The 72,089-nt window shown below is 45.4% G+C and overlaps 2 protein-coding genes across 5 annotated transcripts; both read right to left on the reverse strand.

Annotated features, from left to right (window-relative positions):
- Positions 1-4,225: 4,225 nt before the first annotated feature.
- LOC142905154 (uncharacterized) lies at positions 4,226-10,130 on the reverse strand. 3 transcript variants are annotated; one of them, XM_076051670.1, is made up of 2 exons: positions 9,305-10,130; positions 4,226-9,259 (listed from the first exon to the last, which is right to left on the reverse strand). In XM_076051670.1, exons 1-2 carry the CDS (start codon positions 10,100-10,102, stop codon positions 5,873-5,875), a joined length of 4,185 nt encoding a protein of 1,394 aa, XP_075907785.1. In that variant the 5' UTR covers positions 10,103-10,130; the 3' UTR covers positions 4,226-5,872. The 3 variants fall into 3 exon arrangements, with proteins under 3 accessions (XP_075907785.1, XP_075907784.1, XP_075907786.1); XM_076051671.1 differs by having other exon boundaries at positions 6,372-6,842; positions 7,027-10,130; XM_076051669.1 differs by having other exon boundaries at positions 4,226-10,130.
- Positions 10,131-22,788: 12,658 nt separating this feature from the next.
- On the reverse strand, positions 22,789-46,500 carry shisa7b (shisa family member 7). 2 transcript variants are annotated; one of them, XM_076011707.1, is made up of 7 exons: positions 45,549-46,500; positions 43,027-43,269; positions 41,816-41,932; positions 41,528-41,670; positions 33,974-34,204; positions 26,329-26,707; positions 22,789-25,084 (listed from the first exon to the last, which is right to left on the reverse strand). In XM_076011707.1, the coding sequence occupies exons 1-7, from the start codon at positions 45,962-45,964 to the stop codon at positions 24,541-24,543; spliced, it is 2,073 nt and encodes a 690-aa protein (XP_075867822.1). In that variant the 5' UTR covers positions 45,965-46,500; the 3' UTR covers positions 22,789-24,540. The 2 variants fall into 2 exon arrangements, with proteins under 2 accessions (XP_075867822.1, XP_075867823.1); XM_076011708.1 differs by lacking the exon at positions 33,974-34,204.
- Positions 46,501-72,089: the final 25,589 nt, after the last annotated feature.

Genomic DNA, 72,089 nt, shown 5'->3' on the forward strand with positions numbered 1-72,089 from the left:
AAAGAACAACAAATATCTCAAAGGTTATTTTATCTAAGACATATATTTTAAGTTTTTTTATGCTGATTGTAAGAATATACAAAATTAACTTGATTCAGTAAACAACAACAAATGTTGGAATTTTTTTTAGAAGTGACTGCATGTCAAAAGTGGCTGTCCCACAGTCATAAGGAAGAAATGCCATTAGGTATTGTACTGAGCTGTAAGGTAAAGAGAATATATCCATAGTGCTTCCACCATACATCCGGCTACCTATTGCACCTCACTCTCCCAGACTCACGCAAACAGGTAGGAATCCAAACCACAACCTTCCTGCTTTCTGCCAGTGCTCAGTAACTACTGAACTACAAGTCTCGTGCATCTTTAATTAAACCATAAAATTAAATGCCCAAGGTCAAATGTTATAGACAACATTGCATTGCAAGTACTTAAACTTCAATACAACATAATATGCAGCCGGTTATGCCCACGTAGCCAATGAGTGCTCCGTTTTATTTTTTTCCACTCGAACCTGAACGCAACTCGCGTTTTGCATATCTGGCCGCGCCTCTCGACTTCCCAAATCCAATAGTACAGTGAATCTCGTGCTTGTTACGCGCTTGACCATGCCCACAAGTTTTCTTATCTCCTTGCTGGGTTGGACAGTGAAGGTAACACGCCCCGCTCGTCTTCTCTCACGCTGTCAATTTAAACAAGCGGCCGCTGACAGGGAGGAAAAGCTCGCTCGGTGACATGTGAGGGGCCTCCAGGTTGACGAGGTGTTCGGACCCAGTTTGTTTGCTTCGACTGTGTGCGGGCAAAAACGAGAGGGGGGGAAGGAAGAAAAAAAAAAAATCATCATCGACGACAGAAACGTCGAGAAACACTCAAACCAGCCACTGAAACAACATGACTTGTAATGTTCTGATATTTCGAACGAGCACACGGGGGGCTTATTTTGGAGGCCGAGCTGCAACCCTGAAGCAAAAACAATCTAAAACGTCTCATTGAGAAGAAGTGAAATCCCATAAACCGAGCCGTGATTTCTTGTCTTGTTTTTCCCCCCTTCTTGCAGCACGGTGTCCCTATCTGCCTCTCGCGCGCGCTCCCCAAACATCAAGGAAGCACATGGCCTCGGCACGCGCCGACTGTTGCCAATCGGCGAGTCGGCCGCCTCGCCATTGGCTGAATCTAGGTCACTCGCTTTCCCTCTGCCGCGCTCCGATTGGCCAAAACTAGGTCACAGTCTCCGCCCAGAGGTTTCCCCATGCTACTGCCGCGTGACAGACCGGCTGAAGGGGGAGGAGGTAGGGGAGGGGGAGACGGGGTGATTATTGCGTGGATTAGCGAGGAAGAGTGAAAAGCATTTATTTCACTGGGAATCAATGCTAAAGGGCGGTTAAGTTCAAAAATGTAAGGTAAAGAAAAAGGTGTTTGCCTTCCATAAAACCGATTAAAAGTGCAAGTAAACCAAGCACGAGATTGAATCTGTAACAATAAAATTAAAGAATAAAGTGGACACAAAGTCCTTGTTTTGATAAGAACGCCTCTGTCAGGTGCAAGCTGCTGTTGCTGTATGTCAACTTGTTCCATGTATTTTTTTTCCTTTTTATGTAGACATGATTTCTTGTTTTTTTTTTTTTTTGTTTTTTGTTTTTTTTTGTTTTTTTACCTTTTACTAGTTTTACCCAGTTTTTTTTTATTATTGCAGCTATTCACCAAACAACAGGTCCTCGAATGTAAGTTTTCCAAAACGCAAATAAACAGAAACACTTTTTCATTATACACCTGGAGTTGTCAGATTGGTCCAACTCTGGAGTGGGCAAATTCTTTGACTGGTGAGACCACAGTGGGTTCTAATAAAATGTGACAGAGGGGCCAGCGCAGGAGCAGATGGATTGAGTGTTTTGGTGACCCACCTTATCGGAGGAAAAAATACATATCATGGGCTATATAACAAACATGTGCTTTAATGTCAATTGAAAATGAACAAAAGCAAAGTTACAACAAAATATGTGTCGTTGAAGCCCCACGGTATTTAGCTCTTTATTGATGTGACTTTGAAAACACTGAAAAGAAAATGGATGAAACGCAGCAATTTTATGACTGACTTATTACTTCTTCGAGTTTGGCGGGCCGAATTAAAAAGCTTAACTGGCCGCATATGGCCCCCCAGGTTGGAGTTTGCCCTTGCCTGGTCTGACTGAAGACAAGAAAATCTCTTGGGGAACATGTTTATTCACATTCAGCCATCCGACTTCATGGAAAACTTGTGAAGTCGGCCTACCTAAGGTACAGAATCAGATGCTGTACGATGACGCTCCTCTGTGCTGTTACTGGTGCATTTGCTGATTTACTATTATCCTCAGTCAATGTACTTGTCTGTTGTGCCTTAAGTAGATTTATTTAGTATCTTCAGTTTGATTTACAGGGCCTGTGCCAAAGCTTCCCATTTTGGAATTGCCAGTGATTTATGATTCCTGACGGGAGTCTGCCAGGACAGAAAAGTTTTCCAGTGGCGAGACACAAAAAGTAAGGTACTGCTTAACACTACTGACTGTTACAGTGGGTTTCCTGAGCTACTCCCGATGCAAATTGTTTTCCTTTCCCCCCGCCCCCCACCCCCCATGACCCAGAGTCGGTTAGCCATGAACGATGGAACAGTGTTTATATGGCTCCATCTAGTGGCGAACTGCATTACTAGCAGCAAAGAGTTGTAGTCACATTGAGTCGAGATCATAACCACCCTTGTGGGTTGCAAATGCATGTAAATGTGCTCATCCATTTTAAACCATTGAGTATTTTTAATCATTTAAAGTACTTTGCAAAAGACTATTGGGTGGTGGCATAAATAATTAATCTCTACAATCTATGTTTGTCGGCTAGCTGTTCCTGAAAACCACTTTTTTTTTTTTTTTTTTACTTCTAACTCCAAAAATTACATGTCTTACTTTCTTCGTGTTTTTCATAACTGTTGTTGGCTGTCACTTAAAAAAAAAACAAAAAACATAAATGTCTTTTGTTTGTGTGTTTGTTTTAGGTGGGGATCCAAAAACGACTTAATATTGAGTAGCATTTAGTCGCATAACAATGTAAACCAATGAATGGACTGTTCAATAAATATGTCATTTTCATCCTTTCAGTGTTAATCAAATTAATCATCATACTCTTGCGCCCTCGATGTTCTCGCGGTCTTTCCCATGGCTTTGCCTTTTAACTCATTATTGCTCATCTCCAACACAACTTTGGGTCGTTCTCTCAAACGTCGACAACCATAATTCTAAAGCTGCGTGTCAAATAAAGAACAAGTGCGTGAGTGCACGCTGGCGCAGAGCAGCGTTCCCTGTCAAAATGCTGTGGTAGCAGCTGCACGCTACACCGAGGTACCGCCATAAGTCACCTGGCCCTCGTGTGCACAGGTGCACAACACCTGACCTCCACTCACAAAGGCACGCGGAGCTCCGACTCGACTTTGAATGTGTGTTGTGTATATGTTATATATGATCATTATTATTATTATTATTATTATTATGATGATCATCATTATTATTATTATTATTATTGAATGTAAGACTTTGGCATTCATGTGTATGAAAAGGTTACAAAGACTGGCAGATCAATATGCAACATGGCATTTCTATTTTTTTTTTTTTAACATGTAAACAAAATATGTCAAGTGTTTTATGGCTGTCAAGCAAGGTCAATAGTTTAACAGCGGTTGGCACGGGGTAGTATGACTGAGGTCAAGCCCCACAACGCCGTCGTTCAACTGATTTGCTTAACTGTATTCACTCATCCTTCAGTATTCTAAGGTACATTTGGAATACAAGTGACTATATCATCTATCTGCACTAAACTACTATTAGAACTATGAGTGTTCCTTTTTACATGCCATCTTCATAATTTCCTTAATTTGCCATCAACATTACAGCATACAATTTCATTGACTGACATTCATGTGGATTTCTATGATGCTTTTGATATGAATTGTAATGATTTCCTAAATTTAAAGAGTGAATATTTGACACTTTTGCAGGCAACTCTATTTAACTGGACAAAAAAAAAAAAGTTCTGCATTTGAGGGTGAGAAGTTAAGTAGACTTTTTGTTTTGGAGGTAGAAACTATGGATTAACACGATTTGCAATGTGCTTTCTCACCATTAGACATTTCTAAATCAGATTCAGCAACATGTTTGTTTGGATTTGTATCAATTAGCACTGTTGTCATGTGCTAATTAATATGGCCTCACCATTAACACCCAAAACGTCATTCTTTTAATGAATTATACTTTTATCTAATCAAATAAATAGTAAACATTTACATTTGGTTATAGTTGCACACTTGTTTGAAATAAAACAATTACTGGCCTTTGATATGATCCCACAGCAAACAAAGCAATTCAGACTTTTTTTTCCATTTTATTTGATTTGAGGGTTTTCAACAACTCACTGTAGGCAAAGAAAGGATAGTAATTTTAGTAATAATATTACATGTTTTAGTTTTACAGAAAAAAAAGGAAAAAAAACACATCTGGACAGAAACTAAATAATGATCTATGTGTACACGCTTCTGTTACAAACATATGGGGTCATAACCGTGGCTTCGCAGGTATAAAGGGGTTACAGGTAGGTGGGGGGGGGGGGAGAAAAAAATAATATCACATCGATACATATACTCATCCCGTTCTTTTACAAAGACAGTCCCCTACTGGTTCCCTCCCACCCATACAATACAACAGTGATAAAATAAATGATACTTGGAGTAAAAAAAAAAAAAAAAAAGAAAAAAAAAACCCAAACGAAAAGAAAAGAGCAAAAATAATCAATATATAATAAAAAATATAATACGAATTGTACAGTACACTCGGGTTATTTCTTTTGTCCTTTTTTGGATCCTGGTCACGTTAACAGTTTCGAGTCATGTTTTTTTTTCTCGCCGACGTCGGCGCCTCCTGACTCAAGTAGTGTACATTAAAAACATAACTCATCAGCGCATTCCTACGTCCTCGCTTATTTATACTCTGTCACCTCCGCACGTCAGCTAATATTGCCCTTTTTGGAGACGGTTCAAGACCCCTTCTTAAACCCCGTTTAAGAAAACGCATTCTAATGAGGTTCTGTGACAGTCGGGTCAGGATGAGCCTTTTCTTTTTCGTTAAAAGACTGAACTCCTCACCTTGTGGGCCGACATCCTCTTGCTTTAAAAACAAGCGAGAGACTGTACACAGGGTGGGGGCTGTGGGGGTGACAAATAAACACACACAGAGCAAGAGACACAGACTAATACGGGTTAACTGTGAATAATGTGAAAAAAACGTTTTAAAAAAAAATAGGGCGGCACTACAAAAAAGTGCCGCACTTCTACGATAGGCATCCAATCTGTGATTATGCAACAAATAAAAAGAAGGGGGAAAAGAACTGCTAAAAAATAAAAAAAATAAAAATAAAAATAAAAATAATAATAATAATAATATAATAATAATAATAATAATAATAATAATATAATAATAATAATAATAATAATGACAAGGGGAGGAAAAAAGACACTGGATTAATGTTTTTCAAACAGGTGCTACTGAAACGGATCCTTTGCCTTTGGGAAAGGAGTGGGCCGATACCGATGGCAGCTCTGATTCTGGGCCTTTTTTTAAAAAAGTCCACACCGAGTGTCCGACCACCGTCGCTCGAGTCCATTACGGGTTCAGGGGGCAGGTACGGGAAGGGGAGGGGGTCGCACCGGACCCCCTCCCCCCCACTTTTTCTTTAGTCGCATTTTTTTGTTAAAAATCTCCTCGCTAGAGCTTTCCGCTCGCTCGCGTGAATTCTTTTAAAAAAAATAAACGTAAAAACAATCTAGTCTAAAAAATGTTTTTTTCTCTTTTCATTTCTTTTTTCACTGACCATACTCGGTCAGGACCGTGGACCTGGCGGAAGGCGCCACAGCCAGCGGCGAGTGGCCGCCCTCCGGTGGCGGTGGCGGCGGCGGCGGCGGCAACAGCGGCGGCGGCCTCAGCAGTTCCCAGGTGCCGCCCACGGCCCGGCAGGACAGCCCGTGGCGGGCCAGCAGCACCGGGTTCCAGAAGCGGCGGCGGCACCTGCCGCAGCGGAACGCCGCCTGCCGCAGGTGGCGGCCGCGGTGCTTGAGCGCCCGGCGCAGGGACCCCGAGCGCCGCCTGCACACGGTGCAGCGCAGGCGGGCGCGGCGACCCGAGTTCCTGGGCGGGTGGCGCGTGGCGTAGTGCACCAACAGGGGGCCCCGGCGGGCGTAGGTGGCGCTGGGGCAGATGGGGCAGGGGAAGCGCTTGACGGGCACGTCCATGGAGGAGAGGCCGCTGACCTGGACGGCGCCGCCGCACCAGGACCTGGCCTTCATGGCGCCGCCGCCGCTCTGGGCCCTCAGCTGGGCCAGCATCTTCTTCTTGTTGATCTTGGCCTGCAGCTTGCCGCGCCTCTTGCGCAGCTGGAGCAGTTTGCGGCGGGTGTCCTTACTCAGCGGCACGCCCACCAGCTTGCCGTCCCGCATGATGCTGTGGATCACCACTCGCTTCTTTTTCTTGCGGTGCTTTCGTGTCTGGCCGTGGCGCTTTTGGAAGTTTTTGGGGCGGTAGTGAAAAGGGTGCTGCTGCTGCTGTTCTTGTGGTGGTTGCTGCTGCTGCTGCTGCTGTTGTTGCTGCTGCTGCTGCTGCTGCTGCTGGGGTCCGCCCGCCATCCCTTGGTGCACGTGGGACGAGCCGGCGTAGGTGGCGCCCGGTCCGGTGGCGGCGGCGTCGTAGAAGAGCGGCGAGAACCCGGCGGGCTGGGGCTGCGGGACGCGCTGGCCGTTGCGGTCGACGCCGTGCTGGGACAGCTTGTGGCGGACGAGGCTGTTGGAGTAGGCAAACGATTTACCACAAATCTCGCAGCGAAAGGACTTCTCCAGACCCACCCCGCCGCCGTGCACCGTCTGCTGGTGCGCCGTCAGGTGGAAGTAGTGGCGGAAGGACTTCCAGCACACGGTGCAGGTGTAGAGCCGCTGCGAGGGCGTGCCGTGTGTGGGCGACTTCTCACCTTGGGAGCACGAGGAGAAGAAGTCGGTGGCAGAGTTGCCCGCGTGACTGATGGCGACGGCGGCTGCTGCTGCGGCTGCGGCGGCGCCCTTGACCCTCCTCCCGGTGCTGTCTATCTCGCCGCGGCGGTGCAGCTTGCCGTGGCGCACCAGGCTCTGGGCGTAGGCGAACATCTTCCCGCACAGGTTACACTTGTAGTTCTTCTGGCCCGAGTGCACCGTCAGGTGCTTGGTGAGGTGGAAGGGCTCGCGGAACATCTTGCCGCACACCTCGCAGGCGTGCGGCTTCTCGCCCGTGTGCACGCGGTTGTGCCGCCGCAGCGTCTCCGCCCGGCGGAAGCGCTTGCCGCACGCCTGGCAGCAGTACGGCCGCTCCGAGCCGTCGCCGGGCGGCGCCGGGCTCCGCCTCCGCCGGACCGCGTTGGGGTCCCGCTTGTCCCGGGGCTTGCGGGGCCGCCGGGGCTTGGCGCCGTGCGGCTGGCCCGGATGGCTCAGCGGCAGCGTGGAGCCGTTGAGGCCCGCCGCGGACGAGGGGCCGCCGCCCATGTTGAAGCCGAGGCCGCCCAGCAGCCCGCCGATGATGTCCCGCCGCTCGCCGTCGCGGCCCTCTGCGCTGATGTCGCAGGAGGCGGCGGCGGCGGCGGCGATGGCCGACATGGCGCTGCTGGTGACCTCGTCCTCCGAGTCGTCCAACAGGGACGACAGCGGCAGGTGGGGCTGCTGCTGGGGCGGCGGCGGCGGCGGCGGGTGGTGGTGGTGGTGGGAGTGGGAGTGGTGCGGGTGGTGGTGGTGGTGGTGGGAGTGCGGCTGCTGGCTCTGCGGGTGGGGGTGGAGCGTCGGGGCCAGCGGGGCCTTGCGGAGAGTCTGGCTGCTCATTTCGTCCGACGGGTAGAGCGACGACGACGACGACGACGACTGAGAGCGCCGGTAGACGTCGACGCCGCTGATGCCGCCGTAAGAGCTGTGGTAGCGGCTGCGGGAGAAGTCAGTGGCGTACTTGTCGTTGGTCAATGCGGGCGTACCATCGCCAGAGACCCCCACCCTACCCCCACTGCCGCCGCCGCCCTCCATCTTGCTCCTGCCGCTTCCGCTGCTGCTGCTGCCGCCGCCGGCGCTGCTGCTGCGGTTCTTGGAGCTGCGCGGCGGCTTGCCGCAGGCTCCCGAGGCGGCGTGGTTGAGCAGCGAGGTGCTCTCGCGGAAGCAGCGGCCGCACGCCGGGCAGCGGAAGGGCTTCTCGTCGTGGATCTTCTCGTGGCGCGTGAGCGACTCGCGGCGGTTGAAGGACTTCTGGCAGATGTTGCAGGCGAACGGGCGGTTCTCCGAGTGCGTGACGCTGTGCTGGATGAGGTGGCCGCGCTTCTTGAAGCGTTTGCCGCACTCGCCGCAGCAGAAGATCCGCTCGGGGCTCGGCGAGTCCGGCTTGCCGGCGCGCGCCGCCTGGCTCTCGGGCGCCAGGCCGTGGCTGCGCAGGTGGCGCCGCAGGCTGGACAGGTGGGTGAAGGTCTTGCCGCACTCGCCGCAGTGGTACAGCGGCTCGGGCTCGGGGGCGCCGGCGGAGGCGGACGCTGCCGCCGACGGGCCGTTGCGGTGGCCGTCGTGGGACTTGGGGAGCTGCTGGCTGCCGTTGGCCACCAGCACGGACGTGGGATTGGAGGGGGGCGGGGCCGAGGAGGTGGACGAGGAAGAGGAGGAGGAGGAGACGGCGGAGGAAGAGGACGAGGACGACTGCTGCTGCTGCGGTGACGAGAGGAGGGCGCCGTGCTGAGAGTCGCCCCCGATCCCGCTCATCACCGAGGCTCCGCCCACAAGACCGGCTGAGGAGTTTTGGCCGGTGCCGCCGCCGCCGGCGGTGTCCGCCTTCCTCTGCGGCAGGTAGCCCGCCATCGCCTTCTTCCTCCTGCTGCCGCCGCCGCTGGAAGACGAGGAGGAGGCGCTGTCGCCGGCCTTGCCGCCGTCGTCCTTGGACAGCGACAGGTGCAGCGGCAGCGGCAGCGGCAGGCCCGCCTCTTGCTGCATCAGCGAGGCGATCTGGTTGGACGAGAGCACCGGGATGCTCTGGAAGTCGAAGCCGCCGAGCGGCGCCGGCTGCGGCGCCGGGTGCAGCGGGTGCGGGTGGTGGGCGTGGCCGTGCGGGTGCGACAAGGCGTGCGGCGTCAGCTGCTGCTGCTGCTGCTGGGGCGGCGGCGCGGCGTGGCTGTGGGAGGAGTGGAGGGCCGGGGGCGGGGCCAAGGCAGTGTTGGAGTCAGCGCCGGCGGCGCCCTGGCCCAGGCCCAGGCCCAGGTGGTTGTGGGTGCCCTGCTGCACCAAGAACTGCTCCAGGCTGCTGTTGGTGGGCACCCCGGACAGGAAGTACTGGTTGGCGGCGAGCATGCAGCTGAACTGCTGGTGGAGGCTGCGGGGGTCCGACTGGCCCACCAGGGGGACGGCGGCGGCGCTGCCCGACGGGTTGCTGGACGCCGAGGAGGAGGCGGAGGGCGACGGGGACGAGGAGGACACCACCGAGGAAGGCTGGGGCACGGCGAGGCCCGGGTGCAGGGGCGGCGGCGGGGGTGCGGGCACCCCCCCGATGACCCCCGCGGCGGCGCCGCTGCCACCGCCCCCGCCAAAGTCAAAGCGGCCCATGCCGGAGTGGAGCTGCTCCTGGGCCAGCGCCGCCTCGGCCGGGTGGAAGGGCCGCAGGAACTGGGGGTACCCGGACGACGAGGAGCCCCCGCCGCCGCCACCGCTGCTGCCGCTGCTCATCTTGCTGGACTTGCGCGAGCCGTGCGACGACGACGGGCTCTGGTGGGAGATGGGTGGTGGCGGTGGCGGGGCGCTGATCTTGGCGAAGAGCGAGGAGGAGTCGGCGAAGGCATTGGCGCGGGAGCTCTGCAGGGAGCCCAGGCCGAGGCCCGACAGCAGGCTGCCCGAGGCGTCGCCCGGCGGCTGGTGCTGCTGCTGGAGCTGCTGCTGGTGCTGCAGCTGCACCTGCTGCTGGTGGCTCAGTTGCCGCTCCAGCCCCAGGCCCTTGAACTGGTGGGCTTGGTGTCCACTTAGCATTTCCAGAATGTCCATGGGGTATTTGCTGAATTGAAACATTTCCCCGAGTGGCAGCTGAGGCTAACGCTCTCAGACGGTGAGGTTGGGGGGGGGAGCGAACCCTGGAGTGGTTTGGAGGTAGTCCTGGAGCGGCTACCCCGATGGATAACAGGCCGCTGTAATCCACCAACAGGGCTTTTTTTTTTTTTGCACTTATACCCAGAAGCCCGCAAGTGCTTCTGTCAGGAGTTTTTTTTTTCAAAAAAAGGTTATAAATAGGCGATAAACTATAAACTATGCTAAAAAATAAGTCTGTAGTGTTCCTTTAAAGTGTTCCATAACCACATGCCGATTTTCAAAGCGAGGTCCGCGAGCCCCATGAGGCGGAGTGTGTCTGCTACTTCAGCGCAGCGTGAACCATGGCTTTGTTGCCTTTCCGTCCACTCTGGGAGTTCTTTGGGCTGCCTGCGAGCGAGACAAGAGAAAAAGAAGAGAGATTTAGTGGATGGGATCCGATTCCTCAAGTCGAAACAGGAGGAGATTTCCAATGACTGCGTTGTGGTGATGTGCAGCTGGCTATGAGTGACGGTAGTGATGGCCAGGAGTGTCAAGGCTCCAGTAGAACGTGCAACCGTCAGTCACGGTACGACAATAATCACCTTCAAGCACGTGCAACAGCTCACGGTGAGCGAAGTTTATTTACATTTGAGTGATGCCAGAAAGGCTTCAAATTCTGTACACAAGAGCAGACACAAAAACATGCTTTAATCCTCAGAAAATCAGAGCCTGTGTAGGAAATATGTAAATGAGAGTGACGCCCAATGGACACACCTGCTATCCTATTTTTTTAATTAAAAGAAAAATATATCTATGTTGTGTCAGCTATAACTCAGGCAGGATGTCAGATGAGACTGATTCTCCTTTGAGACAGAAGCCAGAGAAGGCAAACAGTCATTTGTGCCATCACGTGTCTTCAACCTGAGGCAGAGCAGAACAACAAGTGGGCTGAAAGTGGCAGCACAAACACAAAGACACAGCTTGAGTTTGAGTTTCTTCCGACAATGTCTCACCTCAGGGAGATTCATTTGCAGAGCTCTCCTTTATGTACCCCTCTAAGTTGGATCTTTTGACTGATACAACAGTGTGTGTCAGTGAAACCTCAATCTCAGGTGAACTGAAAGAAAACTTTATAAAATTTGGGCGAAAAATTGAAAGAAAATATTAAAAAGCCAATGCCACATTCCCTCTGTTGTTCACATGCGAGTGTGTCTACGACGTCACAGAGTTAATTTGCCAAGCCGCTCAGACTGAAGGCAGACATTTCATGACATGGTCAGGACGGTTTGACTTTGTCATTAGTTGTCTGCAATCTTCTTCACTTCACGCGAGCGCACAAACATTGAACCGTGAGCCTCGAAATCAGCCGTAAGTTTGAACTCTCGAGGAAGCCTAGTGGCCGTGGCAGCGAGTTACAAGTGGTTGCCATGCACGGTTGGTGCAATAAGCCTTCTGAAACGCTTTATGAAGGCTCTGAGATATAGGCCAAAAACAATTGTGGAAAGCGACCTCCAGCTCGCAATCACGTCAGTAAAATAGCACTGCTCAAAGAGATCAACTGCTTTCTCAGTGCTAATATTTCACTATTACACACACGACATTCCGTTAATTGCAAGGTTTCCCTTTAAAAACGTGGATTAGCATAAACCGTGAAATTCGGGCATGTGGTAATAACAATGGAGAACGTCTATGATGCTAATACCAGCCCCGGACCATATTTCACCATTAGCTAATGAGCTGCTGATCCTGGCAGTTCAATCAGTAAATACTACATTTCCTCCCCAAATTAACATAATATTCCTGAGATAATGTTGTTAATTAGGTTTGCCATTTGTCTATCAGGGGGTAAACATTGGCTCACAACCAACAGGGCTTCAGGCTGGATTGTAAAATAGACCATCAATAAAAACAAACAAACAAAAAAAAAACCATTCTGATAAAAATATCAGACTAACAATCACAGTAAAAAGATTACAACAAAATAGTATCACGGGCGCATGAAAGTGAGCAAGTCAACATCTTTACTATTCACGGAGGAGCCGACGTGCACAACGACCTTAGTCGCATCCTCCAAATGTTGAACAGTGTCAAAAACAAGGTGGCCTCGAGGCTTCAGGGGGCGAACCAAGCACCTGGCTCTCTGTGTTACCGGGCACCGACCAGCATCAGCGGCGTTTTTGACACCATACATGGCCAGTTTCTGGAACTGCATGTTTTGACACACACTTTCTGGATAGACTTTCCTCATTTTAAGGAACCTCACTAAAAGAAGAGAGATACATGCTGCTAGAAATAACAAGAATTTTAAACAAAGAAAATTTTGAACAATATGGCATTTTTAACTAATCTGTTTCCAAACATTAACAATAAAGAGAACTGACTATGGGTCAAGAACCGCAAACAGAAAGCGACTCACACTTATTTGTCATCTATCTTTAAATCACACTTTGCAAACTAACCATCAACCAATGCAAAAAAAAAAAAAAAAAATCACAGAGGGGGAATTCATCTCAGTTCCTAGTTAACAATGCTGAGACATTATACGAATGAATGAAATGTGGTACGAATGGTGGTTTTAATTTTATGGTTAATATTAATAATTTGATCATATTAAAGAGCAGAATATATTGGAATTTAGTGGTGACAATCGGTGTGAAATATTTTTTTAAACTTTGATTTCCTCCACTCCTTTTCTTTGGAAAACTATCACCTATTTTCTGTGCCAATTTGTATTTTTTTTTTCTTTCAAAAAGAAACATACTTTAAACAAAAATACAGCCATTCAGTGTCACCAGTTGTGAAAAGTGCAGTTATGACGACAGTGTCGTAGAAGCCCAAAGTATTTATTAACAAGTTCCGACACATATCTAATGATGTTATGGTTACAATAAATGGGAACCTTGCAGACAGGTTGTGTGAATTGAATTAATGCAGTAAGAACGTGCCCATACAACGCCACTAAATAAATCACCTGTGTTGTATCAACAACTCTGATGAGTGGTTTAATTTCTAAAAGCAGCCGTCAGTGGGAACAGTCAGTCTCCAACTGCTCATTTTGAATAGGTTGCAGCAGGTGTTGCGGTACTCGAGATTGGCCTTGGTCTCGAGACCACTTTTTAATGGTCTTGAGACCATTAAAAAAAGACTGGACGGACGGGACTCACTACACGGCGTGTAAAAAGTGAATCGCCAATGCCAAGTAAACCTGAACTTAGTGGGGAGTTTGTTAAATAAGATGGGAAAGGGTGAGCGACAAAGCGAAGGTGTGTTATTCAGCTGACAGTAACTTTTAACAATTCAGGGTGCAGTGATGTGTTTCCATCAAACCCAGCAGACACAGAACAGTTTGTAGTTCGTTGCATGAAACGTGTTGTGCTCACACCACTAGCATGCAAAAAGTAAAACGCCAGCGCCAAGTAAACATGAACTTAGTAGTAATAACAATAATGATGATGATGATGATGATGATGATGATGATGATGACGGAGGAGGATTTGATTCATGTAGCGCTTTTCGAGCGCCCAAAGCGCTTTCCAGAGGAAGTTTATCGTGAAAACGTTAAATAAGTTGGGAAAGTGTGAGGAGCAACAAGGCGAAGCTGTGTTATTCGGTTGACAGTAACTTCAACAATTCGGGCTACAGTGATGTGTTTCCATCTTACCCGGCGGACACGCAGGTCTGGAGCTCCCAGCTAGACGCACCTGGCCAGGGGGTACAGCTCCCTTTTTCCGCCGGCAACTGCGCTCCAGAGGTCGTCAGCCTAAGAGAAACGTAGCGACGACGACAACAACAACAAAACAACAAGCAGGTTCAATAAATATAAATCGCAGCTACAAGCGCAGAGCCGTGGTTTTCTTCTGGTAGCATCCATTATGACGCCGCTAGTAGCTCACGTTGACTGATGAAGAACTTATTAACTCACTGCCTTTGCACCGAAACCTCACGTTCGGGATTTCCTTGGATTCGATTAAATGGTTTATGGCAATATGACCGACTTGGCGTGAGGTAAAAGTGCTATCCCAATAGCAATGCAATGCAATGCAATGCCGTGGGGCTGCTGCTAGCAGCTTAGCTGCGCCGTTAGCTAGGCTAGGCGGCTAACAAATTAGCCTACATACTTGAGTTCAGGGAGGAGGAGGAGGAGGAGGGGGGCGGCTTTTGTTGATGTTTATTACCTTGTAAGCAAACGATGGCGGGAGGCAGAACAGGCCTAGAAACATTGGAGGAGCAAGGCGAAGACGCCGCGCGAAGGGTGCGAGGTGGGAGCGGGTTCCCTACTGCCTGTCAGCGGGGCCCTTTTCTTCATCCATGGAAAAACACTGCGCAAGGCCTGGCTCTCCATCGGCGCAAGGAGGGCTTGCTTTTTCTCACTCGCTCACACACACACACACACACACACACACACACACGCACACAAAAAAAAACTATTTCCGCTGGCCCCGCTCCGATATGTCCATTGTCTGCCGCCGCCGCCGCCGTCTCCCGCTCCTCGGAACCCCCCGCTTTGGACCGGGACTTTTCTTTCCTTTGTTCCGTCCCCCCCCGTCCGTAGCGCTTTCAAAGCCCCTTCAGTTTCGCCACGCTCTGCTGTTTTCCGCCCTTGTCAATTTTCGGTGCCCCCCTAGGTAGACGACCGCCGCTCCTGCGATGCTGCTGCTGCCGCTAGCGTTAAAATGGTAGTTTCCTGTCTGCATAATGGTTCCGGGGTAAGAAGGAGAGCCCAGGCAGGCACAGGTCCGGTCAGTTGGTGGCCGAACCGCTCCGTCAACCAACCCCACCCCCACCTCCACCACCACCACGTCGCTTCGTCCAAAAAAACTCAAAATACGCTTTTCTAAATCCGCCATGAATAAACAGCGTGCGCGCGTGCACGTGCGCGCGCGTACGCACACCGTTAAAAAAAAAACAGAGAGAGATATCAGCGTGAGACCCCCCCCCCACAACCCCTCCACTACTGCGTGCCTGCGTGGACGCTCGCTTGTGTCTGCGACTGTGCTGATGTGTCAGCGTTCACACGTCGCGTGTGAGACGTTAAAGAGTCCATTAAGGATATCATTAAGGCGCGTGCGCGCGCTCTCTCCCCCCTATGTTTGCGTGCGCCTTTGCAAAAAAAAAAAGGAAAAATAGGAGCAAAAAAATTGGCGGGATTTCCGTTGGCACGCTTTTTTTTGCGTGTCTTGTTCCAGCTTCCATGTGTTTTTTAATGGGGAAGAAAGAATAGGGGTGGAAAAATGGAGGTGAAGAGAGTGAGAATTGATTCGCTTGGAAGCCCCCCCAGTGTGGGAGCCTCAGTGTGCTTGGAACAGGTCTAAGTAGTATGGTAGTAATCGAGATTGGTCTTGGTCCTTCTATCCTATCCTTCACTGAACGTGCACTCATTCAGGCCCACGCCTTGGAATAGCAAGAAAAAGTGCAGAAAGAAAACATAAATTCTGGTCTGGTAATGTAAATATTCTAACAGAATACCAGCAGAGCATTCTGGGATTTGTAGTAGTAGCAGTACTTGGGCTGTACAATACCGGCGGGCCAGCTCATGGAGTTCTTTATTATTGCCTCACATGACACCTCTCGAGAGCCACTTTTCAAGGGTCTCGGTCTCGTCTCAGACTCAGAGGCATTTTTGCTCGGGCTCGGACTGGGCAGACTGAGGGTTTTCGCTCAAGAGCAGTCAAGACTCAGTCAACAGTGCAATAACGGGTAATAAGAGAGAATGAAACTCTTGTTTCACTACCTCATCCCTTCAGAGCTGTGCAGAACTCTGAGGTCTTTCACAACCACAATTGGTAAGACAAGTGCATTTAGTGTTGAGCTCAGACATTAAAGGTTTTTAAAGCATTTTGTTCATGATTGGCATGCCATAATTTTCACTTACATTTCACCTGATTCATTTATTTTCCTAATTTTATCAAGCAGAATTGACTCTTTTTTTTTATGTTTCAAAATATCTAGAAAAACAGCAAAAGTTTTAAAGAAAATTATTAAAGGATACCTTGCTGAAAATAATTGTTGCTGTCTCATTTATGTAGAGGCCAACTTGAATTTAAGAAAAAAAAGATGCTGGTTATTTGTTCTGTTTTGTTGTGATTTTTCTTTGATACATACAGTGTTTGTCCTGGTTCTCGCACCCCGAGTGTCTTGGTCTTGCCTCGATACTCTCTGGTCTTGATAAGGTCTCGGTTGGTGAGGTCTTGACCACAACGCTAGATTGGAGAGTCTTTTTCAGAACTGCCTTGTTCATGAAAGGTTCTTGAAAATGGTTCTTCTGCCTCAGTCACGTGATCATTTACCCAAAAAGAATACGGTATAAACCGATGCTTCGAGACATTCATTCCAATCTACAGAGCATGAGCCCAGTTATTTTCCAGCTGGGCTTGTTTTCACAGAGTTGCACGCACGGTGCATTAATAACAGGGTGAAGCGTCGTTGATTGACAAGGGAGCCTTGCTGGTGGATTGCACTGAAGCATATTAAAACACAAGAACGCACCTATTCATTCCAGCACGTGCAATAAAACGTGCCCTTTGAAATAAGCACAAATAATCAAAAGCGAATGGAGATATGAGTCAAAAATCAGGCTTTTTTTGCATATCAAGCTGAGCTGTGCTGTCAGTTTATCGAGCTTGTTTTTTTAAAAGTGATTTTTCCTTTGAATTTTTTTTTTTGACCGCAAAAAATATTTTTGCAGCATCGCAGCGAGACCAGTGGCCATCCACACCTACAGACAAATTCACAGTTGCCAGTTAGCGTGATGCACGTGTCTCGGCATGTGGCAGGAAGCCCGAGTACCTGGAGAGAACCCACGCAGACACAAAGGACGAGGCAAACTCCAGCCATGGGGGGAACTTGAGCTGCCATCTCCATGCTGTGAGGTGATCGTGCCGATCACTGCACCACTGTGTTGCCTCACAAGGTTTTTTTTTTGTTTTGTTTTGTGTTGTTGCAATTTCTGTAAATCTCTTTGGTAATATGAGTATATAGGATTGATATCAAACTAACGAAAGCTGTGTTTCCATAACCCTTAGAATTGCGCCAAATCTAAATATTGCACTAAGAAACTGGTGATGGAAACGGCGAAACTTTGGGAAAAAAACCTCTCAAATATGGCTGAAAGGTTCTGAGCCTCTCATGAGGTGGTTTTTCAGACATATCCGTGTAGAGGAATATCGCAAAAGTGTCATGAAAACACTTTTTTGCAATTACACATCAGTGGACGTGACGTACGGGGTCACGTGACCAGTTCACTTCAAGCGGAAATGGCGCGCTATGATTGGACGGAGGAGGAGACGGAATATAACAACCATTCTTGACAGCAAAACAAACGTAAACAAACAAAAGCAAATGATGACGAAAGACGAGATTTGTTGAAAATGACGTCTTATGCGCTTCACACCATTCAATGGAAACGCCTGCAAATCGCAATTGTACTTTGTCGAAATTTTTGAAATATCGCTTTTATTTTGCAAAGAACTGTAATGGAAACACAGCAATAGAAATGATGCTGATGATATTTTGCTGTGCGTTCACACAGTGTCGAGATGCAGATGGATTTTTTTAAGACGGGTAAAATCGCTCGAGAAACAAATCATTCTGCTGCATCACAGACCATCATCAAGACCTCAAGCGGCTGCTGTTCCCCCGCAGCCCTTCAGCTATTGATTGGCCCACTGTGTTGTGCTGCGGCCTCCGCCATTCCGCAGCCTCAGCCCTTATTTTTAATTGATGTGCTTCACCCCCGCCTCCCCACCGCCCCATGGATCGCAAGCACGTAATCACATTAAGTAACCCGCGATCTATAAAACCGCTTGAGGAATATGAAACCCGCTCTTCGAGGAGGTCAGAAAGGTCGGCGGAGCTCCAGACAGACACAGGCAAAATCTTTGCGGGGCGTCACCGCGCCTCTGATTACCTCACACTTTTATGAACGACTGTAATAAATACAAGGATCAGCGACAGAGACGGTGACGAGACAGGGCCGCCACTCTGGTGTAGAGCTTTAAATTGCACCCTGGTGGTGAAAAAGGGCATAGAGGGGGAGAGAGTAGCGCGTTAGTGCACTCACAAACACTCTGCTCTCTCACATTAGTAGTAATATATGTTTCTATTTTGAAAGAGGTCGAGTTAGATAGTTTTTTTTAATGCCCAGTTTGATTTCATGTTTCATCATCAGACGTCACTTTCAAACACTTCTCATAGACAAAAAGGACGCTTGAGTGTCAATGAGCTCAGAGTTTAAATATGTCCTGCATTTTTTTAAAAGTGAAAAATAAACAAGATACACACATAGCAGAACTGTCTGTGTTTTGATTATTTAGAAAAATATATCAACACAAAACCTGAACCTCAAAGACAGAAATGTGTGTAGAAGTGGTGACACTAAACAGTTCTAATGGCCTGCTGTGATGCACAACAGTGCTTCAGAGGTCCATGTCATAACAAAAGAAAAAAAAGGTTTCTTGTGTTGTTACTTGGTCTTTTGATGTGAAAATGCCTTGCAGTTATAATGAAACTTCCTATGAGGCAGAATTCATGCCAGCTGTTGTTGTAATGTACTGTCGTGTTTTGTGTGTGTGTGTGTTTTGTGTGTGTGTGTGTGTGTGTGTGTGTGTGTGTGTGTGTGTGTGTGTGTGTGTGTGTGTGTGTGTGTGTGTGTGTGTGTGTGTCGTCTGAGATATGCTCTGTACTGGGAGTGAAAACAAATCTCCCCACAGGACAATAAACCAAATCAAATCAAATCTTGTGAGACACTTTGTGATACACAAAGTCATTTTTTTGTGTTTCTTTATCACTGTTTCTATGTCACAACTACAGTGGTGGAAAAAAGTTTTTGGACACGTCGTGCATTTGCAATGTACTGCACAGCACTAAGAATCAGTCTCGAGTCTCCAAGTGCAGGTGTTGTTCGTGTAGCCACCAACATTTACCCACATGCTGCACGTGCTCTGTTCAGTCCAGCTCAGAATTGGATGTCTCAGCGTGGTGATGCGACGTCCCTTGCAGCACATCCAGAGTACAAGAACTTATAATTACTAATATTATTATTTTTAATTTGTCTTATTAACAATAAACAAACAAATTTTCATTTGTTTGTGTCCCTCTGATGCAGCCCAACCCTTTAATAACAGACACAAAAAAAATCATTAATGACAATAAAATTGAGTAAAATGTTAAGGGTGTCCGAAAACTTTTGTCCACTACTTCCAAGGGCAACACAGCGCAATCAACAATTGGAGCGTAGCCTAGAAAGATGGATGTGTGGGCGCCACGGTGGCACAGCACTGTCATCCCACAGCATTGAGGTTCTGGGTTCCACTTCCACGCCGGGCCTTTCTATATGGAGTTTGCATTTTCTCCCTGTGTTCTCTCCAGGAACCGGCTTCCACCCGTGCTCGAAATCAGGATAAGTGGTGACAGAAAATGAGTGTGCAAGATTTTAGATGTAGGAATGCAGCTCCCTGAGAAGGTGAAACCAGAGGCCGAACACTTTACATTTAGTCTGAGGGAGGTTTCCTGAAAATGCAGGTTTATTTTTTTTTTAGAAGGGACAACCTAACAAGCTTTATTAAGCATTTGGAGGAGCTAATAGAGGATGAATAAGGACTCTGTAGAGACGGTGACTCTGCAAACAGCTGATTGATTAAAAATCTGCATACAAACTAGGTCAAAACATGAGTCTGATTATTTATGTATGGGTGCGTGTGTAGACCATTTGTGATGGTGTACAAATTTCACAAATAGCAGCCATAAAAATCACCTGCCATTACTGGTGTCATTATGCATCTCAAACCATTCATAAAGTCAGTCTTTTAAATCAACATGTTAAAAGCCGAGTGTGATCACCCAACACATAGAAAAAACACAAACCTTCATATTTTTTTTTTTTGTAACAGTCAGGATTATTTTACATTTTACACACAACAACAACAAAAAACACCAACAAATTTAAGAGGATTTTTTTTATTATTATTATTATTATTATCATCATTATTATGTTGTTATCAATTAAACAGTAGGTTTTCTACAAACGCAAGAATTGATCACCAATAACAAAAGGGTTGCACATCTTGTGAGACCTTTGTTTGGATCTTCTTGGAAAGAGACATATATAAGGGGGGCATGTAATAAATAAATGTATTATACAATTTGAGGTATGCAGAGTAGCTTTGAGAATACAAATTATAACCCGCGTCCCCACCCCCCTGTCCCAGAATTTAAACACACACACACACACACACACACACACACACACACACACACACACACACACACACACACACACACACACTCCCTCGCACACACTCGAACATACAGGCACACAGTTCAACCAGGGGAGCAAATTTAGCTGATCGTGGATTCGGAGCGTTGGTGTCGGACCTCGGAAAGAGACGTTCGGAAATTCTGCTGACTCGATGTTCGTTTGAAGCGTCCCACTGTATTTTTTTGTTTTTTGTTTTTTTTGGCGGTCCTCCTGTGTGATTTTTCATCAGCAAAGCAGACGACAACAACCCCCCCACATCCCCCGCCCACACGCTCACATGTAAGACGGCGTTAGAAATGTTCTCAACGCTCGAGCCTTTCGCGCCCCTGAAGCTTCACACTAAACTCGAAGCGCGGCAGCGCAGCGAGACGTCACAGCCTTCGACTTCGTCCGTCTTCGCCTCCTCAAATAACCGGAAATGTGACAAAAAGTTCCGGAACCTCAGCGATGCGCACCTTCCAACGTTTAAAACGTCTCTGCTTTGGCGAACGCGTCCCGACAGGAAAAGCTGCAACTTTTTTTTTCTATCTTAAAATAAATAAATAAATAAATGAATATATAAATAAATAAATGAAAATGAATAAAATTCAGCGGCACGCGTTGATATGAACTTGTGACGACCGCTCGGAGACGCATGGTAGGTATCTTCAAACTCACTCCTACGAGCCCAAGGTCATGGATGTGAGAGGTTTTGGTCAAAAATGAAAAGTTTTGCATTCCCACAAAACAAGAAGACACACAGAGAGCAACACGCATGGGGCACAAAGATGAAAACGTGTAGATTTACACACACGCGCGCGCGCTGTGACGTCATCAACACTGGCTTCTGGCACATCATGCGGTTCGTCTTTTCCCGGTGACTGCATGGACTCCTTTAGCTCGTAAGAAGAAAAACTCTCTCTCTCTCTCTCTCTCTCTCTCTCTCTCTCTCTCTCTCTCTCTCTCTCTCTCTCTCTCTCTTTTTAAAGATTTCCACTGTAAAGTTTGAATATTGAAAATTCAGGATTATACGTTTTGATTCACAGGTATTCAAAGTGAAATAAAACACGTGTGGAAGTACAAGAAAGGAGAAAACGACAGTGATTCGATGACGAGTTTTAACATCAACGTCCGAGAATAAACCTTTGACACGAGCGCTCGTTATCAAAGGCCTGGCAGGAAGCGTCACTCGCCATCGGTCACGTAAACCCAGCCTCAAAGGCTCAGAAGGCCAAGATTTGCAGCCAGAAATGTAAAAAAAAAAAAAAAAGCAACCTAGAAAATATGACATCATCATTGTCACCTTTTTTCCCCCTTTCTGCAATAATTACCAAGGTGGTTATGTCTTACATTTTGAAAAAGAAAATATCGTATGAATTCCCCCGCGTGTTTTTCATTTTCTCTTGATACAAAAGGAAAAGGGCGTTTGTTCATCTGTTTTTTTTTTGTTGTTTTTTTTTCAAAGTGTGAACATTTTCGACGGCATGCCTTCCTACAATGACACGCGGGAGAGAAATGAACGCGGGAAGCAGACACTGTACAGAGCACAGACACACGCAGATAATTCAGTATAGCCCTTGATGTGAAGTGTCCGTTGCCCCCCCCCCCCCCACCTGGAACCCTGTCCAAACCCCCCCAACCCCCCGTTATCAAGCCCCTCCCCCCAAAAAAACCCTTCTCGTCGTATGAGGTGAGCAGCTGAACACGTACTGGATACGAACCGTTGCACACAACAAGACCCTCAACACTCTACGAACTCACGACGAGAGGTTTTACAAAAGCAAGAGGCTGATGCTGGATCAGCCCAGGTCCATCTTAAAGGGAGATTCTACCCCGATGTCAAAGGACTTGTTTTCACTTTGGCCTCCTATCAGCTGAGACCGGCTTCGATCCACTTTGGAAAATAACAACATATCGCACAGGTTTCACCTTTTTTTCCTTCTTCTTTTTGGAAATTAGAAAAAAAAAACAAAGAAGAAGAAGACTGCATTTGACTTAGTCGTGCTTAGAGAACCCAAAACTCAAATCTCCACCCACCACTGACCTTGTCGGGGGTAGTTTTAGTGGAAACTCTTCCCTTCCTGCCCTGTGTCACCTGACAGGAGCTCAGCTAAAAATCTACTCGTTGCTTTTCAGGGGTTAGCGAGTCAAGCTAACGTTACAGCGCAAGCCAAGAAAACCGTCAACAGTGGCAAACCTCAGCGTCACAGGTGATCCTCTTGTTGAAAAGCAAATGCATGCTACCATCTGCATAATAATAGAATGTAGGTTGATTGAAGATAGTTCCAGTCGAGCTGGATAAACAGGGCTCCATGCCGAAAAAGTTACGTTTAAAAAAAAAAAAAAAATGAAACAAAAAGACAAATATTTTCAGGGTAAAGCGTCACTTTAACAATTCTGATCCATACATGGTCTGCTCGAGGTTTGTGGTCTGATCCCCCCAAAAATGTTTGTTCCTTGCCAATTAGTACCCCAAGGGGTCACAGCATATTTTTTTCTAGATGAAATACACCCACCAGAGTTTACTGTACAAAGGCTCTATGTTAGTGAAAAGAAATAAAACAAAACCAAATCAAAGAAATCAGGCTGCGTTTCCTTCAAAGGCCCAGTCACTCCAGAACGGAGCGAGAAATCTGAACATTCCGTCGTTATATCCGAACTACGAGTCTTGTGACGCAGTAATTTCACTAAGGGCTAATTTTTGAGCTAGTGTTGCTAAAACACCGACACCTAGGCGAGTAAGAAGCATGCTAGCGGTCGTCAGGCATTAGTTGTTTTGTTTTGTTCTTTCTCCGATCCGATTCGTTCTCAGAGAAACCGCGAATCACGTGTTTCACCAAAAATAGTTGAAAAATGTGTCCAAATGTATTTTTTGGTACCCAATAAAACCAATTGCAAACTTTTGGAACGTTTAAGTTGATTGTCCAAAACTCTTCAATTTAGAGCATTTATGACTTTGTTTTCTCGAACAGTCGGTGTGACAAGTTTCAGGTCAGAACTGAACAACAGAATTAATTCAAATGGATCAAAAGCACAGAACGAAATAAAGTCTGGCAACTACTTAGTTTATCGATTCCACACTGACGTCACTGGGCCTTCGTAGCAGCAGTTTACGTAGGTCTAAGTCTTTTATCCACAAAATTCTTTCAATTATACCCATAGAATTAACCAAGCCCTAAACGCAACTCGGTGAACGTTACCTGCAGTAGGGCGCAATTTATTAAGGAACAATTTTTTTTGGATTCATTACAGTCCAAAATCTAAAGAAAATAAAAAAAAGAAGGTGTAGCGATCGGCAGGTTGCACATCTCAGCGGGCACCTCGCTGTCTTTGAGGATACATATGCTTCAAACCAAGTATATACAAAGTCTTACAGGGCTCAGTTACGTTTATAATATCATTACCGCTTTCATCTCATACAAAAAAAGCAATGGGTTTGGTTTAAATACTGTCATAAATAATAGATTAAAAAAAAAAGACAAGCTAAGCCGTCTGCCTCTGCCTCGGAGGGGCGGGGGAGAGTGTGTGTGTGTGGAGGGGGAGGAGGAGGAGGAGGAGTCTCCATCATCCACAGTGGATTCAAAGACGGAGGAGAATCTCCGTCTGGAGCTCCGGAGGACTCGGAGGACAGTGACAGCGAAACCTAAGGACGGCCGGACAAAAAAAAAAAAAAAAAAAAAAAAAAAATTCAAATCAACGGGTATCTGAAATAAAAGTCACAGTTAATACCCAGCCGCAGCCTTTTAACGCCGCGTTCGTTTGGAGATTATTATTATTATAATTTTTTGCTCTTTTTAAATGTGACATTTCTGTCTTCCCTTTGCAAAGAATGGCTGAATATTCTCTTTTGTCAATGCATGAGTGACGAGGAGAGAGTCAATTGGCTATGCTCGCCACGGGGGGGGGGGGGGGCATTGTTTACGTCCCCCCCCTGGCGCTTTATGCTTTATAAAGGGGTTGGGGGGCGGGGATGGAGTGGGGGTGGGGGGGGTCGGTGGAGGATCTGTTTGCCTCTTGCCGTCGAGGCAGCAGCAGGCGACCCAACCTTCCCCTTTTCTTCCCCCGCTCGTCCTTCACCGTCGCCGCTGAAATCGCCCCACGCTGCCGCCGCCACCGCCGCCTCCCGCAAAGCCTCGGCAGCCCTTCGCCTGCCTCCGTCGCCTCTCCGTCCATCTTCTCCGGCCCCGTCGTCATCGCCCCCGGCCGCTCACACCGTCACCTCGTTCTTGCTCCCAGTCCGCAGTCCCTGCCCCGCCCCTCCCCCGCCGCCCCCTCCTCCCCCGGGGATGAAGTGCAGCTGCTCGATGGTGTTCTGCCGTTTGCTGGCGAAGGCCATGCGCCGGGCGTTGGGGTGGCCGCCCATCCCGCCGCCGCCCATCCCGCCGCCGCCCATCCCGTCGCGGCCCATCCCGTCGCGGCCGCCGTGCACGTCCCAGCCGCCCTGCATGCCCATGATGGGCATGGCGGCGGCGGGAGGGCCGCGGTCGTGCTCGTGGCCCGACGTCGGGTGGGAGTTCATCTTGATCATGTGGTGGCGGTCCATGGACGGCGTGACGCAGATGTTCTGCTGCGACTGGGCCTTCTGGTGGTGGCTGAGGCGGCCCATGGTGGGCACCATCCCGCTTCGGTCACCGCCGCCGCCGCCGCCTCCTCCTCCTCCTCCTCCTCCTCCTCCCCCACCTGTGATCAGCCCCATCGCCATCAGGCGGTCCTCCAGACGGTCAGGCGACACCAGAAGCCTCTCATGGGACCTGTAGGCAGAGATCTGGTTAACCAAGCTCCGTGAAAGCTATGATTAAACATCTAGAATATACATTTTAAAATATCTGATTCGGAACCAATTTCTGATGCTATCGGATGTTTTTAGATTTGCAGCGATTTTCGGATCACAGGAAATGCGATCAACACGTTAAGGCTACTTTAGGGTGCTGGAGGGCACACAGGAGGTTGCCCAACCAGTCCACAGGTGTTTTGTGGACGTGGAGAAGGATTATGATTGTGTGCCCCGAGGGACCCTGTGGGGGGCCCACTTTGAGAATATAAAGTGAATGGACCCCTTCTAGGGGCCCCCTAGTCCTTTTACCCACAGAGTGCAACTCTAGCAGACACAGACGGTAGTAAGACAGACTTGTTTCCGGTGGGAGTCGGCCTCTGCCTGGGCTGCCTTTAGTCACCGGTTCTGTTCATAGCTTAGAAGGACAGAACCAGTATAAGGACTTCATTCTATCAGAACGTTGCCTGATCATCTGGGTGTTATTTTTGCACCTTCCAAATATGTGGAAGGAACTAAAAGCATCAGTTCAGAACAGACAGTGTTGAAGGAGATTGTAAACACAGGGCTAAGTCTGCACTTTTCTGCCAACTGCTCAGGGTTTTTGGGCTAATGTTACTGCGGCGCCGCTCCAGTGGACCCCAGGACAAAATAATACACACATCTGAAATTGGGGACAACACTGGGCCTTTGAAAAGACACTATCAACACGAAACACTGATCAAATGATCTCTGTAATTTTGAAACACAAAGCTCCAATTTTACGATTGTAATGATGTCTCCCAAATTCTCTACTTATTCATCAAACTAGGGAGAATATTTGAAATATGTATTATTCCTTTGTAAGATGTTTATGAAAGCACGAGATCAAGGTGAAAGAGATTAAAACAAATGTTCAGCCTTGGGTTGCTTCAAAGGTCACAAATAAACTGCAAGGGTCACATTTGACTAAACATGAAAATATAAAAGGTTTAAAACCGGATGTGCCGAATATAATCGAATGCTTTCTTCTATATAAGTCCAACTTTTTCTTATTATCGGACATTAAATATCCTCAGTCAAACCGTTCAGTCCCTTAAAAAAAAAAACAATATAACCCCTCTTTCATTCAATTCTATTGTACCTTTGTCTCATCCAATGACATCACTATTATCTTATGCACATATTAATGGCACTCTGATAACACATCTTTACTGCCTCCCCTATCCACTCCTCAATGCTCACCTGCGGAGGGTCTGCGAGTTGGAGCCCCTGCTGGAGTTCATCATGGCTTTGTAGTACTGGTGTTGCTGGTTCTTGGACAGGCGAGACAACGTGTTGCCCTCCCCAAACGCTAGCAGCTGGTCCTGGGACCGGACCCGGCGCGGCGGCCTGTCGAAGGAAGAGCTGGTGTAGTGTGTCTGGCCCGGCAGCGGGTACGGGTTGGGGGTGGAGGGGATGTGGATGCGAGACCGAGAGCCGTTGAGGGGTAACGTGCCCCTGGAGCCCATGGTGTACTCTCCCCCGAAGGGCAGGTGATGCTGCGAGGAGTGGAAGGAGGGCGGAGCATTGGTGAAGCGGCGTTTGGAACCGTAGTAGCCCGAGTACTCGTCCAGCTCCCGCTCTGTTGGACGAGGAGACACAGATGCGCAACGCGTCAGAACAACAGACCGCAACGATAAAATGCCAACTGTTGACTGGCCGTTTGCTTCAACGTAAGATTTGGTTTTACTGTTTGCCACATCCTGAGGGGTCGTTATAAAAATGCAATTAAGCTATTTTTGCCATTTCAGTTTATTCTAATGGGAACTCATGATGTTGTTGCGTCACTGACATGCCACCTAGCACAAGAAGCATGAAAAATGACAACTTGCGCATTTCTATTGGACTGGACTGGCGTCTTCCCTGTTACTGCGCAATCCCTTCAGATTTTGCGCAACTTTCGACATATAAAGTCGACCTGGTTAGCAACAACTCCAGGGGTGAAGATGCATCACATAGCTAGTGGCTGTCTTCCCTGCTAGCTAGTAGTGCCTGGGCAAGCACAAGGGGGCTATTGGGCTGTTCACAGGCGGGAAAGGGGGAGGGAGCAAGAGTCCAAAACAGCCTTTTTTAAGGCTGAGAGACAGGTTTGGCAGTTGATCGCCATCCTACTTCCTCACACCAACTAACTGTGACCTATTTCACTTCATCCATAAATCTCTTTGCTCTTCCTCCGAGTCCTCCTGCCTGCCAGTTCCAACACCAGCATCCTTCTTCCAATAAATTCACTGTCCCTCCTCTTGCGCACGTCCAAACCATTTTAACCTGGTACTGTCTCTCTGATGCACTTGTTCCTGCCATTCACTTACTGTACGAAGCACTTTGTTTCTAGGCGGCTGGCCACTCAAAGCACTTCACGCTACAGATTGCATTCACCGAATTAACGTTCAAACACTAAAAGACAAATTATTCCACTGGCAAATAAAGTTCAAAGCCCTGATCAGAGTAATTATATGAGTAAATTCAACCATTAACAAGGAGCTGCCTGTGGAGTCAGGAGTACAACGTGCGACAGAGAGCTTATCCCGGTTGTCTTGGGGCAAAGGCAGAGTTACACTCTGGACAAGTCGTAACATAGCCAACACGAGGACTAACAGCCAATTAAGCTAATGTGCAAGTCATGTACTGGAGAGAACACAAACAGACACTTGGAGAACGTGCACATTTCACACAGAAGAGGCCCTGGGAATCAAATGTACATTCTCAGCACTAACCACTGCAACCCCCTCCCAGCCTGGAACACCCCTCAAAACAAACAGAAACTGAAATTTCATGGAAACAAGAAGTCGTGGTTTTCAAAAGATGTTCCAGAAATTAGCAAGGACGACAGGTTGAAAATTGAAAGTTCAATTAGGGAAAAAGAGGAGTGATTACAGACTTTCAAACGGCAACCTAGTTTGTAGCAGTCGCTGGCTTTGTCCGTTTCCCAAGAAACTCCCAGGGACACCTGGCCTGAAAATCTTGGGTCAACCGACACGGTCGATAAAAACGAAAAAGAAAATTCTGAACAAAAAATAAAATAAATTCATCAGAAATCATTGAGGGCAAAACTGAAAGAGGAAATATGACGTTGAAGTTTGACAGTTTAGCACTATAATTAGAGAAAACAAAAAGGTGATGACAGATAAGAATTGTTTCAGCCAATTCAGTGGAGTAAGGGTTATACGCAATGTACTTGCATTCCTTTTACGCACGTGCTACATACTGAATGAGGTGTGAGAGAACGCATTTCAAAAAAAAAAAAAAAAAAGATACTGTACAAGAGAAAGTGAGGGTTAAAGAGTGGGTGTGCATAAGACCACACGGCGTGCTCTTGGAACAGCGATGAGGCAGAACCTACAGATGGGTGAGGAAACCGAGGGAGAAGAATGGCCAAGAAGAAGTCGGGAAAAAAAGAGGAAAGGTACGGCTGTAGATGGAACGCTTAGTGAGGTTCATTAATAGTGAAATACAGTCTCTCTATGCTTGCTGTGCTATAGCCTGAGACGCTTTTAATCTTCAAAGCATTTCCATGGAAGCAGCTCCCCAAGAGCCAATTTAAACCTGACCTTTACCCAGCCACCTCTGCACCTCCTTCTCTCCCCCTGCTCCCTCCTCTCTTCTCCTCTCCTTTGGGTTTGTTCCCCCACTTCTTTGATTACATTCACTTTTCTTTCCTCGACAATCTCGTTCCGCGGCCGTCTCCCCGACCGCCGCCTTTCTCTTCTCTCTCTCTCTCTTAAACTCTCACGTCCTCTGTTGTCCTCCCGTCTACTTTCCTGTGTTTGTTCCCTTCCTGTAAGGCCACATTATCTCTGGGTTTCTCCCTCACTGCCCGCCGCGGACAAAGATGCCTTTATCCGCACCAGTTCTCTGGTGTCGTACGGCTAAAGACATCAAAAAGGGACGAGGTCTCACACAATAGCTGATGAAAGGCTGTAGTTTCTCTTTTTAGTTTCCTTTTACAGGCCACAAAAACCTGCACCGGGAGTGTTTTATGTAAAGCCATTTGATAATTTGAAAAGTGAAAGTGCCTCTTTGTTTTCGGCGTCACAGTGCCGATTCAGACAACACTGACTCAGGCTGCATGCAGCTAATGGAGCCCTGAGCATGTTTTCAGTTGAATAGGTCGGATTCTGGTGTCTCTACCCATCTCGTCAATTAATTTCTGTAGTGCAAAGAAAGCTACATTTTGGCTAATGATCAATAAACCCCAAAAATGTGTCTAAATCTTTTCAGCCAGACAAACTTCAGCGTTGTCATGTGATCACCGGCGGTGGTTCGCGGCCGTGCTGAGAACAAATACGCAAGTGTCAGGACTGGGAATAATTATCCACACACAAGTGGAAACATTTGTGTGAAGACATAAAAAAAAGAAAAAAAGAAAGACAAACATTGTTTACTTCTCAGCAGGCCAGTTGCTGTGCAAGGAAGTCGGCAGGAAACCAAACACGCGATCTTCTCAATTCGCCGAAGCGACTCCCACCGAGTTATTGGAGCAGATTGAAAAAGAATGTTGTTATTAAGGCCTTGAATTATGTAGATTAAAGTTTAACAAGCACGAGGACATGTCGAGGACATAGCCCTGAACGAAAACCTTAGCAAACCGCCCTACGGAGCAGCTGGTTTTCAGCTGCCACTGGCTTTATCAGTTCATACCAAGAAACTCCTTGTGACACCTTGCCTGATAATCTTGGGTCAGTGGACACTGTGATATACATTACATTGGGAGCCTTTCATACAGTAAATCTGCTGCTTTGCCTCTTTTACAGTGATACCTTGCATTTTATATCCAGGCCTTAACAAATGTAACTAACAAGTAGGTCGAAGGACAGGGGGACTAGGGACATACTGCAGATGGAGCTATGGAGCTATGGCGCTGTCAAGCTGTAACAACCAATCAAAAGGTGTGGGGGTGGGGAGCAAAGATTACTTTCGAGTTCCGAGAGCTGTGACTCACAAAGGCGAGAAAATTGAAAAGCTCACAGAGAAACGGTGGAAACAGTAGTGCCAATAACCAAAATCATTTTCCTATGTTTATGTAAAGGTTAATATGTTATTACGCAGAAGCCCTTTAACTGAAATTATAACTGAATTATTATTGCTATTCCTGAATTTACAAAAGTAGTGGTCTCGTAGTGTGTTATCACTGGCCAATTAAAATAGCCTTGCATTTCATTCAAGGGACAAATTAAAATAAAATAAAATAAATCAAATCAAAATAATATTTTCTTAGTAGAACTGAGTGGTAATGATGTCACTACAATGTTTTGGGTTGCAGTGCAGCCGAGTGGTATCATCAGCATACGTGTGGCATCTCAAAAGAGAGCTCTGGTGTGTTGAATGTGTAAATGCTCTTGTCACCTCCACTGTGCTGTGCCCGGTACAATATTATCGACAGCATCTTCAGCTCCTCCTCCTCCTCCTCCTCCTCCTCCCCCGACCAATTCTAATCCCCCGTGGCCTCTTACGAACCAAATTTCCTTTTCTCTTCTGTAGTCTCTGTGCTCTCGCAGGTGCCTCTTGAGGGGAAACCAGGATCTCATAAAGCAGTAGCTGCGTTTCCATTGCGCCTAGAATTGTGCAAAACCTAAATGTGACAATAAAAAACTGGTCATGGAAACACAAACTTGGAAAACGTTCAATTCAATGGTAACACCTGCAAAACGCCATTGTACTTTGTCAAAAATCTTGAAATATTGCTTTTATTTTGCAAAAAACTGTCATGGAAACCCAGCCATTGAAATAATGAATATGTATGGATCACAACTTGAATAATCAAACTGCGAAATGCAGAGACTTGGCTACTTTTCCATTTCCCTCCCCTCTAAAAAAAAAAGTGACCAAGGAAAGGACAGCAACAAGGTCAGGTCACGACTAAGGAAAACAACAACTTCAGTTTTCTTGTAGATTATACTACTTATTATCATTATCCCTCATTTGTTTCCCGTTTTATTTTGATAATCTTGTCTTCTTGTATTTTTCCGTGCTTTACATCCTGTTTCTGTTTTCCTGCCTTTTTTTGCTGCCGCGTGATTTTGTCACCAGTGGTGTGGTAATGATAAGCACACCGGACGGCCACCTGGTGCACGCTGCAAATACAATGACTGGCCAGATTTGGGAGGAATGAAGAAGTGAAACGCAGTGAGGGAAGGAAGAGTCCGCTTATGAGGTTTCTGCTATAAAAATAACGAAACAGACAGTTCTGAGAATCAGCGTGAGAAGGCCGGCACAATGCTAGTCGATTTTGTCATGGGCGCCATTGATATGATATTTCTTGAAAAAAATCTTCCTCCAAATATAACAGTGAACCTCTTTATATGGACCCAGACAAGTTTTCCTTCAACCTGAATATGGAACAAGCAACGCTTAATACTATACAATAAAAATACTACTTACTAAACCAATTAAGTAATAACAATATCCTTCAATGAATGTCCACCAGAGCATTCTGGGATTTGTAGTATTAGTGGTACATGTGCTGTTCAACACTGGCAGGCCAGCAGCTCTAGTGGTAATTTTTGTATTGCCTCGTGGGCCAAATATAATCACACTGTGGGCCAAATTTGGCCCGCGGGCCAGAGTTTCTATGGTCCAACGCCGTGATGAGTGGGAAGGCTCTTGAGCTCCGAGCCCATTGAGGTGTTTTCTTCTTTTGACCGAATGGAAATAAAGCTCCTCATGTGGACTCTCACCTTATTACCGCCTCCGTAGCCATGCAACGCACACCGAAACACACACACACACACACACACACACACACATACGATGGCACGTGTTGTAGCCATCCATCACTGGGCCTGCGGAGGAGGCTCCCCTCCCCCTGCAGTCCATGGCAGCTGCAGGATGAGGAGAGAGGTAAAGACACACAGAGGGAGGCGGTGGCGGTGGGGGTTGCCAGACGCTGCCTCCAACGTCTTTTTTTCTCTCTCTCTCCCCGTCGAAGGCAGCCAGGCCCCTGCAGACCAGCAGCCAACGCCCCTCCCCCTATCGCCACATCTCTTCCTCCAATCCTTTCTTCCCTCCTTCCCTTTGCCACCGCCGATTTGACCTCCCCCTGCGTCCCCCGCCATCAGCATACCTACCACCATCCTTATTTCTCTCATCAGCTCTTTCATTTTCTCCTCCGCCCCTCCCTTTTTTTCTTTGTTTAACACTGTTGCTCTTCGCTACCTCACTCATCCGCTCCGACGTTCACACCCTCCTCCTCTCTCCTCTGTTGCGTCTCATTAACTCTCCCTGAAGATGGCCGGCCGTCAGTAAAGGTAGTTTCCATTATGTATAATTAGGTGTTTCTGATTGGTTTTTGCTCCATGTGGGTATGTTATAGTCGATCACTGCACACCCTTGATTAGGTGGACAGCTTTAAAAATGAACTTCATAGCCAGGTGGCCATCTTTGTGTTGTTTTTTGTTTTGCACTGGCGACCATACGTAGAATATTTTTTAAGCACCATCTTAAAATATTAGCTTAACATTGACAAGTACAAAAAAATGTGACAGCAGAATTATGTCTCTAGATAATCATATTGCCTTATGAGAATTGTGTCTCAATACACAAACCCACATTTTTCTTTTTCTTTTTTACAATCATAACCAGAATTCTGTAACTTTGTAAAAACAGCATTTGCTATGTTCCCCTGTGGTAGGCGGATGATGACACATTTTAAATCATAATAGATTTGGTGTGTCTAATATATTATCACAGGAACCAGTCCTATATCTTTCTCTGGATACACGGTATTGTTTTATCTGCTCTTCCTATGTTTTATTGTGAAGCACTTTGAACTGCATTTCGTGTATGAAAGGTGCTATATAAATCAAATTATACTTACTTACTATGTAAACACCCAAATCTGATTGAAGGCTGGCGAAACTGTCTCAAAATTGGAGTAAGAGATTATTTGCTCATACTTTGAGCAAATAATCTCACCGGCCACGTACACTAACCAGCCACTTTATCAGGTACATCTGTTCAGTATCACTGCCTACCTGAGAACTGCTGCTGACCATGTCCGCAGTGTGGCCATATTCAGACGGCCACTTTCAGCAAGACAATGTACCGGGTCACAAAGCTCACATCGTCTCAAACTGGTTTCTTGAACATGACAATGAGTTTTCTGCCCTCCAACGGCCTCCACAGTCACCAGATCTCAATCCAACAGAACCTCTGTGGATGTGGTGGACCGGGAGACTCCTGTCATGGACATGCAGCCGACATGCATCCTGCATATCACATCAATATGGACCAAAATCTCTGAGGAATGTTTCCAACACCTTGTTCAAAGTATCTTGTGAAGAATTAGAGCTGTTCTGAAGGGCCAAACTTTTACAAGCGAGGTGTACCTACTGTACCAAAGTGGCCAGTGAGTGCTCAAGACCTTCACTCTCTGCTTTGACCCAGAAGTAGAAGAAAATGACGCGATAAGTAGATCGGCGTTGTCCCGCCGATCGTCACAGCGCCTCCGTGTCTTAGCAGCAGAAAAACTTTTGGCCAGATGGAGAAACGTCGTTCATGCTCCAAAAGCTTGTGGATGGTAGAAGGACAAGGAATGGAGATTCATTCAAGAGATGTTGTCAGGTCCGTCTGACCGGAAGTGCTACAAATGATCACCAGTTGAAATGAGACTATGGCACCACCTAATGTTGTGGAGGCAAACATCTGATCATCTCCTTGGCTTTGAAACTTGGGGTCAGGAATCATCAACCAATTAGAACGAGGCAAGACAAAGCACGTACAGCGCCATGACATCACACTGGGAATGAACTGGGGATATTCTTTGGGGATAACTGGGGCCTCTATACATGTTGTAGAAAGATTAAAAGTCCATGAGTTGAAGATCTGGTGTGTAATATTTAGCTTCACTCACCCAGCTTCTTCAGGGAGCTGTAGCGACTGATCTCGGGCTTCATGGTCAACTCGTAGGACGGCGGCAGCTGCGCCAGGTCGTGGAAGGAGTGAGAGAAGGAGTGGTGGCTGCTGTTGTGTCTCATGCCCCCCCCAAGAATGCCCCCGCCTCCGCTGGGACCCTTCCCGCTGCTCGACAGCAACTTGGGCCCAGAGGAGAGCTGAGGGGTGTTGTTCATACGGGGCCCACGCTCTGCAGAGAGATGAGCAGTGGAGGTGAGAGATGAAGAAAAAAAAAAGAGTGAATGAGAGAGAAGAGGAGAATAAGCAGGTGATAAATTAAAGGCAGGGCAAAAGGGAAGTTAAGAAAGTAAAACGTGTTTTAAAGGGAAAAAAAGCTAAGAGGGAGATGCAAGCGGGCGAAAGAGAAAAAAAAACGATACTGGCTGTCTCACGATCGGTAACTGCGGCAAGAATCTTTGAGCTCCATGGCGACCATCTCTAAATACATCTGCTGTGTTGGTCTGAGCTCCAACACAAACATATCAGTTACATGTAAATACAGAGAAATACGATGAGAACATCAGGAGAAGAAGTACACACACACACACACGCACATGGAGAAAGTCACATTTATGCAAAGTCCGAAAGCAGCCCGTCGATCAATACACACATACAAAAAAATATTTGTCTTATGTAATACTAGCAGTGTGGGGGAGGGGCAGGGGTGTTCGTTTTGCAACGTGTATACTCATATCGGGGTTACATCATACACTGTGTACATTCATATTTTCCAAACAGCAACACACACACACACACACACACACACACACACACACACACACACACACACACACACACACACACACACACACACACACACACACACACACACACACACACAGCACTTGACTGGTACGTGACCCAACATGTAGGTGCGCTGCAACTGCGGCCTCACATGTGTTGGTTCAGTACATTTGGAACAGGGACAGCAGATCTCGCATCCAACAGATCCAAGACACAGAAATGCACCGTTGGCTGCCCTTTTAATAACCCCCCCCACCGGGGGCGCCATTCAGGATTCATTCATTCAGGATCCGAGGGGCTTCATCAGCCGCCGACTGTGGGCGGCGCATGCGTGAAAACGTCAGAATGCAAAGAGGCCGAAGCGACAGGTCACATTCAGGTTGTGCAAACCTGGAAGATTTGCTGCTTGCTGTTGTCGTCGTCGTCGTCGTCGCCTCCCGTTTCTATTTTTTTTCAAGGGGAGACAATCGATGGCGAGTCCATTGGCGGTGCTAACGGTTCTGGGGCTGCGATCTCGTTAAGATCAGCGCCGGACATATCTGGTCGTTGACCATTGACAGTAATGGGCAATAATGGCCAATCATGTCTCTGTTAAGCGTCACCCAGGGAACACAACCCACATCGACATTCTGCGCTGTGCGTGATACACAGACAGTGAAGGGAGGAGGGGGAGGGGGAGCGGAGGAGAAAAGAAACGCTAGCACTGACGTCACTCTGTTTTGTGATATGAAATACTGGGTCTTTTTTGTGTACTTTGAGTCAATGCAGTTACTAGCGTTATATATATATATTTTTTTTAATTTACTGAGCGGTGTGTGTGAGTGAGTGTTCTTCTTGCGGCCTCGCAACAGGATGTGACCCTTATCAGACACAGGAAGAGATGGGGCCGATTGTGGGAAACCAAGAAATGAATGGCAGATTTCAGTCCCTCCCACAGGAAATTCCCCGTTAAGGTGCTGAGCTGGTGAGCTTGGTTTGATTAACTTGGTGATAATGAAAAAAAGGACGCGTGAGGATGTTTATAATGTCGCTTTAATGTCAACTGAAAATGAACGAAAGCAATGTTGCAATCAAATCAGTGTCTTTGAAGCCTCTTTATTGAAATGACTCTTAAAACAGTGAAAAAAAATTGATGATGAAATAAAGCAATTTTATGACTTATGTACTATTAATATAATTTCTTCAAGTTTGGTGGGGCAGATTAAAAAGTTTAACGGGCCGCATATGGCCCTCGGGCCGTAGTTTGCCTGCCTCTGCTTCAAACAAAACCTGGGACAAATTTTATTTGACTGTCGTTCCTGTTGAGTATATGTCACTGTCATTGTTGAAATGCACTTACTTATTTCGTAACTGTTGTTTTGTAAAACTTCACAACTCACTGAGTCTTTGCTCTTTGTTCGGGCTGCACTTGGAAGTAAGAATCTATTCTGAATTGCTTGCCTGGGTAAATAAAGGTTAAATAAAATAAATAAATAAAATAAGGCTAGTTATAAAATGTTGGTCCTGGAAAAAAAGACCCACAAACTGAGACTAAATTATTTTTTTAAATAAATCACTGTCAACTTATAATTTCCATTCTCACACTGAAACAAAAAAAAAATATGCAGATTTCAGTTATGAAATCAACCAGGCAACTTTGTCATTCCACACATAAACTTAGCAGATACTTTCGGACTTTGGGTTGCAATTACGATTTTTGCAGTCATACATTATTCAAAAATAACATCTTCAGAGTGCAAAGCACTGTATAATTGTATCATCTCTCAATTTTGGAAATGAGCGGTGCTTTAATTCCTAGTTGTGAGGGATCCTGACTTGCCTCTCAACTGAACGAGAACCTTTTGCTGAGAAAAAAAAACAATTTAAAAATGAGTTTTGTAGGTTCATTTTTATTCCGTTTCACTCTTCTACCGGCGCCTCCCAGCTCAACTCGCTCCGGGAGGGACCCGTGTGGGAGGAATGACTTAGAATAACTGGCACGGAAACAACTTTTAAAGTTCTGTGTAAATCTGACTTCATCATATTGCAACAGCACTCTTGTGCGGTGTTCTGTGGAAGCGGCGTTCACACGCAGAACAAGCCTCGCTGAGCTCTGATCAGCAGTGCTGGGAAGGAATACAGTAAAAATACTGTTGCTGATACTTTACGGATTTTTCAGGTTGGAAAAAGATGCTGGTTACTTTTGTGCTTAAAGTGTTTCAAGGACACACATTCTGTTCAAAGTAATTCACTTGTTATGATTATTACTATTATGACTGTTGTTGCTCGAAATGGAGTGATTTGAACTACGTTGCAGTGTAGTGAAACATAAAAGTGGATATTTTACATATTTTACAGGGAGATTATATTAGAGTACCGCGGCTTTGTTCAGTGCGTTTTCAATACAGAGAATTGAAAAGAATAGAAAATAGAATGTTAACAATGGTTATTGTTATTAACAGTGAAAACTGACAGTGAAAACCACTGATTACAGTTTGGTGCATTTTGGTGAATTACGTTTGCCTTATTTTCTTTGGTTCAGACAAATAAGTTGGGATGAAAGGAAGTGTTTACGTTTGTTTGTTGTCACGAATGGTTGTTATTGTTTCTCTTTGATGCCTTGTAAATAATATTCCGTCTACTCCTCCGTCCAATCGTAGCGCGCCATTTTCTCTGGTCAGTGAACTGGTTACGTGACCCAGTACGTTACATCCGCGTGCCAAAAAAGTGTTTCCATGACACTTTTGCGACGTACCTCTATGTGGATACGTGTGAAAAACCACCTCATGAGAGCGTCAAAACCTTTCAGCCATATTTGAGAGGTTTTTCCGAGATCAGCTGTTTCCATCACGTTTTTTTATTGCCATATTTAGGTTTTGCGCAATTCTAGCGGACATGGAAACGCAGCTAGAGATATAAACGGGTGGTGGTGGTGGTGGTTGTAGTGGGGGGGCCTCAGGTGCTAGCGTTGCTTTTCTTGTCGTCTGGGTGGTCGTGGGCGCAGTGACCTTTGCTTAAGCCAAGACCTGCGGGTGATGAGCTGTAAGCAACAGTGGCTCGTCACTGCCGGGCAGGGGGCGGGGGAGGGGCACGTCAGTCTCGCGAGCAGCTGGTGGTGGCTGGGGTTGCATCAAGCGGGGGGGGGGTTGAGGGGGTCGCTCTCGGCACGTTTGCAACCACGAACGCCTCGTCGAGAGCGACCCCCCCCGCCCCGACTACCAGCTCCGAGAAGCGACGCCGACGGCAAGACAAGACAGACAAGGTGGAGGCCCGCAATGGGGGAGGTGGGGGTGGGGTTCTGGGGGTCTGGCAGCTCGCTGTGGCCGCCTGTGCTCAAGGTGGCGGTGCCGAGCACGAGGCTTACCGATGGTGGCCGAGTGCTTGGGGCTGGAGGCAGACCCCTGCTGGTTAAAGTGGTGGTGCAAGTTCCCAGCTGCGGAAGAGAGCAGAGCCGAGGACAAACTGATGGACAAGCACTCCAGGGACACAGAGCGTCGCATGTCGAGTAAGCACTTGTGTCAAGTCAGAGAGAGCAGGAGGAGGACAGGAAGAGACAGAATAGAGAGAGAAAACAGAGAGAGAGAGAGAGGGAGAGAGAGAGAAAGAGAGAGAGAGAGAGGGAGAGAGAGAGAGAGAGTCCCTCCAGGAATTGGGTTTATTCAGATTCAGATTATTCTATATATCTCTGCATTTTGATCACTCAGTAATGAATGATGTTTTCTCCTGTTGTCTTTTTATGATTTGAAGGTCCAGTCTGTAAATTTTTTAAGATATTGAATTTTTTTAAAGGTGAAGTGTGTAATATTTGAAGATTTTGAAGAAGAACCTGGAAGCAAGACCCTTGAGGTATATTCTTATGTATATATCTATGAGAACCGTTCTATGGGTAGGAAAAGCAAATTACCTGTATTGTGCTAAACACTTTGACTAATGTCTTTACGAGCAGTATGTTAAGCTTTTACCAATACAAAAATCGTCAATTAGGCCAGATTTTACGCACCGGACCTTTCAGCACGCTCGTTAGAGCACGCTCACCAAATTCAGGAAGCAGGAAAACTCACCGGTAGAGCTGGGTACCGAAAATATGTAGCTTTGATCCTATTGAACGTCAAAGAATGAATCTTTCAGTGCCAAATTGCCATATTCAATGAAGTAAATCTCAGCGTCTGCGAGCCAACAATCATTTAACATACATGTGTTAAGATGTTAAGTTGCTGGCAATTGGCTTTCATAGTTCTTCTACAACAAAACCTGATTTTGGAGGAAGTCCTGATTTGAATCACCAGTTAAATGGACAGTGGATGTTTTGTGACGTCATCGCAAATGTATTTTGTTGTTGTTCAAATTGGTTCGAAAACATCCTGAAAACTGAGTATTGAAAGTATTGAAACCAAAGTATCAAAATGAGTCTTTCATCAACACAATTCAAACGATACCCAACTCTAAGAAAAGCCTTTATGATGGTTTTGTAACCCAGGCCTGGTGTAAACACAGTGTCAAAAACGACAGAATCTTAATCTTACAACAACAAAAAAAAATCAGTTTAGTCATACATAGAACACAAAGCCCATAATAAGCCGCTGTGCTCTCCTAATTTCCCAGGATTTAAAAGTTCCCACGGTTTTCACAACATGCAATAATCTGAAAACCGCAATACTAATATTTACCATGAATACAGGGATATAATCTGTGCAGCATGTAAACACCAGACCCAGGATACGATCAAAACCGTGATAAGTGGCCTCATAACTCGGATACCGTAAGACAAAACGCATTGCAAATATTCACTTCAGCAATCTTGTCGGTGCATTTAGCCAACGTGTTAAATGTAGCTGCACCACAAAAAACAAATAAACCAAATAAAGCCTGGAGAGACTGAGAGCAGAAGGAGAGGAAGAGGTGAGGGACAGGCATGATCGAACAGGACAGAGAGAGGTGAGGAAGAGGACAGCAGAGAGAGAGAGAGAGTGAGAGTGTGTGTGTGTGTGTGTGTGTGAGCACGTGTTGATTGTTGTAGAAGTGGAATTGTGCAAATTGTGACAACAAAGCGGTAAGCGACACTGATATTCCTCCAACACAGCGACAGTCGGAGTCAACATGACCTTTTTTTCCCTACAACCTGAAAGAAGCAACTGTTTCAGCAGATGTTTGTGAAAAATGACAGCAATACTTTGGTGCAACCTGGCACAAGTGAGCGACGGAAGAGTGACGAAAACAAAGCGTCAAAGTCACATAAAATCTCCAAGACTTTTGTTTTTTTTTTTCTAAAATAAGGCAGGCATCACAACCTGTGAAATAACTTTTTTATTTTTTCTATTTTAATGTCTAATAATTCCAAGTTTGACAATCTCAACAGCAAAGTACCCACTTATTGAAGTTGATCACATTTAACAGCCAACTTTTGGCCATATCTAACTGGCTATAATAGAGTCATATTCATCATATTACTTTCATTAAAACTAAATTTGCAAAATCTAGCACATAACTGTTGACCAATACGACAATTCATTTCTAACAGATTATAATAAGGAACAATGATCAGGTAGAGAACTTGACACACTTACATAATAAAGTTAAAAGTTATAAATTAAGAAGAAAACGAAAGTTAAAGTTCAAAATAAAACCAACGGGGCAGTTTGTCTGCCTTCATTGGACCAACTCGCATAAAGCGAGAGCAGTGGCCGTTCTGAAAATGCACAGGTTCTCATTGCACCACTGGGAACAAACCTGTCAGTGTAAACGCTCCTGTAAAACCCTTTCAGAACAGTTTGGCAAAAAAAGGGACAAAACCTTTTAACCATATTTGAGAGGTTTTTCCAAGTTTAGCTGCTTCCATCACCACTACTGATAGTAGCCCCTTGGAAATGCAACATTGGAACAGTTCTGGCAACAGAGGGTAACTGTCTGGATTTAGGGTTACATCAAGCATAGCAAACATTACAATTCATTTGTAGCACCTTCCATGCTATTTGCATGTGTTTTCTGAAATGTGGTGCATTTTCCTTTCTGCCTTTTATAACACCGGTAGGGTGGTAGGGCAGCTGTTCCAATGGGAGGGAGAAGGCAGGGACTCAAAGGTCAAGGTTAAAGGTCAAAATTAAAAAGGACCTTTATGGTCATCTTATTTCACATTTGCACATGTAATTGGATCCAGGCCCTGGTTTCAGCCACGGAAAGAAGGAGGGAGAAGAAAAAAAAAGAAAAAGACAAAGGGGGTAACATAAACTAACACAGTATGTGCAGCCAGTCAGGCTTTGTGAACGAGATAGAAAAGGCTGGAAATCTACAGACAGATGTTGTGATGTGACACTCCACCTGGACGAAATAACACCACTAGAGATTCACTTGGAAAATGTACAAAATGTTCATTATTTTGTATCTGACAATGATCTGAAAATCACACATTGCCTCTTTAAGGTCATTGGCGTGAAAACGGTTGTTTCTTCTGTTTCTATCCAAGCAAAGCTTCATCCTTGGCAAACTAAAATTGTGTTAAAAAGAGGAGCCAAATGTAAAGAAAGTAACCCTTTCTTCACTCTGACTTGTGCTAGTCATTTCTACATTGCACTGTTTTTCATTATTCCTTTTTTTGCACTAACTCAGTCTTAAAACCCTTCCATCTTTAGTGACCCGTGAATGAAATAGACGCTGTCCTTAATTTCAAAACAAAAACGCTTGTTTTTTTGTTTTGTTTTTTTTTAAAAAAAAGCAAAACGTTGCATTTGTTTTTTTTTTATCCTATCATATTTTTTTCTGTGATTTTTTTTTTTTCCGGGGGTGGTGGACTTACTGCGGTTGTCTTTGCTCTGCAGTATTGGAGTGTAGAGGTTTTTGGACATGCGTCCATCTGAGGTGGTAGTCAGCACTGTGGTGTTGTTCCTCTCTCCCTGCTGTCCGGGACTCGACTGGTGACGCAGGATATCCACCAGTGATCTGACACAGCAGAGGGTGGACGAGGAGAAGAGAGCCGTTGGAAATACGGGAGACCGTGATCGTGCAGCAGATTTCTGCGATACTACTTTGCGTTTGTTCCGACTTCCAAGAGCGGGATTCCTCGCGTCCTGTCCGGTTCTCTCACCTGGGCATGTTGATTTCTCTGTTGCGGGGTCGGCGAGCCACTTTGCTGAAGGCAACCCTGACGCCCACAGCCACCACCAGTGTGAAGGAAATCACTCCTCCAATCACATAAGCAGTGCTACGTTCAGGGGAAAACAGGTTTCCGCATTTCAATGCATCACATATTCTCATTCTCTTAATGTGCATTGTGTGCATTTACACAAACACTTCAAATCTGAACACATGATGTTTTACAGGGTTTTGAAATGCCTTTAAAATAAATAAACAGAGGGATAAAAAATGTATCTCTCTTCATTTTGCTTTTTGCTTTCGAAACTCTACTCTGTGGTATGAATCAATACATCAGTTACTCTATTTTAGCTTGGAAAGCATTTTGCAGCCAAATGTAATAATCATATGCATGGTTCTTGTCAACAAATGGCTGCAAGAGGAGTTAATCAAACCAGAAAATGTACGTGTAGAATCCTAAAAATGCAGCCAAAACCCAATGTGTTAAAAATACATTCTTAGACCACTTATATATATATCAACCAGAAATATGAATGTGTCAGATTTTCTTTTTAAATTATGTTTAAAACTAGAAAATAAAAAGTTTTATTTATTTGGCAAATAGCTCTTGAATTTAACTTGTAATGCCCAAATATGACCCTGAACACAGACCTTCTATGAGAAGTCAGACATTAATCAAGTATAACAGTCAACCAGTAAAACAAATTTTTCTGTTTAGGAATGTAAGTGGATAACTATAACATGACATCTGGAATCATGTGAAAATAACATCCTCTGCAGTTTTTTTTCTGTTTCTTCTGATAAAAATGTGAAAATTCATGTATAAAAATTATCATATATTTCAGCATTAAATCATTATTTTAAGAGCTCCGACATGCAGATATACTGACATTGCGGAAATGGTAAATGTCAGGGCTGCGGCGTGAAGCTTACATTGGGCAGTAGTCTGATAAATTTGGAAATTGCAATGCACATATTTTTTTCAGCCATTTCTCTTATTCAGGTTAATATTCTTGCAGTGTTTTCATCTACTTCAGCATAGTGACTCGATGCTAATTTCATTCTGCAGTGCATCTGCGGTGCGAGAAAAGAAAAGAACCTCACAAGAATCTTTCTTAAACAAAAATAAAGAAGTGGGTCTGCATGATTTTCCTTAAACGACAAAAACCCTCTACTGTTAACTCTTGAGGGCCGGACTCTGACCTGCTGTTCTGCTGCTGCAGCGTCTCGTAGTCCGGGTCTTGCTTGTTGTCCACGGCCACGGTGACGGGGACCTGCGTGTCCGCCCATTCGGGGGACTTGTAGTTGTTGCACGACTCCTGGTCCAGCCGGTTCCTCCGGTGCTCGCAGCAGAAGCGGTAGTGGCAGGTGCCGCAGCAGTAGATGTAGCTGTCCTTGGAGCAGTTGAACGTGCTGTCAAAGTGCCCCATTACGTCGTAGTAACCCCTGCAGAGACACAGTGGGCCGGGTCAAACGCCCGTCACCAGATGACTCAGCCGGTCCGCCCACCAGAAGCCAGGATCACTCTTTGGCCTTGAGGACCTGGTCTGAGACTCCGACGCCTCCTGCGATGACTAATGCAACCACGCATTCAGTCCTCGCTACTCTATTGTTTCCGCGAGCCGCCTTCTACAAACAGGGCTCAAGGCACTTCATCATTGATGCAGTTTAAAGTTATAAAGTTCAAGTGCCAGTGATTGTCACATCCTGAAGGATGCAAAATTTGTCCTCCACATTTGACCTATCATCCCCTGAGGGAGTGGTGGGCAGCAGCGGTGCCGAGCCCGGGAATCATTGGTTGATCTAACTCCCCAATTCCAACCCTGAAAACTGAGTGCCAAGCAGGGAAGCAATGGGTACCATTTTTACAGTCTTTGGTATGGCCCAGCCGGGAATCAAACTCACACCCTACCAGTCTCGGGTCGGACACTCTACCACTCGACCACTGAGCTGGTCTGAGCTAGTTCAGGTTAAGGCGGCGCCAACGTCAGACCTCACAGGACCTAGAGAAGATTCTGGGAGCAGTGGGAATGGTCTGGTGGTAGAGTGTCCGCCCATAGACTGGGAAGTTGTCGGTTCTATCCCCAGCTGGGTCACACCGAAGACGGTAATAGTGGTACCCATTGTCTCCATGTTTGGCACCCATGTCCAATTTTGGGTTGGATCGCCCAATGATTCCCAAGCACAGCATCATTGCTGCTCACAGCTCCCTCAGGAGATGGGTCAAATGCAGAGGACAAATTTTGTGACAATCAATGAAACATTAACTTTAAATGTTAAGTGTTTATTATTTGACAAAATCTGAAGAAGAAACAGCTACATCTAGTCGTTACATTCTAGACTGCAGCGTCTTTCACTCTCCCACCCTTCACACTACTGAGCTTGCCAGTGAACTACGGTGGCCTGCACACCCAAACCTCGATACCTCGGTCCACCTTCTTCTTAGTTGGTTTATTTGAAGACGCGAGCATTCACCCTCATTACGAAACGCCCTGTCAGGTCAGGTGGACTGGATTGTCCACACCAGGCTTCCTTAGAAATATGCTGGTGCAAGTTGGCAGCTAACAAGGAGCAAGAATACATGCATATTCTAGTACATATATATGAGAACCGTTCTAAGGGTAGGAAAACCAAATAACTTAAATTGTACTGCGATTATACACTTTTAATAATGTATTTATTGGCAGTGTATTAAGTTTTACCAATATAAAAATCCTAATTGAAGCCACATATTACACACTGTACCTTTAACAAGATTCATGGTATTGTCAGCAATGCCATCGCTGTTGCACTGTGGTGGCTGCCTTTTGTTTCGCACCCTAAGCGCATTTCCTTCACGGGTATCCGCAAGAAAACAATGTTTACAGCCAGGAAATGAGGTTTTTAAGTCAGTGTGCTTCCTGTTTTGTTTCAGTGCCATGTTACATCAGAGCCACTGCTGCTGATCACTGCGGTAAGTGACTTGCAAGTGCATTGCAGGCCCTGATTTAGACCTGCCCACACGTTGCCACGCAACAGCAAGACGCCTCTCAGTGAGACGAGATCAGAGCTGCGGGAGGAGCAGAGCCGAGATGTGCCGCTTTAAATGAGCTTTTCGCCACGGCCAACACATCGCTCACAGAAAGCCACAAAGGCCCCTTTTTTCTTGAAAACACTTGTTGGCTGAGGTTCTGAAATACAAACAGGGATGACACTGATGGTAAAAGCTCTTTTTTATGGCCAAAAAACATTTATTTTGCCTGTTAGGGGGATTATAATCTAAAGACCCCTTTGGGCGCAATGTCACAGAAAATATGCATGTGAAGAATGGGGTCAGAAAACCACGGAGCTCTCAATGGGAGAATGTCACTTTATGTAAAAGGGAGAGCCAAATGCAGAGGGACATTGCTTTGGTCTAATTTCACTAAACCCACAACAAATCATAATGATCTGGGCTCTTTAACCATGTATTGTCAATCAACAAATATCCAATTGGAATGTTGATGTGCAGTTGCATTGGCGATACGCAAACAATGTTCAGCACTTAGCTAAGATGCCTACTTGTATCACTGTTGGCTGTGAAAATAGAACCAACAGCGGTGTCGGGTTTTTCAGAAAACCTACAAGATCTCAACGGTTTCAACAAAATAGACGTCACCTGCGGGTCCAAGCAGTAAAACAAGAAGACTAGGAAGATGTCAGCAAGACTTCTGCACAGGAAGCCTTGTAAAAACTGTTGTCCATACCTGCACACGTCCACGTCCACGATCTGCCTGGGGGGCGGAGCCACTTGGGCGGCGCCCAGCGGAGGCTTGAGGGCGTCAGCCGTCATGTTCCTTGGCAACATGGTCTGAGGAAGGGGCTTGGGAGGAAGCTCGGCCACTTCCTCTACGTCTTCCACCACCTCGGCTTCTTTGGGCGGCGCCCGCGGTCCGGCGGGCGGCACTGGCAGTGGCGGCTTGCGGCCCGTCAGCAGCGCCAAGGTGGCGCTCCGCTTGCCGGCGGAGGCGGCAGCAGCACCGGCGCTGCCAGGCGGCACCCTGACGTCGGTGCCCGCCGCCCGCCGCTCCGTTGTTACGGTTAAGGTGGAGACAGCCAGGCAGTAGGAAAAAGAGAAGACGAGGAGGGAGCGAAACATCTCCCTGGGAAATCTCGGCTTCATCGTTTGACTTTGATCTTGAGCCGTGGCTTTAGAAAAAAAAAAAAAACTCAAGAAAAGTCACATGAACAGCTCCCGACGTGCTCCTTTAATAAGAGAGTTCCTCTTTGGAGCCGGAAACGTTCAGACTAAGAAAGAAGCGTTGTGGTGTAAGAAAAAAGTTCAGTCTGACGCACTATTCCCTTGCTGTGTGCGCGCTCCACAGGTGTAAAGGGTTACTCCTCCAGTTCAGAGAGTTCACTTTGTCCGAGCAATTTGTCATGAACGTGTTTGGCATTTCAATCCTTTCACTCTAATGTAAACATGTCTCTGTGTACAAATCTTTCTCTTAAGCAGCGATTGTAAACATTGAGGTGTTTCTGGAGTATTTAGGCCCTATATGGATTGCTGATGAGATGGCTGTAGTTATAAATCGAAAGAGTAAAAGCAATAATGAAAATCAGTCATATATATGGTCTCTTATGTATGGCAGCAGACAGTAGTTGGATGTTTAATTTTGGTCTCTCCTTTTCTACCTTAAATTGGCAAACAAGTCAGTAACATTTTTTTTTTTTTTTTAAAAAGAACGCTAAACGCTTTTAATAAAATGACTGTTCCCCAAAAAAAGTCTCAATTATTTATTTCATGAGAGTCCTTTATGGCACGGCTGTTGTTAAGTTACGAAAAGAAACTCGGATGGAATACGTGGTCTGTAAACATTTAGAGCTGTATGTAAACTTCCTTCACGTTCACGTTGGATGACCAATGAGTGAAGTGTTCCCGTTCCCAGTTTGGCACTTCAGTCGTCGTAGGTGAAAGAACGGATGTGTAAACTCATGCATGGAAAATAAGAAATTTTTTCCCGCGTGTTTTTTTTGTCCTCCTTTTATCACAAACAAACACTCGGGTTCGAGAGTTGCGCCTCGCGTCTGTAAACAACAGTGCTAACAGCGCCTGAGAGCTCCCCTTCGTTAAGTTGAGAGGAAATTGGCACAATCTGCAACTTTGACGTCCCCCTGTTCCCTATATCGCGCCGCCAATCAGTCAATAAACAAGCGGCTCTGCCAAACCACTCGGAGGAGGATCGATAAAGGTCAGTATGCTTTTGGGCTAATTAAGTACTGCTAGGTTCAAGCGTGAAGCAGCATAGATCTTGAAAAATCCTTTTTCAGCAGCTACCAGAAGACAAAGATCGCTTCAATAATCATACGACAAATAAGCGCGTCAAGGCATTTGCGAAAACGACTGTAGAAACTGGTTACAAAATTGCACAAAAAATAGAATAATAATTAAAAAACAAAACAAAAAAAAAGGCGATTATCTATGTGCGCTCGATGCGCTCGTGTGAGTGTCTCTGCTCCGAATTTAGCTTGGCCCAACAGAAAAGAACAAAGGAGGGCTTGGGCCCAGTTCTAGCAGGGCGGCGAGGTTCTGCCCACAGAACAGACATGAAAGTGTCCGGATTCATCCGTCAACGCAGGAGGGGGAACGGGACGAGCGGTGGGGGAACTCGAGCGCCACGCTTGGACGACGGCGGGAACGCAGGGCGACAAAGACGCGGGTAGAAACGGAGACGCGACTCCACCCACCTCCCTGAAAACACGTCTGAGGGTTAGTTCGGTAAAGTCGGGAGGTTCTGTGAATTGGAGGGAAAATGGTGTATGGCTGGTGTTTCGTATGGCTTTTTTTTTTTTTTCTTCTAGGCTTTTCTCAGATACAGTGAAAGGTTGTTTTTTATAAATTGCATGTTTTCCACGGGATAAAAAGGGAAGAATGCCGAGAAGCCGATGAGGTCGCCTGGGATCGGATAACCGGGGGGTGACGGACCTTCTGCGGAAGGAATAGAAGACGACAAAAGAGCGAGAGGCTCCTCTAGCGCCAGAGACTGGAAGAAGGAGATAGGAAAAGTGTCAGCAGTGTTTCACAGCGCACACTCAAAACGACGGTACGTGTTCCCAAAGCCTTTTGAGATAGCAGCGTTAGCGGCGGCCGAGCCCGTGTTTATCGGGTTTTTCCGACAAAGGCTCGCGTTCGTCCGTCAGTCAAAACTTCGTCCTGCCCACGAACGCCTAAAAAAACACGGCAAGACTCTCAGACGTCGTCGGGGGCACGGCGGGCTCGTTATCGCCGCTCGCCACGCGCCTCCTCCGGAAAACGCGAGCGAATCATCGGCGGGCAGGGTCTGTTTGTATAAAGCACTTTTGAACCAGTAATGCACCAAATATCGTCCACGTACAAAAAACAGTTCTTGGACCTTTCAGCAGCAGCAGCGAATTAGCCAAGCGTCGGCTGGAGATGACGGATATGGAGCAGCGCGGTTCTCCTAAAATATGATATACGGTGTCGTGCGACGTGATTAAAGCGGGCTTGAGCCTCTATTGATGTAAAAGGGAAGAAATTGTTACAAAAGAAAAACGTTGAGCTCTTAACTATCTGGTGATGGCTGGTTGGAATTGTTTGGGTTTTTGTTTTGTTTTTTGCTTAATCTTTTGACACAGTCAGTTGGGCACCTTCTTTTGGTCTTGCTCTGAAACGTACAGAAGGAAGGAAACGAAGGAAGCGGCAAAGACCTTCTGTTCCGGCGAAAACAAGAATGTAAAAAAAAGAAATGGTGGAAATGGAGAGGGAGGGTTTTAAAAAAAGGAGTCCCAGCTTTAAAAAGCAGCAGAGGAGATTCCCCGGCAATCCTCCATGCGGTACTGGGACAGTCCCTGGAGAGAGGCACCTTTATGCTGCTTCTTCAAACCTCCCTTCTTCCGTCTTAGGCTCACATCCACTTTTTCACACTGCAACACAGAGGAGGAGAAGAGAAGAGAAGAGAGGAGAGGAGAGGAGAAGAGGGTGAGGATTCGCCTCAGTTGCTATTCTCGGGAACAGTGATACAGCATGGTCTACCCTTTAAATGTGCATTTGGACTGAAATCAATTTAATTCAATTCAATTCAATTCAAATCAAATTGGAAATGTTTATTTGAGATTTCCTTTTTTTTATTGCACATCATCAGCTATTGCTCGCAAAATATGATCAATGTAAAACATGCATCTATTACAGTTAAAATTATTCCAATTGCATTTTCAAGTGTTTAATCATTGGCACACAATGCCTATTTCTACATTGAAATTACAGCAGCGAGAAGAGCTACAGGGCCTCGACGATTTTTAGGTTTGTTTGGTTTATTTTCAGGTCAAACTGCTGCCGTGATGCAGAACAATTCTCGCTTCACTAATGCTGGTTGACTTTACAATCTCAATACAGTTTGGTACAAAAAGCTCATAAATGTAATTCAAAGAATCTGAATTGTCGGCCTTTCACAAAACGCATGTTGTGACTGTCCTTGCACCCACAGCGACTAAAACCATCAAGCTCCCTTTTTTGTTTCAAAAGAGTTTTCCATGAGCACTGAACAGTACCAATGCGGAACAACTGAAAAAGTAGTAGTTTATATATGCCAGGCCAGCAAGTGGCGCTGTCAGGCTCTCTTACAGGAATGCATCAAAAACAGGAGAAGACAATGAAAGCACATAAAACTCTTCAACGTCTGTCTGGACCAGCGACGAGGACCAACACAATCATAAACATAAGCTCTGCTATGGCTGCAAACAAAAACAATATCACTGTGTCAAGGTCAGCCAATCAATCTGTCCAAAGGTGATTGGTCAAAGCTGGAACATTATACGGTATAGCACGTTGTGTGGTGAGGAAAAGTGCACGGATGCATGCGCAGTACAGTGAAACTGAATGTGACCTCCATGGAAGATAAGATAAGATTTCCTTTATTAGTCCCACAGTGGGGAAATTTCCATCATTACAGCAGCAAGGTGGATAGTGACACACAATAAAAAGCACTGCAAACAAGTATATGTAAATCAAAAATAGAATTAGATAGAAAAAAACAGAGAAGCAAAAAATATCTAAGCATTTTAAGAATAAAAATTAGATTAAATTAAATTAAATATGAACATATCTACAAATAAAGTGTATGTGTAGAGTGAGTAGTCTACAGGGGGCGCTGCTTGTTGTGGAGTCTGAAAGCTGCAGGAAGAAAGGACCTCCGATAGCAGTCTGTCACTGAAGGAGCTCTGCAGTGGAGTCAGGTGCTGTGTCTCACTCCGAGTACGCATTTTGAGCGTCCTAAGGACTTTTGGGAATTGGGACAAGCCTCCGCGCAGTGCTATGACGCAACTTCCTTTCAAAATGCGTACTTCAAGGATGCAGACCCTGAATTGAGACACAGCAAGAGTTTCCTGCGTGGGGTGAGAGTCATTGTCAATCGTGGATGACAGCTTAGCCATCATCATCCTCTCACCTACTACCTCCACTGAGTCCAGAGTATGTCCCAGGACAGAGCTTGCCTTCCTGATCAGTCTCTCAAGTCTCTTTCTGTCCGCTGTCGAGATGCTGCTGCCCCAGCAGACCACCCCATTGAAGACGGCTGATGCCACCACGGTGTTGTAGAATGTCTCCAGGAGTGCCCCCCGCACTCCAAAAGACCTTCGCCTCCGAGCAGATAGAGTCTGCTCTGGCCTTTATTGTAAAGTGCTGTTGTTTTATCAGTCCAGTCCAGTTTATTGTTCAAGTGAACACCGAGGTACATGTAAGATGTCACCATCTCGATATCCGTAGCCTTGATGTTCACCGGTGTCGGGGTGCAGAGGTTTTGTCAGTGGAAAGCCACCACCAGTTCTTTGAAGACGTCGCCGTCAGTCTGATTTGACGGGCGCTCGCTTTTATGACGGTGGGTGATTTTTATACAACATTCATTCGCCCTGAGCAGTTTCCTGTTAAGTGCCTTTACCGCCTGATTAAACCTGAAATTCTGCTAAACAGGGGGATGAACACCCACACAACCACACACACACACGCGCGGATTCAAAACATCAGCTGACAGAGGGGGTGGGCGCAGCCGCGATCTGACTTTGAGAGAGGAAAAACAGAGAGAGGCGCATGCAGCATGACAGCTGGCATATGGAGTCATCAGACAGAAGGACAGGGGACAGGGACCGCAGATGTATCAAAGTGTGCGCGCGCACTCGCTCACAAAATAGGTCTCGGAAGCTCCGGGATGAGGAGAAAATTTTTCAGCGTACCTACACGAGCAGGGTAAAGGGAGCGCGACGAGAACCGCAAGCATGAGAGGGTTCAGAAAAAGAAAAAGACTTGAAGTGGATGGTGGAATCCAGGAGACGCACGTCGGTGACATTTGGGATCACTTTGAAGACAGTTTGAACAAGTTGACGGACGACAGAAACACTGACAACCGATCCACCCCAATCTATGTTACATTGGACGCGCGGCTCACTCCGCCAGCGTGGCAGAGCCATCGCAAAGACTCATCGCTGCAGTCGGGGAGGGGGGGGGGGACACCCACGTCTTTATAGCAACACCACCAAAGGAGGACAACTGAGATGTGATCAACTGCATGCACTCTTTATTTCTTCGAGATAGGGGACGTTGCTAACGAATAAGTAATTCTAAGTTATGTACCGAACACTAGTAATTATGTTGCGGCAGCGTGATCCTTCTACTCACTTCAATGGCAACAAGCTCTTTTTAGGCTCGGTTTATGTGAAGTAAATTCCATTGTGTTACATTACCTGATGGGAGACTTGGGAGACTTTCAATCTTGCGACCACAGCTGTTCGAGCCGTATTGTTCTTTCAGTGAGGGGGAAAGCTAAAAATGGGGACTGACGCTGAAATCAAATTTCAGCTCTGCAACCTTCGAGGTTCAGCCATTTGTCATTGTATGGTCATTTTACATCACAGATCTGGTAACCAAACTTTGATACATTTGTAGCTCTGATCAAAATGCTCCGATGCCGTAGAGTATTGAAGAATAAATCATCTTTTGGTGCCAAATTCTGATAACCAAGAAAGCAAAATTTTTGTATGTGTGAGACAATAATCATTGGGCATAACGCTTGTCAAGATCTATGATGTTGGGAGTCAACAACCAACAAATTAGTTGTTTTAAAACCAATTTGTTCAAATTGGTTTTAAAACATCTGATATTGAAAAAATCACACTGGAACCAGTATCGAAACCAAGGAATCGAAATTAGAAATGTATCAAAATATTTTGATTGAAACTCAGCCCTGATCACAGTAACAATGTAAATGTAGTGATAATATTGTAGAGTGATAACAGCAATAGTACCATATGAAGATAGTGACAGTTAAAGATTATTTATTGATCAACTTATTTAGCAATTCTGAAATATTTCCAGCAGCCACAGAATAACCTCGGGGGTTTTTCTGTCCCCCGACTGCAAACCATAAGATTTGTGACGGAGCTCCACATAAAATCAAGACTGTGAAAGTCCATCACCATCACAAGACACATTTCCCGGGAGCAGAAAAATTGAAGTGTCCTGCAAATATGGAAGAGGATGAGCTTAAGTGGAGGGAAGTCGATGTTCTGATCCCAGCGTTTGTGGAATGAAAGAGACTATTTCCTGAATGACAGTAACCTAAATAGCCAGGTCCCCTCTGCTGGAAACCTCTGGGCGCTCTGCTGCCTCGACAGCCTGGCTTCACATCAGTGTGTCTCCAACCTCCAGGGCCTTTTCCGACCTGCTTCCTCAAAAGTTGTAATTAAGAGGGCCCTGCTGACGAACCGCTGAACTTTCGCTGGCTTTTTTTTTTTTTTTTTTAAGGCAACCAGGTCAGGAAATAAACAAATGAATTGAAAATCCAATTAAAGAATCCACATTTGAATGGCACAAATATGAATTGTGCCCTCTGAGAGATTCGTGCTGAAAGACTCGATGTTAATGCAACTAATTAAACAAGAGAAAGGGCCAAAACGTCTGCACAAATGGTCGTCTTCAGAACACACATTATGGACGACTGTTCGTTCCAATATTGTGTAAATTAATTTAAAAAAAAGCCATTACATTTTTTTTTACATGTTGTTTGTAAAAGTAAAATTCAGATCTTTAGAGGATGATGTGTATAATGTGAATAATTCTCGGAAGCTTGTGCCTCCAAAAAGAATGCTTTTCGATGAGTCCACAATTATTTCACTTGACGTGTAAAAGATAAAAAAGTAATTTCAAATACAGAAATAATGTTGACGTTTCAAGTGTTTTGACACAAACTGTCGCCACCACTTCCCTCACATCCGGTGGAGCCTATATGTGCCTGGCAGCCCTTGTCCTCCTGCTGTGCGTGGCCATTTGTCCTACTGCGTGCTGCACACATGTATAGATTAGCGCTGCTGCCTATGTGTCCGCTGCTACGCCTCACTGCCAACGGCATCTGCCAAGCACAGTGTCCATATTTGCCCCATTTCTGGGAACCTTTGTGCCATTATTACGCGGTTATTCTGCAAAAAAAAACAAAAAACAATCCACCTATTACGCAGTTATTTTAAGTCTTCCGTGTTACAAAACCTTGAGTGATTCAAACACTGGGTGATGCGGTGGCAGCCACCCGTCCTTCAGAAGGAACTGGAGAACATAAAGTTCGGAAAGCCACATACGGAGCGCAGCGAAGGATTTGTTTTGCAGCACGTTAACCAACCAGAAGCTTATAAATCAAAGTTATAAGCTTCGAACCAGAGACTTTAAATATCTGTCGTACTACTCATGCATAGTGAGTCGTTTTAACCAACACAGTTTATACTGAAAGTTCTGCTGCAAATAATTCATCACCTGACAACTGCTGGTGTTTATTTTAGGGATGCACCAATACCACCTTTTGACAAAATACTATGAGAATACTTGCATTTCAGTACTCACCGACACTAAGTACTTGATAAGGCCATTAAAGGATTACTTTGTTTTTTCCCCACAGATTTTGCTCTGTTATTTAAACAACATTCCTCAGCTACATTCCTCTTTCTAGAAGTTTCTTTCCACAGGTTTCACTGCAGTAACAAGCACAAGTTTAACAAAATTGTCATATGCATACATGTACAACCGGCATCGGTCTCGTGGTATCGGCACATATTTTACAGTGCTCAACTCCGGTATCAGTACCGATACCTGATATTGGTATCGCTGCATCCCTATTTCAATTTTAAACTTCAAAGCAGGCTGCTCTGATTATTAACCGCAGAAGCAATTAGAAAGAACATTGATTTATAATCTTGAGAAATTCTTTCTGAAATGGTCAGCATTTGTTTCGCTTCCCAGTGCAACCGTTTGCTTCTGCTACTCAAAAAAAAAACCCAACCCTCCCTCCCTCCCCCGCTTCATTTTACCTCTTTACAGAACATGACGTCATTTATTATTAACTCGACCGCCTTGAATTGCAATCAGCGACGACAATAATCAGTCGAGCGCCGAGAGCATTTGATGCCGTCCGACTTACTTATTTATTTATTAGCATGTTCACATTTAACATTGTAATACAGCCCTTTGGTTCAGCTGGCGCGGAACGTGTGTGCCGCAGCGCTCGGAGCGCCGACTGCACACGCACGCCTGCGTCTCCGTCCCCGTCTCACCGTTTTCATGCCTGCCTGACTTCTGAGTGCGCGAGAAACACATGAGCTCACACGCACACACGTGCACGCACAGAAAACACGCGCGCGCGAGCGTCTCTGCCTTTCTGGCCGAGCGTGGGCTCCGGCATCTCTCTATCTCTCTCAGAATAGCACTGCAGCATTGAAAAGAGATGATGATGATGATGATGATGGAGGGATGGAGGGAAAAGCGGAGAAAAGAAAGATTCCCTCGATCGGTCGGTCTCCTGTTTTTTTTTTTTGTTTGTTTTTCTTCCGACGTGGCAGAACGGAGCGCGGTTCTCGTTAAACCTCCTGGCTGGGATCCACACGGATGGCCGTCAACTCCTTCAACTCCTCATCCACCTCCCACTTCATCTCTTCCCCTTCTTACTTCCCCTTCTTATACATGCAAAAAAAAACTTGCTTTTTAACTATTATTTTGATACATAAATAATTGGCATACGTATTTTATTTCTTTTTATTTCACTCTTTTTAATTCTTCTCTCCGCATTGTATCCGATGCTGTAACTATGCAAATTTCCCCAACGTGGGATAAATAAAAGCCTACTCCTTCTTCTCCTCCTTCTGGCTTTCCCTCCCTCCCTCTGTGACCTATCACTCGTTTTCTCTTCTTTAACCCCGTTCTCAACCCCACTCTCTCGCTTTCCTCCCCCTCCTCCTTGCACGCCTCTCTGGAGCATGCTGGGAAATGTGCCAGTGCATAAGGGCACGAGGCGGCAGTCGCGGCAGCACGGCTCGGCGTTGCGACGTGGACCGAGGCGAAGCCGGCAGAGCCGTCACTGCGGTGAACTCTGCCAGTGAAAGGTCAGCGCGCTGCCCTTGGTCCTGCCAAAGTGCTGCTGCTGCTGCTGCGGTGATGGCGGTGGGATGAAACGGGTCCGAAGATAAAAAAAATAAAAAAAAATCCATTAATGCAGCCTAGTTTTCTAGTTTGTGTGTAGTTGTGAGTCGTAACACAGGAGGCTCGGCGCTTCCATTAACCCACATCAGCGTGACACCGCGTAATGTGTCCCGATGATCCATTTGGAACCGCCACGTCGGAGTCATCCGATGTGTGAACGGTCAATTGTGGTTGTAGCCTGGGTTGCATCGGAGGGTGAGATCCATAACACTTTAATGAACGTTCAGCCACTCATTTGAGAGGATTGAGTGTGTAGAGTGTCTGAACCAGAGTAGTTGGGTTGTTCACAAAGTTTTCAACGTTTTGCTTCCTTTCCAGCTCCACCATTCAGAGAGCGTGCACTAAAACACACTCTTCATGGGAATCAAACCTTTGTGAGCTCACAAAGTTAAACCCCCGCCCGCCCCCACCTTCGGCCAGGTGCTTGTGAAACCTTCTAAGACCGCACTGTGACGTTCACGTTCAGGATGAAGCAACGAAAAGCAGAGACGAAAATCAAACAAATGAATTAAGTGAAAGATCTGAAATTGGGTCAAAGACGCAACTTTGACATTAAAGGGAGAAAAACAGCTTATCTGTTAATAACAACTACAACCAAGTAATACTAGAACAAAAACAGTCCTGTGGCCATGTTTTGTGCTACTTCATAATAAACGTAAAAATATATACATTTAAAGCAATAAACTAAGACAGTGAACCATCTTTTTTTGATCATTTGCAGAAGCAAAAGAACAGGAATTTCACCAATTGAAGCTGTGACCACGGGGCATCATTCCCCGAGTGCAATGGGAGGATATTAATCTTGGGCAATAGCTAATAGCTAATAACTAACTGTGACACAGTTATTGGGAATCCTCATCTAGATCGACACGCAGACACTATATTAATATATACAAGATGAAAACAAAAAGGTGCTGACTTGGGGAGTTCTTGAGTTCTGATAGTTGCAAATGAGTTCCTTCAAACTCAGAGACATAAACCCCCCCCCCCGACCATCATACTCTTTAACAACAATGCAGATAAGGTCATTGCCTCTTGGTTGCCACCAAGAACAGAAACTTTCAGTAAAAACCACAATACTTTTCTGAAGCAACAAGAAACGGTGCAGACAGGAAATATACATACATATATAAATATATATGTATACACACACACACACACACACACACACACACACACACACACACACACACACACACACACACAAGGCCTCCAGTCGGCAAAGGTTTCCAACACCTGAGCTCACCTCACCACAGGGTTCCTGTCTCTGTATTGTAATAAGGGTTGAGTTCTCCCACTTAACGCCGCTCAGCTGGTCAGATGAGAAGCGACGTGAAGGGAAAGCAAAACTGTTGCCTACGCACACAGCTCAGGTTATGTGTTGTAAGAAATGTCGCCACCAGGGGGAGTCCAAGATGCCTACCAGGTGAAGTCAAGCAGGACAGGTTTGATACAGAGGCACATAAATGGGATGACCGAAACTGGAGACTTTCACTGGCACTTAATAGAAACCTGGCGTTGAGGAAAATTCCTTTTACTATTATTTTGATTAGATCCAATCCTATAAATGAATACAATACAATTATGGAATTAGAACCGTACGTTTAGAGGCTGTATGTTTGTATTCATCATGTCAGACAATACAACACTTCCACTCTGGTAAATTCCAGTGCACATGTAAGACGCCAAAGCCCCCTACCAATAAGTGCTACTTCACTTTGCCTATTCTGATGCAAATGATCAGTGGAATATCTTTTGTATACACAACTGAGCAACAAGGCCGAAAATACTTTATTTGCTTCTTATTTTTTTTTAAACCAGGCTGCATTTTTACTTTACAGTAACAAATTCTAAGGACACAGCAAGTCCTTCTATATTACTGAAGCTCTGGTTAGAGAGCTACTATTTTCTGATACTGAAAAATTAAAGGCAAATTGATGCAGCATATGTAATAGAATTGTGTAAATGTAAAGTTAGCCAGAGTTTTTATCTGTTTACAATATGCAATTGCACACCAGGAGGATGGCAGGAGGGTCACGCGCAACTTTCAATCAGGAGAACACAGGCCAAAAGGGGAGCAACCCAAATCAATTGACAAAATTAAGAATACATTCAAGTAAAAGAGAGAGAGTAGATTATATGCGCAGCATTTACTCAGATTACTGCTCTGGAGTCACACGGGTTGAACTTTAGCTGTATTAGTCAGTCTGAACAATATACTTGGCAGAATTAAACCAGAAATACACTAATTGACTCTTAAAATGCTGCGTGTCAAGCAACTGGGTGCAGTCATCTCCCCTTTGTGATCTGTAGTATGTTCTTATTACTAACTGCACCAAAAGCATCAACATGAATGTAAAGTTTTGTCTAAGACAGCACACATGTGTGCAGAGCGCATTATGTAAACGCTGTCATTCATCGCATCATTCAGCTGTTTGTTGCACCATATGCTGTAATCCCAACTGTGAAGCCGATAGTGACAGCCACTGTGAACAAGCATGATTATGAGACATCTCATGGATGCCACACTTTGCTCTGACAGCCCCATTGCTGCCAGCCTGTGAAAGCACTTCAAATATTTCCTTTAACAGATTACCAGCTGCACACTTAGTCCAGTATTTCCCCATACATTCCCACAGTTGTGGTGACCATACAAATTGATTCCTCTGTTCTTGGCACACACGTTTTACAACCATTGTATCATTCAAATTTTTTCCATATAATACCAATTTTGATACTGGCTCCAGAATGGTACTTTTCTGATACCAGATATTTTAAAACCAATTTGAACAATAAAAACACATTGCCACAACAGCACAAAGCTTTAATTTTCCATTTCACTGGTGATTCAAATAAGGTATGACCATCCTCTTTATCGCACATCCTCCATCCTGCACGTTGCATTTTTGATATATATTAATCTACATTAATGAAGTGAAGCTACATTCTGGACTATTGGTATGATGCTATTTTTCCGCTTAATGTAATCTAATGTTTGTCTGTGTCTTTTGTTCACGCTTCTATAATGTGAATTGCCAGCAACATTCGATCTTGACACTTGTATGCCAAATGATTTACAATCTTGGATATCAAAATGTAGCACCAAAAGCTGATCATTGTTTTTGCAGTTTGATAGGATTGTAGCATTTCGGTCGGTGCTACAAATGCATCCAAGTTTGACACCCGGCCCTACCGGTGAGTTTTCCTATTTTAGTCGGCTTCTGATTCATCAGTCATTTCCTTCAAAAAGCAAATACAGACATGAATGAAAGAAAATCTAGTTTACATTTTATTCAAGTTACTTTGATTTCATCACATCCCCCTGATCAACAACATATTGATGCCAGAGTCAGTGGAAAGGCTGTAGTGAATCTGATCCAGGTGCTAGCAATCGCATTCCGCTGGTAACGGCGGCTCACTGATGACTTCAAAGGCTGTAAATTAAACACAGTGTTTTGCCGTCATGTATGTGGAGCAGTGAGACGGCACTTCACCTTCCCATCTGTTGAATGTGGAGAATATGAGCGGACTAGCAGGGATGGAAGGAGGGTGAGCAACCCCACGCAGCTCTGGAAAGTGTTAGCCCAGAAAGGAGGATTTTTCAGCTCCAGTTGCCATAATCACACACAACTCCGGGCCTGGCTGCTATGACTAACAGCTTGGTAAATAATTTCGGTTTGAACCATCGCGCTTGCTGTCTGTAGTGCTTCTGCCGAGACAGTGATGCTGGCGAGCTGAACTCGCAAAGCGAGCTGACAGGGAAACGTCTGCAGCAACAAATAATCTCTGCGGGGCCGAAACAAAACCTCGAGTAACCGAAGCACCTTGATTAATGAGAATTCCTCTGGGGCAAATTTTCTGCCTCGATTGCTCGTTTCAAGCTCACGTTATGGTCTTTGGCTCACATTATTTTTAGTGCGGCGCAACACGCACACGTCACCCACAGAGAAGGATGGGGACCAGGATGTTTTGTTTACAGGGAGCAGGCTAGATAACGTTGAAAGTTAAAGGTAAATGGGGCGACCGGAGCTCGGGAGGAGGAGCAGGTCGTCCAATAACTGAAGAGTCCTGGTCTCTGTCGTCATGTCCTTTGGCAAGACGAATCGTATAAATGCCAGTGAATGGTTGGGGGCAGATTGGCAGCAACGCTTCTTTCAGTCTGCCCCAGGGCATCTGTGGCTACACATGTAGATCATCAACGCCAGTGACGAATGTGGTGCGAATGAGTGGTGGTTTTCAATGCAAAGTGCTTTGGATGCCTTTAAAAGAGGGTTATAAATGCAAGACATTAGTATTATTGTCTAGTTAACATCCTGGTATGAACCCAAGATGAAATTAGAACACCAGAGCATCTTCAATGGTGCGACAGAGAACACCCATGGTACTCAAAGAGTGGCCGACCTGAGCCAAAATAACATTAAAATCAATGTGATTAGCAATACCAGTTCAGTGGCAGGCAACATTGTTAATTATGCCCACTGTTAATTACGACGCTTATTGATGTTTGACTTTGATTGCAGTGAAATGTCAAGTACGGACAGATTTGTGCAGAGAGCAACACGGATTATGAGCAACACGCACATGCGTGTTGAGCATCGTGCAGGATGACTGCTTTAAAGGTTAAGTGTGTAATATTTGGGGATTTCGAAGAAGAAACAGCAACATCAAGTGTTTACATTTTTGATTACAGCGTCTTTAACTCTTTCCTGAACTTGGCCATGAGCTACAATGATTTTCTACCTTCCCATCCCAACTACAGACTTTTTCTAAGAGCATTATTTACAAGGCAGATGTAGAAAAAGAAGGAATACGTCAAAAAGCCAGATGAAGGAGGCTCCACAAGTGGCTGAGAGAGCTGCACTCTGAAAATGGTGCCCCACCGCCAGAGAAAGATGCCAGTTGAAGAGAGAAGACACAAAGCTGCCAATCTTGCGGTGTATTGGCTTGGTTGTGCATCTCCAAGCATGTGACTGCTGCAGGAAGCTTTGCTGAAGGCTTCGAGAGTGAACAAGCGTGTAACAAGTAGAAGGGCAAGCAGAAGAATGGGGTGCCAAGAACAAGAACTTACTGGTGCAAGATGTCTGCACCGCATGATGTGATATGCAGACCACCACATTCCCTTCAAAAGAAAAGGATTTATATCAACCCTGAGGAGTAAAAGGACAATTGGCCCACTGATTTGTCTTCATATTGGAGATTTTAAGCCTCGACCATGAGGTACGTTTATTTCCAATTATAAACACTCACATTATGATTACTTCTTACCTTTCCTCACAAAATGACCAAAAGCAATTCATTTTTTTTTTTTTTTATCACCTCTTATCCTAGACTGAGTATCACGGGTGCGCTGAAGGCTATTCAAGCTGTTTTATTGTGAAGGCAACTCAATATAGCACCCACTAATTTCAGCGCTATTAAGATATTTGAAGTGCACACATCTGAAGTAGTCGCAAGTCTCAAGATATCTTTTTGTTTGTACCTAAGTTTGTTTAAAAAAATAAAAATCAAGTAACGTGAGAAAAGATCTTTCACCAGGGGATCAGTTTGAATATTATGAGCTCTTGATGATTTATTAGAAGGGATTGAGTTCCATTCACAGAAAACTACAAGGGCCTTTTATGTTGGAAGGTGTCACATCTACAAAATAAAGAAGCAATAAGTAAGTTTTAAAACTCAAACTTCAAATAGCTCCATGGAGATTCTGAATGAATCTGTTAGAGTACAACACCGCTATGGAAGCACTGAGTCCAGGCTTTTAAGGCTTATTCAAACTGAAACTAGTTCAGCGAGAAACGAGTCGCACAAAAACCCAAGCCCAAAAATCTCATGAAAAGACATCTGCTTCTCAAGTCCATAACGATCAGCTCCATTTAAAACTAAAAAGGCAGAGGACAAAGATGTGTTTAGACCAAAACCAACCAGCATAAAGAAATCGCAAGAAATGCCAGCGTTCTGTCACTCGATCATCGTAATTTGGATCACGGATCGTGCACGCAACAGGATGCTTCCAGCTTCACACTCCATGTCTACAGCAGCCTTAACAATTCTGACTGATCCACTTGAGAAGGTCAAAGGGTTCGACCATACGCCTCCCAATGTTTTGCCTCCCCTCTGAAAGGTTTTGACTTGAATCAACTCAGAGTGGAGGAAATCATTTTATGAGGTAACGCAAGGCCAAAGCAGTTGAAGGTAAGACAGGTGTTGTAAAAATTTAAATCAGGGATGCTCTGATTTATCAGCAGCCAATAGGTCAACGGCCAACCATTACTGGCCAGACGCATATTGAGTGATCACGTAGAGAGAGATTGGAAGGTCGATCGGACTACTCAGCTAGCTATACAGTTTGATTTATGCTTTAGGACACCTTCTCCTTCCCTCCCTCTCAATGTCTGTCTGTCTTCTCATTTCAAATACTATATGACTCCAAAATGCTAGCTTCAAAATGAGTTTTTTAGGATAATTTACCTTATATTGTCAAGAATTTTAGTAAAGTCTAAGTCTAATAGACAAAGCAATATGGTATTAGATAACTTCATTTTGGTCACTTTGGTCACATTTCCTTTCAACCTCACTGTCCAGTCCATACAGTCACATCACTTGAGGGGCAAACTTGTTTTCCATCATCGTGACCGGCACCAAAAATCCCCAGTCAGGTCATCACTAATCTTTTTTTTTTATTTTTTTATTATTGCCTAACCATTGTGCCTCTCCGTCTGTCGTACCTCTATTTGCTGCAGACAAAGTGTAACTCGTATCCACGGGTTCTTAGAGGTGACATCACCACCTGCACCCCTCCCACCTCTGGGTGGGTGAAGTCAAGGCCATGCTTCTTTTAAACTGACTGATTTTTCAGGGCGGTACAAAGCCACCAATCAGAGTCATTACCGCTGACTCATCAAGCAACCATGATGGATGGTGAGGCTGCAGACGATCCACCTCCTCCTCCACCAGATCGGGGATAACACATTCAGCTCAGAGACCGCGAGAGAGATAAAAACACCCGTCAACTGCGAGGAACTGTCACTTCGACTCATTCGCTGCTCTGCTTTTAAAGACGCACTTAACTCCGAGCTAAATATCGTCAAAAACAACGCATCAATTGCCCGATGCCTTGCTAAAATTTTCAAAGATGGAGCCTTACCCTCATACTTTGACACCGTTATGTCATCCGTACGGGATGTGCAATGTCTTTGTCATCAACTCGCTGTGCCCACTTTCTCGTCTGCTTCCCCTCTAGTCAGTGATTCCCTGCCTTTCCCAGAATGCCTTTCAACAGCCCCCAGAGAGTGGGCGGGAACTTGTTGATATCACTCAAAGGTAGGCGTACACAGGCCCGCAAACAGCTTGAAACTATGCTCAGTGTTCGGCTGTAGGGGGGTGTACGCATTTATAATCACAGCTCTGTCCCTTGCTCAAACACAACACGTACCGCGGCTCCACTGCAGCGTGCGGTACCAAGGATGGCGAGGACGGACCGGGAGCTCTCGAACCCCTCGTGTGCAAAGGATTGGTATTAACCTTGTGTTGATTTCAAGCCTTCCATACTCTGAGAGAGTGCTGTTCTTTGCTTAGGAGAGACGGAAAGAAGAATCGTTCATTTTGGTGGATGGTATCACAGGTTGCAGTCTAGAGCTTGAACAGGGAGAGGAGTCTTCGGCAACCCTGACAACTGAATAGCGTATTGAAAAAATGGAAAGAGTTTACGTCCACAAATGTTAAGAGCATTTCATATTAGAACTCATGATAAATCAAAAAGCTGAAATTTGTTATTGTGTCAGCATCTTATCCAATATTCTGTAAAGCAATCCTGGCAAAAAAATAAAAAATAAAATCCATTGTTCACCTCTGAAAAACATGTCTACGATATTGTTTATATTAATAAATAACATTGTTGTAGCCTAGTTATCATCTAATCAACCCAGAATACACTGATGGCCAGTCATTTTAACTTTTGCTAGATATTATAGTCTCTCTTCTATTCTATATTCTGCTTTGCTTGACCTTGTTGTGCGGTTTGTCGAGCAACGATCATGAGGAGCTGGTCACTGTGCAATTCTCAAGAACAAATTGTTGTTGTTTTTTATGTAATCCAAAATTGATCTGGCCGAGCTGCCAAACCATTAATCATTGTTCATGTTTATCAGATTCCCGATTCTGCACAGTCATCCAATCCAACGAGTACGTCCTCTCTGCCCACTGAGAGGCAGTGTGGCATTAACAAGAAAAAGGCCTTTTTAGGTCCATTTGTCATTTTGCTCATTTCCTGTCACCTGGTATACCTCCCTGATGACTCTTGCTGCTGTGAACAAATGTTAACTTTGCAAGCGATCCGTACTGGCAATCGCCCATGGTCACCATTATGCAGGGTGACCGTGCTCACTCACAGAACAAGCGTTCTATTTCCATGTATTCCTAGTATCTAATTAGTGATGCCATATTAACAGCATCAGCTGACAAATGGATTAAAGAAGAAAACAAAGGAATCCATAATTACACATCAGCAGCTCTACACTAATTCCAAATACCTCACAATGAAGCATCACAGTAGTTGTAGTTATTAGGAGTCAATTAAGACATTCATCAACCAATAATAAAAAATTAAAAAAAACTTAGAAGCAGGCAACATTGTGTTTGGACACTTAACAGCCTGGTGTGGCAAAACGCTTTTTTTGTGTGTGTGTGTGAGGGGCCCCGCATTACTGAGCGTGAGTAATGGGAGTATGGGAAGCACCTCTCTGGAACACTTTGGAAACCCTATTGAGTCAGGTGTAGGTGTTGGAGCTCTGAAAACTCCTGCTTGAAAGGCATCTTCAACCAACACGCGGCTCTGCAACCGCAATGCAAGGTGATATCATCCGCGAGCACGCAACCTACACAGACACCTACTCAGACACACACACACACACACAGACACACACACACACACACACACACACACACACACACACACACACACACACACACACACACACACACACACAAATAAACAGCTAAGTTAAGTTAAAGTGATGAACACCTGTCAGCCCGTGAGGCACTGAGCACCGCAGGGGGGTGGGGTGAGAGTTGGGGGTAGGGAGGTGTAGTTTGCAGTGTTTCTGCATTAGCCCGATGCATTAGCATTCATGAGGCAAATCACGCTCCTGTCGGAGCCAGTCGTCGCACTCTGGAGTTTCAACGTCGGCGTCTTTAAGTGTGCCTTCCCTTTGTCTTTTTCCTGTCTCTCATCTGTCACAACACACATTTAAAAACAACAACAAAAAATTAACACAACAACAAAACAAAAAAAAGAGAGGATGCAATGGGAAGTGTTGGCACCGTGTGATGCTGCTGCTGCTGCTGCTGCTGCATTCGGGGCGGAGGGGGGGCATTACAGGGACACAAAATGGGAGGGTTTGTGTTGCATTATACACCGCCGCGGCGTCAGTGCATTGTGCGTGCACGTATGGCAGGAGATGAGACAAGAGCTGCTGCTGCACCGTGGCGGTGGTGGGTGTGGGGTGGTGGTGCGAGAGAGAGATGTTCATCTGTCTGTAAGACAGCACACTGCAGCGCCACAACACCGACACATGAAGCATGAGGCAGCCAGGAAAGAGAAAGAGGGAGGGAGAGGGAGAGAGAGAGAGAGAGAGAGAGAGAGAGAGACAGACAGACAGACAGACAGACAGACAGACAGAGAGAGAGAGAGAGAGAAAAGTACCCGTCTCTTCCTTCGGCCACGGGCTCCACGGAGAAGAAGCCGATTGTAAAGATGCTGCAACCGTCATCACCAATCACCACCACCACCACCACCACCATTTCCTCCCTTGAAGAAGAAAACCAAGAAAGAGCAGAGCCTCTTGTGAATGGATATGTCAGGGTGGGGGGTGGGGGGGATGCGGTGGGAGACAGAGCCGTTTTGTTTCCCCCCCCCCTCAATAAATCAATGGAGGCTCAACACATACACACATACATGTAAAAAATGAGCAAACATTGCAGCAGCAGCAGCAGCAGACCGCCGGCAGTGGGGGGGTGGGGGGGGAGAAAAGAAAAGTGGCACCGCTGACGCCTTTAAGTTCCCAATTTTCCGTCGGGAAATATCAACAATATTTCGCCAAGTCGACTGAGGAGGATGCTGAGATGATAGCTGGCACACGCACACAGACACACAGGCACACTGAGACACAGACACACACTGACAGACGCACCACACCGCCTCAATCGTCTCCAGCGTTTGAAGTTAGACAGGCGATAACGCGCCGCTTTTGTCTCTTGTATTTACCTGTGTGCTCTGTTGCCGTCTTCCCCCCGAGTGGCGTGAACCCTGGACGCTGGCAGGAAACGTGTCACCTACATTTTTCATTGTAAAATCCCGAGTCTGCAAGTGGAAATTGAACCGCCGCAGTGTTGAAGCCTCGTTCTTGCTTCCTCTCCAGTAGGGGGGGAAAAAAAAAAAAAAAAAAAAAAAGATAATAACAAAGAACACAATGGAAGCGTATAAAATTCAAAGAGAGGAAAAGGTTTTAAAAATATATTTCTAGTGACGCTCTCCCCTGGGTTTTTTTTTTTTGTTTGTTTGTTTTAAATCGCTGTGCTGAAACGGTTCAGCGTTCTCGTCTCCACGCCGACGCTGACGCTCCTCCGTCGGCCACTTCTCCGACACAGAATGCTCTCATCGCGCTCCGCCGTGCTCCGTGGCCAAGTCATTGATTGGACAATATGGCACTTGCCTGTGATTGCATTCCTCAAGTGCTGGCCGCCGCGGTCAGCCAATCACCGAGCAGCTGGCCCCTTTAAATCTTTCGTCCGTGATTGGCCGAGTCGCCCGTTCGCACGTCGGCTGAAAAAATTCCCGTAACAGAAGCGCTTGATTTTACGGTTAAAGTGAATATTACATGCGCTGACGGTCAGGGTGCATATTAATGTGTTGCACGTAAATATGCCAGTTTGTGAATTAAACATTAATGCGTTAAGTTGACATGGTTTGCAGAGTTGCGCTGCTCTTACACCAGTGTGTTTTTTGTTTTATATCAATAATTATATATCGTAGAAATTCACTTTAGAACAGGCAAACATTCCACTAGCCTTCTATGCTAACTGGATGAGCTGTTATTATTTCAGCAAATCTGAATTTTTATATATAGCAGCATGAGCTTGCTAGCCACAGCTACATTGACTTGTACGTTGACTCAACTGTCCGTTAGAGTATTTTTTTTAAAACATTTTTTTCAAAATGAATTCATTTATTTGCAGCACTGTCCCCTAGCTAACTAGTGACAACGTCAAGGGTCTTGTAGCCGAACTGCACTGTCAAGTTACTTCAGCTCCTACACAAACCTGAATAACTGCAGCTCAGTGATCACCGATGACATTTCACAAATGTAATGCGTAGAAATATGTCTGCGTCAAGTGTGCACGCTGGAATAAATGTGATATCAATTTCTTTTCTAGATATCATAAATGTTTTTTTTTTAAAGCATTATTAATTCAATTTAATATGTTTCAATCTGCAAACGACCAGTGGAATTAGTACTCAAAAAGCCAGAAAAATCGGTTCTCATTTCAATTTATTGCCATCCACTCACAATGGGTAATCATTTATTATGGTAATTGACTTCACAAGATGAATACCAGTTCATTAAACGCCCATCTTTAATCTGTGAACTCTCTCCTGTGAATAAATAGGAGTTTAATATGAATCTTGGTGGGGTTGCCCTCCCTTTCCTCCCTGCCCCGTGCAGTTCAACGGCTGCTTGATGAATGGGAGGAAAGGGGGAGGATGGAGGATTCAGTAGTGCAGAGTGATAATATGGTGTCGTCAGTTACCTTGACAACCACCGTCCGTGCATCCAATGTGTTAATTATGAATCTTGCCAGGAAATTAGGAGAGGCTTGTTCCCTGTTCTTGGCCCTGGTCCTTTGCTGCTCGGGCGTTTTGCTGTGATCATTTACTGTTGACTTAAACGACACAAGAAGAAAATATAATATGCAAATCTCTTCGAGCCCTGGGATTGGCGCTTCCTCGCCAAGCAATAAGGTAGCCCCTGCAGTAACTCTGCCAAAGCGGTGACGGACAACGTGCTTACCGAAGGCAAAACCATCAGAGAATATTCTTGACGTTTGGTACTTTAGCATGAAGTGATGGAACATGGCATGACCTGGGAAAGATTAACACATATAAGGGCTGCTAAACTAAAGATGCACAGGGCATGCACATTTCAGCAGCAGGGAGTCTGACAGTTCTGTAGCATGCAAGTGACCTGACAGGTCAGCGGGCATTGAGTAAAGCAGCAGTATTTGATGTGAATACCTGTCAGTATTTAAGCCTCTTTTCTGCAGCTAGTTTGTTAGTCTTGAGGCGTTCAATATGGATAACTCCATTTTCTGTAAATTCAGCGATGCATGTTCTGGACCTACAACTCTGGCCCACTGTGATGTTGTCCTTTAGTATTGTAAATGCTTATCTTCAGCCAACACAATCTGATGAGGAAGTTTGAAATACTGCGGTGGTAAAACTCAGGGACTGAAATAAACCCCATGTGGATCAGATTCAGATCAGTTTTTATGGGACCGGTTTCAAAGGTCCAACGTGATTGTTTTGGAAATTGAGTTTTGCATATCGTAAAAATTAATTAAGTTTTTTTTATGGCGCAAACACAAAGCCATCAATAATTGATTGCAAGTTTTATAAAGCAGCTATTTGATGTTACTCAGCAATCTCACTCGCAGTTAGATGTGAGAACGTCTTTGAAACAAATATCACTCAATCACAGCATGGAGGAGACAGAAAAACATATTAGGAAGACGACAACACAGAAATTATACAAATGCAAAAATATTATCAAAAAATAGCAACACACAATACTTGAGTGCAAAAGAATTTTAGCGTAGCAAGAATTACTGCAAACAAAGATTCATAAGCATGTTGAATACATGTGTAGAAGGAGACTTCTGAGGTTGAAGGTCAGACTGGAGGTCTAAAGGAAGACCGAAGAGGACATGAGGTTAGCCGGTGTGGAAGAACAGGGTGTTGAAGGCAGGGCTTAGATGGAGGCAGATGTTTCACCCCTGACCAGGGTCAGTCCAAAGGAGAAGATGCAGTACACACTGATAGACAACGGCAGTCATGTGCATACAAGTAGACTGTATGCACATTCCAGTGTTCCTCTGCTTACATATAGACAGGCAAGCAATTAGTACAACACAGTTGATACTGTTTCTACGGCTATTATCATTTATAATTATCATTAATGGCATCCGTGCCATTTCACCATTTTCTTGTCCTTTGTGTAACACTCCCTTTATGTCACCAGTGGTGTCACACCTTGTCGTCCACGTGTGACTTTCTTCAGCGTCTACGTTACTGGCAGTCATTAAAAAAATACACACGTTACAGCAAAGAAACAAAACAGAAATGCAAATTTCGTGCAATATCATGTCCTCACCTTGCCACATGATATTTAGTAATTTACTCACTGGAGAGAGTACAATGTCACAACGACCGTATATTGTTGTATTTATCGGGGCTGGAACATTATTCAGTCTGTCATTAAACTTTAACCAAATCTATCGCATTTATTTTGTAATTTGTATCTATTTGGTCTATCTGCTCATTGGACATATAAGCATGTTATAAAAACAAAGACTCTTTCTATCGGCGTCCTAACAGACCTTAACTGCTATTTGATCATACTAGCTTCGCTTCAGGCCGTCTATTAGTGTGAGTGGCGTCACCACCAGAAGTAAATTGCAGAACCACATGGTGAGCTGCAATATGTCGGCCCATTCCTTCTCTGTTCTCTGCAAAAGCTTTTTTTTTTTTAGGTAAGAACTGAAAAGAAGCAGATTGGTAATAGAATTCTGAGACAGACGGCTGTTTTGGATTGGTGATCGTGTAACTGCCATCATGGTGCGCAGGTGATTAATCTTGTGTTTTTTCCTGTACTTTTTCATACCTTCATATGTATAACATGTAACTTTAATCACCTGGTAAAACACATTTGTATGAGCAGGCTGGTCATGTGGGTTGAAAGAAAAACACCTCTGCTTTTTTTTTCCAAGCAAAAAGTCTCGCTGCTCACATCTCATCACCTCTTCGGTTAGACTCTTTGCCAGCTGCCCTCGAGTCATCATCGGCGGTATTTTCCCGCGAAGGAATATTCTATCTGAGTCTGTAGGTTTTTCGACAGAGAGAGCGGCGCTGACCCGAGTTCAGCAGGAACACGGCAGAGGAGCTGCAGATGGAGGAGCGGCACGTTTTGTCTCAGCAGGAAACCGAAGCGCATCGTTGCCGAGCAAGCGACTGCCAGCTGTTCGGAGAGGCAGCTCTGCCGAGTCCTACCTGCTCATACCTCATTATGCAATAGACGTAAACTGCAAATGTAACGCCCAAAAAGAGTTTGTTAGCTGTGTATCACTATTTTAATCGTGATAAGAAAGGTGGCTTTCCTACGGGGTTTTTTTTTTTTTTTTTTTTTTTTTTCAAAATAAAGAAATAAATAAAGCACCAGGTGTCAACGGATCAATAGCGCCACTAAACTGGCAGTCGATGCACTGCTGGAGATCAATGCTGCACGGCATGAGTTCGACGTGCATCTGGGCCTTCTGGGCTCCTGCTCAGCTGCTGCACGTCTTCAGGTGAGAGACGGTCTGGATCTGAAATATCCACTTAAAAACCGACTTTGGCACATTGTGTTTCAATAGTCGGCATTACTTATTTATGGCTGCCATGAATAAATAAGGATGAGGTGTTCGCTGGCCCCCCGTCTTCCTTATAGGGAATCTATGTATCTATCTATCTATGTTTGTACCAAGACAAAGCTATCACCGAACCAGCGGGTGACCTTTGACTCAATGATGGGAAGGGACTCTCGGGAGATCAGGTGATCCCAAAGCAGAGATTTGGTCGAACCATAAGACGAGACAAATCAACCCCACCTGCGAGAGAGGCACCTGGAATAATGTGAAATTATTTTGATTGCAAAAGGAAAGCAAACAAAAAAGGGGTGTGGCACTCTCCTATTACACTGTGCATGAGATCATTTGATTAATGAATAACGAATGGATGTATGCTTTGTTTGACATTATAAAAAAGACAAATATTAAATCACAACCCAGCCACAAAATGTCAAAGATGACACACACACACACACACACACACACACACACACACACACACACACACACACACACACACACACACAAACAAAACAAGACATATTTCCTGCAAAGGCGTTTTTGTCTTACTTAAAGGTCTCAGTGTGTAATATTTGACTTGATTTATGACTTTTATATTGGTAAAAGCTTTACATACTTCCCATAAATTCATTAATAAAAGTGCATGATCACAGTACAATAAAAGTTATTTGGTTTTCTACCCTTAGATCAGGTTTCATATGTGTGTAAGAATATACATAGAACAACAGTCCTGCTCCCAGTTAGCTGCCATTTTGCATGGCCATATTTCGAAGGAAGCCACGTGTGGACAGCCCAGCCGCCTGACAGCATGTCTCGTAATTAGAGTAACTGCTCGTGTCTTCAAGCAAATCAACGAAGAAGAACGTGGAAGAGTTATCCAGGTTTGGGTGTGCAGGCCACCATAGTTAATTGGCAAGCTCAGGAGGGGGAGGGGGAGTGAGAGTGAAAGACGCTGCACCATTAATGCTGGAATGCACTTGAATTTCTCTCGTTGACTTTTGTGTAAAGGACTGGTGTGAACATCAGATCATCTATCATGACCAAACTAGAACTGGATGGAACTGACGAGATGGACAAGATTTTTATCATCAGTTTTAATTTGCTTTATCTTTCTTTGCGTGGAATGTTAAATTTACGGGTGATAGAAATACAGTCAAAAGAATTTGCAATTCAGGGCTTCACAACAGAAAAATAAAAATGAGATCCAAAGCAACAACTGGGTAATTGGAGTTTTAAACATTTTATTTCACGCAGCAGCGTAAACTCCAGTTTATGGATGATCATCAGTCCAAATGCTCCAAGATTGAGGGAAGACGATTTCTGGGTGAAAACTGAAAAAAGAAAGCTGAAACGGAGACAGAAACAATGCAGAGATACATATCTCTTTTTTTTTTTTTTCAAGAGCAAAATTAGAGCGTGTGGGGGAGGAAGATGTGGACGAGCAGATATGATTCAGAGGGGGCAGCGTGATGTGATGCGAGGTTCTTCTTGAAGAAGTGAACCTTTAATGATTCCCTTGGGGGCCGAATCCTGGCGTCAGCAGAGGATGAGGAGGGACTTCGTACTCGCTCTGATTAAACGAGGAAGGTCAGATTCTCAGGTCTCACGGCAGCCGTCGACGACGCGGCGTTAGCAGCCACCTGATTTGTTTTCTCTGGTCTTCCTCAACCTCCGCCTGCCTCCCCCACTCCTCTCCTCTGGACAGGAAATCAGTAGAAATTCCCCAGGGGCTCTCAGGACTCAATGTTCTGCTGCTGCTGCTGCTGCTGCTGCTGCTGCTGCTGCTGGAGAGTAAAGAGCGCGATCACCTAAATGACTCGTTGGGAAACTTGAGCAGTCGAAGCAAAAACAACCACAGCAGTTAATAATAGAGTGGAATAGAATGATCACGGGGCATTCGGTAATAAATGGGTGAATAATTTATGCCTTCATAAATATAATTACTCGCGACGTTGAGCGTAGGAGAGGCGGTAATAGAAATTTAGAAAGGGATGGATGGATAAATATAATCAGAGAGCAAAACTCATGACAAACTGAAGATTGCTTTTATATTAGATATCTAATTTTTGAACTTATGTGTCCTACATTTTGTGTGTGTGTATATATA

This window comes from Nelusetta ayraudi, unplaced genomic scaffold, assembly GCF_046127955.1.
Source record: "Nelusetta ayraudi isolate G7.1 ecotype Tasmania unplaced genomic scaffold, CSIRO-AGI_Nayr_v1 ptg000135l, whole genome shotgun sequence".
Lineage (NCBI taxonomy): Eukaryota > Metazoa > Chordata > Actinopteri > Tetraodontiformes > Monacanthidae > Nelusetta > Nelusetta ayraudi.

Coding starts and splice junctions, on each gene's coding strand:
- LOC142905154 (XM_076051669.1), bottom strand. CDS start 10,102: ATGTTTCAATTCAGCAAATACCCCATGGACATTCTGGAAATGCTAAGT.
- shisa7b (XM_076011707.1), bottom strand. CDS start 45,964: ATGAAGCCGAGATTTCCCAGGGAGATGTTTCGCTCCCTCCTCGTCTTC. Junction 43,270..45,548: donor GTGGACGTGGACGTGTGCAG/GTATGGACAACA, acceptor GTGTCTCTGCAG/GGGTTACTACGACGTAATGG. Junction 41,933..43,026: donor CTGCAGCAGCAGAACAGCAG/GTCAGAGTCCGG, acceptor CCCTGAACGTAG/CACTGCTTATGTGATTGGAG.